Raw genomic sequence first — 72,089 nt, 5'->3', positions numbered from 1 at the left:
GGACTCGAGAATCCTTGGATTATGGTATCCAGGGTGGAGGATTCCTTAAACCAATCCCCCGAGGATACTGAGGGATGACTCTATATAGGAGTGGAATTGCTGAGCCATATAACTCTAAGCTTTTGAGGAAATACCAGACTTCTCCAAGGAAGCTGCACCATTGTCCCTTTATCTGGCCGCAAATGAGGTTTCTCTGCCTCCTGACTGACACTTGTTATTGTCCATGTTTTGATTATAACCATCCTAGTGGGTGTAAAATGAGGTCTTATTTTGATTTTGATTTGGCTAGTGATGCTGAGCATCTTTTCAAATGCTTATTGGCCATTTGTATATCTACTTAAATTCGTGGTAAATTTAAAAATTGGGTCTATTTTTTTGTTTTGTTCAGTTCTAAGCATTTGTTATATATCCTGGGTACTACTCTCTTATTAGATACATGCTTTGCAAAATTTTTCTCCTATTCTGCACATTGTCCTTTCACTATAGATTTTTTAAACATTAAAATAATTTCTTTACAGGGGAGGTAATTAGATGTATTGATTTATTTTATTTTTCTTGCTAAGCACACACTCTATCACTTGAGATACCCATTTCCCCTGTCATTTCACTTTGTTGATGATGTCCTTTGTAAGAAAAGGGTTTTAATTTTGATGAAGTCCAGTTTATCTGCTTTTTCCTTCTTTCACTTGTGCTCTTCATACTGTAACTAGGAAACCAAAACCTATGGTAAGATCACAAAAATTTATACTCTGTCTTCTTTTAGAACGATTATAGGTTTAGTTTTTACATTTCTGTCTGTGGTCTATTTTGAATTAATTTTTATTTGTTATATAAAATATGGCTGTCCAGATTCCAGATTGATCCTTTTGCTTACAGATACCCAGCTGTCCCTGCACCATGTGTTGAATAGACTATTCTTTCAATGGAGTGTTGTTGGCACCATTGTGGAAAACTGTGTGTAAATGTAAGTTTTTTCCCCCTGGGTTTTTATTGTGTCTCATAGATTTATTTATCAAAACTTATGCCAGCACCATACTGACTTGTGTACTATAGCTTTTTAGTACCCTTTAAAGTGAGTCCTCCAACTTTGCTCTTCTTTTTCAAAGTTGTTTTGACTGTCCTAGGCCCCTTGCACGTCCATATGAATTTTGGGATAAGTTTGTCAATTTTTGCAAAGAAGTCAGCTGGAATTTTGATAGGGATTCCACTGAATATGTAGATCACTTTGGGGAGTCTTAACATTTTTAATAATATTGTCTATATTTCCATGAAAATGGGATGTCTTCCATATAAGTAGATCTTTTAAAATTTATTTTGGTGATACTTCAAATTTTCAATGTACAAATCTTGTAAATTTTTGTTAAATGTATCTCTCATTTTATTTTTAATGCTGTTGTAGATGGAAAGGCTGAGTTTCTTATGGGTGGGACTATATATCAATCTTCTTATTTCTAGTATTTCACAGCAAATACCCTAGGTTTATATTTGCTACATAAATCTATCCACAACTATTTCCCACCCCGTGTTATAAGAAACCAAGACCCAAGTTAAGCTACCTGAACCCCTATGTGGAAGTGAGAAATGAGATCCTTGGGTGGGGCTTTGTTCAGATGATACTTAGAGCTTATTCAGGATGGCTTCTTCTTAATTCCTTTTAAACAACCCTTTCGGTGTATTTAGACAGATACATTAAGAACATGCCCTTTTGATGTTCAGAGGAGCTAAGACTATCACTTTAAAATAATTTCTAGTGAGAGTGTTGTACTTGAAACCTAATTTGCATCAATCTTTGAAGATTTATGTTTGAGGAGCTTTGACTAAAGAACACCTGTCTTTATTCAATAATGACAACTAAATGCTCAAGCAACATGTAAGAGTTTGAGCAAAGTGCCCCCGTCCCGTATTGCTGGGTGGCTGCAGCTGTAACTGGAGTCCGTGCATACCTCTCCCAGTATGCTTGTGCTGATCTGCTCAAAGGGGTTCGTCCAACTGTTTGTCAGTAGTCTGTTGGACAAAGTCATTAAAAATTGATTGAAGGTTGCTGGAATGCAATATGTTCTTATTAATATTAAGTAAGCACATATTGAGTGCTTACTATATGATGGAATTGTCCCTCAGCCTCACATGAATATTATTTCTCTTAAAACCTCACATATTTCCTTGTTATTCTCACTTTACAGATAAGGAGACTGAGCATTAGGTCTTCTCTCTTTTGGAGGGAGCTCATTATCAATGACGGGAAATTGTAAGGAAAAATATATTGATTCATCCTGAGAAAACATTTCTCTGAGAGTCAGCAATGAAGAAGATGATCACTGAAGAAGGTAATGATTGTTCGAGTGAGACAAGCCCTGGGATGTACGGAGTCAGCATCCCTGTCCTGGACACGGCACGTGTAGAGCTATGTGGTGGGTGAGGCAGCGCGGCCGCGCAGGGAATGCAGATGCCGGGTCATTCGGCTGTGCTCAGGCCTGGTGGGACTTCCACCTAAGGGCAGTGGACCGTCATTGACAGATTTTAAGTAGGGGAGTGGGGTGTCCTCGTAGTTCACTTTTGTCTTGTAGAGTGCTTGGAAACATTTAGAAGGCTTGGCAGGAGGTGATGTGATGAGTCAGAGTGGGGTGGCTACGAGGTGTGGCAGTGTTCAATTTTCAAGTGGTTTTCAGTCCCAGGTTTGTGGCTCAGTAGCCGTGTCACTTTGGATGACGCACTCAAGGAAGTGAAACAATTTATCTAATCAATTGAAGCAGTGATGTACCGACCTCCCAGGACTGCTGTGGAGATCCAGTGAGATAACGTGTGCACAGTGTGCAGCCTGGTCTCCAGCACAGAGTCAGTGCTGAGTGAGTGCCAGTGAGTACCTGGTAGGTCAGGTGAGGGTGGTGGGACTCGGTGACTGAGGATATCTGGGCCCTGAAAGAGGGGTCCATTCACATCTGTGAGTGATGGGCCTGAGTTGGGAGACACAGGGAGACCTTACCCTCTGACCAGGGGCCCTGGGCAGGATGGCTATGGGAGGAGCACCGTGAGGTGAGCTCTTTGCAGGCGGAGTTGTAGGTGCCCTTGAGACATCTAAGTGCAGTGTCACGAGCTCAAACAGTAGGTCTGGGCCCGGGCTGTGCATTTTCCTATAATCTCAACCCCTGAGGACACCGAAGTATTGATCACTGGACGTGAAGGCATACTTTACAGGACAAATCAATAGTAGTATCATGTCTGTCATCAAAGCTCACGTCTCTTTATTCATCACTCACTTTGCTAATTGGGTACTTACAGTGCTCACTTCACCGTTCTCCCCTGGACTCAGGCTCCACTGAAAAGAGCTGGTGAGTCTCCCTCCTTTCCAGAAGAAGACACATTTAGCTAGTAGACTTCTATACCTTCCCAGACTTAGGATATTTGTTTGTCATTTTAATTCTATTTTCTGTTGGCCATGTCCTGACAGGAGAGATAATTTACGTCATGGTCATGTTTCAATTAGCTGTTTACTGAGAATTGCTGATCAGATCCATAGAGTATGTATTCTATTAACTTTGTAGAGTACTTATCATTTTTCTGTCTTTGCCCTTTAATTTTGTTTGCCCCTTCAATATTCTATCCTATTTGGGGCCTTATTTTTTTTTTAATTACAAAATATCTGTTAACAGTTAAGAAAACAAAACCAAATTAAAAATGCATATGAGAGCTAAAATTAGAAAATGTCTGGTGTGTTTTCTGTCTTGGCAATGGAGGTTTCTAGAAACTCGTGAAAACCTTCATTACACAAGTTGCTTAAAATGCTGATTAAGAAATAAAACCTTCCTTCTTCATCTTTCAAGCTGCAAAACAAATTGTCAAGAAAGTGAGGGGAAATCCTCAGAAGCCAAGATAAACGAGAAAGCAGGGATTCTGGGAGATACGCGAGCCTTAGAAGCCCTGGGGTGCCAGTTGGCTCCTGAACTGATTTTGAGTTGCCTTGAAAGGGGTGCAGGAGGGGAGCCCCATGCCTCTCACACTGGGAGTTGGATGGCTGATCATATTATCGGCCAAGCCCATCCCGAGAATCTTGGTTTAATAAAGGGTGAAATAGGAAAAAAATATTCCTCAAGGCAAGAAAATAAGGAAAGTCAATTTTGTTGGAAGAGGGGAAAAATAACAAATCCAAAATAAGGATACAGTTTAAAGCTGTTCTGGCATGAGAGTGGCCACAAACTCCTGGCAGAATAGCACAGCTAGTCCTTGATTGAGAAGATGTGTTTTGAATGAATCAGTGAACATCCATTCAGAAAAAGGCCTCCAGAGTCCTGTGGATCAAGATACTGGACCGCAAACACATCTCTTCCAAGGTCTCATTCAAATAACCAGAAAGGTTTTAAAGGAAAGTAGCCATAATCATAGTTCTATTTATTGACATTACTATATGCTAGGAATTCAGAGGTGACTATGTAGTTGCCTCCTCTTTTATGGAATTTACTTTCTCTTTGGGGAGACAAAATGTCATAGTTGGGTATCTTGGTGGAGGGAGGTGTTAGTCTTTTGAAATTCGCCAGGAGAGGAGATTAAGAAAACAGTGAAGGGTGGGTGAACTTTTTAGCTGAGGACAGTCTTGTTCACTTGGCTTTTAATTGCAGGCTCAATGAGCTGTCACTGTAGGGAATAGATCTTACGGAGGATGGACTTAGCTCAGGCCTCTTTGGAATGGACAAGTGAACCCGGAGAAAAACAATCAAATCTTTGCAGACATTAAAGTTCACTTGAACGTGCTCCATCCCTGAGCCAAAGATAGGACAAATATGCAGCACTTCTTGAGGACAGAGGAGTGGTTTTTAAGGTTCTCAAAGAATGAATCCCAGGGAACCGAGATGGCCAGTTGTCAAACTGAGACTTTGCTCTTTGAACGGTGTACCCACCAAGGGTATTGGCCTTTTATATGTTTCCATTTCTCTTTAATACATGTCTGTTGATGAGGACGTGGGCACAAGTGTTTGACACCTTGTCGAAGCGACTTTGGGTACCTGCCTAGAAGCACGGGCACAGTTGTGGCTGCGTCATACATTTTGCAGCCCATCCGTTTCCCCGGCTCCATGATCACGGTAGAGTGGTTCCTTGTTTACCTGTCCATCTCCTCTGTGACATCATAACCCATGAAAAGACCGGAGCATATTAACATGGCTTTGTTAAAATCAAAGGAACAGATCAAATATGGAGTAAGATTTGCCATTTCCTATTTCAGTAGTGCCATGGAGAAGGCAGTTTGGGCAGCTTTTTGTAGTGTCCTGGAGGCCGTGTCTCTCAGCTTCTGGGTACCTCTATTGAAAACCCTTCAAAGCTATCTGGCCTGCTGGAAAAGCACTCCGCCTGTTTTGCCCTGAAGATGTGTTCTTTTTATAACTCATCTCTACTCCTTGGAAAACAACTCAATAAAAACTCAGTTGGTTTTCCGCCAGCCATGGGCAGGGTGAGGTATACCATGTTATAATTTCATATAATAATAATAGTAATAATAATAATAGTTATAATAATAATAAAAGAAGTCTTAAAACAGCACTGAGCACATTGGACAGAGTCAATAAATGCTTTCTGGCTTAAATCAAAAGTGATGACTCAGTGATTCCATGGCTGCTGTATTTGCTAAACTAGTTACTCCTTTGCTCCATTACACATTTTTTTAACTGAAAAAGAAATACAAGGAAATTGTTAAAAAAAAAAAACTCAAACAGAGCACAAAAACACACAAGTGAAAGAAATTTTCCCTCATCCTCTCTTCTTTCAGCCCTCTCTGGAGATGCAAATGTTTACTATCCTTTTGGTGCTTTTCCAGATATGCTTTGCACATTCCTACCTATGTATGTAAATTCCTTTAAACTTTTTTTTTTTTTTAACTTAAAGGGATTTAAATCCTCAAGTGGCTTCTGCCCGGGTAATAGAACAGAACAAATCTGACTCCATATTAGATCTTTTGAATTTAACCCTGTCTTCTGTCTCCTAAGATTCATCTTGCTTGTAAAACAATGTTGCTTAGAGCCTAAAATATACAGGAGAGCCTATTCTGAAGGCACTGACCTTTAAGGACATTTAACACTATTTCATTCATAAAAAGATAACAAATTGCAGAATTGAAAAAAACGTTTGTTTTGTTGGAGATTTACAGGGATCTGACCCAGGCAGATAGCTGCAAGAACAAAGAATTCTTACAAGAAGGAATTCCTACACCAAGAAGTTTGCAACAACCAACCACATAGAAAAGGGCCTGAATTGTGACTTGGGGAGATGGTTTTCCATGACATTAGTTTGCCATCTAGGTCTACAGAAACTTGCTATTCCATGCCCCAACACCTGGTCTCCCAACTTATTGGCCTGTCCTGCACTGAGGAGAATGAATTTGGACTTGGTAACACTCCTATCTACCTAGAAAGCTGGGCACTGGAGCTGAGGGTTATGGAAACAGCCCAACCAAGAAACAAGCACCACTCGGATTGTTGGAGTTCTCGGATTTATTATGCCGGCGGGCTTAGAGGGGCTTCTGCTCCGAAGTTCTGAGCACCTGCAAGACGTGCACATGAGGTTTTAAAGGCTTAATTACAAGTAAGGGGGTATTAGCCAATAAGGCTTAAAGAACAAAACGCAAGGAATCAGTACACTGGAACTTATCAATTTGTAAAAGATCACGTTACTGACACTTGTTGAGCTTGAATTTACGAGTTAGCTTGTTAGCTCAATAAACTGACACTAAACTTCAGATTTACGAGTTAGCCCAGCAGAATTTAGATCAGTAAACTGACACTTATCACACTTAGATTTATGACTTAGCTTGCTAGCCCAGCTGGACTTTTCCTTCACATGAGGACAGCTCTCCCAAACCCAGGGAACTACTGTGAGCCCTTGATAGTTCCACTAGGGTGGGGTGTGGTTTACCCAGGAGGGATGGGGACTATGCATCAACACTCAGGCAGTCTCCTCCGTCTGGGGCTCTGATCTTGTACCACAACGCTCCCCGCCAACCCAACACCTGGGAGAGTGTAGCTAAGGCAGAGATCCTTCCTTCCTGTTTCCCAGCGTGTAAAAGGGGAATATGTACTCTTCCAAAGGTAGTTCTGAGCGACAACACCTGTGGGTGCTTGGTTCCCAGAGCAACAGAAAACCCAGCTCCTTGAGAGGGCAACAGGTGTGATACATAGGGGTTCTGCAGAAGCATCCGATGGAGGGCTGGATCAGGGAGGTAAAACATGAGCTGCGGGCCTTGAAGATTTACAGAAGGGTACAGAGGCAGGTTTGCAGCCTCCTTCGGGGTGCCCCAGAGGTAAAGCTTTTTCTTTCCATCTCCTCTACGACCCTTCCCTCTCCAGATCCCTCCCATCTCTCTGCTCCTCCTGTCCATCTGTCTCCCTCCACTTTACCCCTTCTCTCCACCCGCTCCCATCTTCTCCCTCCCTTGCTGCCCCACCATCCCTCACAGAACCCAGAGAGGATCGCTGGCCCTCCTGCACATGCACAGTCGGTGCCAGCTGGACCGCTGGTTGGAAGCTCCAACTCCGAGCCGGGGATCGGCCCAAAGGTTTCTTGGCTCTGTTGCCTGGTAGGCCTTTGGCACCTACCTGGAGCCGGGGCCTCTGGCTGTGGAAGTGCAATGTGGGGGGCTCCCGGGAAAGGGGTCAGGCAGCTGCAGGAGGGCGGTCCTCCTGTCAGAGCCCCCCAGGGAGCCAGTCAGCCTGTGTTCAGCTGAACTGCTCCGGCCAGACCCCTCTGCCGCGCCACCTGCCCCGGCACCCCAGCCACAGCTGTCCAGGGCCAGGTGTGTCCCTGCCGCCTCTCACCCAGCCGGGCTCCCCTCAGTCCGCTGCTGGCGTCCCCTTCCCCTCTCCCACCCACGAGTCCTCTCATCCTGGGCTTTCTCTACGTGGCCACCGGCCTGTCCCAACCACTGGGTGGGCTGTGTCCCTGGCGGGCGTGGTCTGCGGACCTGGAAGGGGTGGGCGGGTGGGGCAGGGGCTGGCCTCCTCGCAGCGTTGCAGCCCGTGTCCCCCACCCCCCGCTTTCCCTGCCCCGAGACCACGGGGCTGCACTGCTCTCCCTTTCCCGCTCCCTGAGTACCAGCTCAGTGGCGTGGGCACTGCTCCCTGGGCTGAGAGCCTCAGGCTGTAATGCCCAGCTTCTCCTGGTGGAGTCGGGAAAAGGGAGCATCAGTGCTGAGCTAGCTAAGGTCTCCTCCCTCAGTATTTCTGCCCCAGGTAAGTACCTCGAACACTTTCAGGTGTTATGATGGCGGTGCTTCTTGATGTCACGTGTTTTTATAGTGCGAGGGATTACAGTGTTGAAAGCAGGGCTTGGTTCAGTTAAAAATGAGCTGAAGGCATGAGGCTGTGACATCCTCCTTCTTTCCCTCTCCCAGGGTGAAACGTGTGACCGTCGATTTTAAAAAGATAGTTACAGTCCCTAACTAGACCAGCCCAGCTAGTGTGTGTACAGGAACAGCACCACCAGAGGCTTTGGAGATCCAGGGACATTGAAGTGCTAAAGAGCTCCTGGCACAGTTTAGTTTGTTTTGGTTTTTTGCTTTTCTTAAATTGTGGGGCAGACAAGTGGAATAAAAGGAAAAATAATTGTCAAGAAATATTTTTTCATATAACAGCTTTATAGTGATATTGTTCACACACCATGAAGTCCATCCATTTAAATGGTACAATGCAGCAGCTTTTAGCATATTCACAGTTGTGCAACCATTATTATTCCAGAACGTTTTCATCACTTCAGGAAGACCAGTGGAAATGAATTACCTATCCAGCCCTCCCCAGTGGTGGTTCTAAAGAAGTTTCTTGGCTGTTCCTGACCATAAATTAACTTGTTACATTCCATGAAAAATCTGGTAGGAATTTTAATCAGAATTTCAATGAATCTGTCTATCAAATCAGGAAGAATTAATGTCGTTATGGCATAAACTTCTTCTACCCATGAATATATTTGGGACCCTATATTTTTATCTGTCCAGAGCCTGACCCATGGTAAGTCCTCACTAATTTTTGGGCTTGTGTATGATTAGATTCTATACACCGTTAGTTGCAACTGTAACAATTCACAGAAAAGAAAAGTAACCTCAGTGAAGCCAAGTGATTCTCTGATGGTCAGAAAGAGTGAGAGCCAACGCTGGAGTGATCCAGTGGAGTTGGTGCTTGCAACCAGAAATCTCCACAACCTACAGCTAAGGTGATTTGAGTGTTCTTTTATTTTGTCTTAATGGCATTGATTTTATTTTTACTTATTTCTTAAAATTAATTTTTTGAAATGTAGTCAATTTACAATGTTAGTTTCAGGTGTACAGCATAGATTCAGTTGTAAACATATGCATATGTATATATATATGTTTTAGATTGTTTTTAGTACAACTAATTACAAGAAATTGAATATAGTTCGCTGTGCTATATAGTAGGTCCTTGTCATTTATTTTATATTTATTACTGTGTATCTGTTAATCCTCCCTTTCCTGCCTGCTAACCACAGTTTGCTTTCTATGTCCATGAGTCCATTTCTAGGAGCACTGTTTTTCCTAGTAATATATGCTCTTTGGCTGCTTTCAGTTTCAGTAATTCCATCTTATCTGTGGGCACTTTTCTTCTGGTGGCCTTTATGTGGTTTTCACACGGGGTAATAGAGATCTGTATTTGGGAGAACTCTAGGCCTCGTGTAGTCCCTGGTAGAGAGTGCCCACTGAGTTGATGCTTGAACTGGGAAAAAAGCAGAGTAAATGTTGGAATTTCCACTATGGTTGAGACTTCCAGGTTTCTATAACCTGTTTAGCCCACCTTAATATTGGCTGCACCCATACTGGGAAATTTGGTGGAATTTCATGGTATGGTGGTGTGGAAACAGGGCCTTGTATGCTTCTTCTCTTTCCTTTTTCTAACATTCATTCTCCTTGGACTCCCAGATTCTCCCCCAGAAGTGCCCAGGGCTGGCTTGGTGCTGCGCTGAGGCAATATTTATTAATAAGTCCCTTTCCTCATCTCTTCTGAGACACCGTTTCTTTCTCTGCATAATGAGGGTTTAGAATAGATAAGTGCTTTTCAGTTTCTTTTAAAGCCATGGTCCCTCTGAGAAACAGAAAATGCAAATCTCTCCTCTCAAACCAACCCTTTAGATTTTCATAAATTCTCCAAGGAGTGACATAGCTCTTTGTGGAAAATTGAAGTGACTGTGATTCCAGGTGGCACACAAAAGACTTCAGAGATTTATTGCAGGGAGAGGGCAGGAAAGGGGCAGTATGTCACACTTTCAAGTGTGAGCATTGGAGCAGGGGCTTGGATTTAAATACGGTGTCTGACGTGGCCTCTTTCTAATCTTGTACAATGTGATAAACTTCTCTACCTCAGTTTCTTGATGTGTCAAGTTGGGGTGATAATATTTTAGGGCTTTAGTGAAACATTATACACAGAATCCATTTGTGTCTCGGTAGAAACAGACCTGCTAGGGTTTCAGGGATTTAAAAAAAAAAAACTTGTCCATAGCACTGTGTCGGTGTGTATTTTGAAGTTCCTGGTGGGTGAGGGTTGAGTCTAAAGTCCATCGTGGGACAGGTGGCCCATAGTTCTCTTTGCCCCAGATTGCCCCCTCCTCCCCAGTCCTCTTCATCAGTTCAGGATGAAGTTCCCTAGTAGATTTACACAGAGGTCTTGTGGAAATGGCTTTTCATTTTATTGTTTCACCAAGGAGGGCTGCCTTCATGATCTCTGTGGTCAGGTTTTGAAGGGCTGCCATCATGATGTCTGGTCAGGTGAAGACTATGCATTTGGGAGTCTCTATTTAATAAAAAGTAAAAAATTGCAAATAGAAAATTAGAAAAATGGTGGTGACAGGGGCTCTTGGAAGTGGGCACTGTTTGCTTTCTTAGCTTCAGGTGCAGTGGCCTATTGCCACAAGGACCCATCCTTGTGCTCTGAAGTTGGAGGTACCAGTGGGTTCAGTGGGAATGTTAACTGAGTGTATCTCATGGGCTGGGCATTGTCCTATTTGTACTGTGTGTTCCTTATTTGAGACAGTGAGCTCACTTAACCTCAATAACCTCTTTAATAAAGTAGACTTTTTATTTTGAGATATAATGTAGTTTCCCATGTAGTTGTAAGAGATAATATGGAGAGGGCCTATGGACCCTTTGCCCAGTTTTCCTTATTGGTTCCATCATGCAATGTTGGGGTACAATTCATTACTGTCTCACTAACAATTTGAGGTTTGTGTTATTGCCCTCATTTCTATTCACGATTAAACTGGGGCTTAGAGAATCACTCAGGCCTGCCCAGGTCACCCACATGTTTAGTGTAGAGAAGGAAGGAACGTGAGCTTGGGATTTGCAGGCAGTACCATTATGATGGTCTGTGGCAGGGAGCAGCATTCACTTTGCTTGTTTATTCATTCATTCAACAAACATTTATTGAGTAACTTCTGTGGGTCAGATGCTTTCATAGGGTTATCTGATTCTTCAGCAGTACTGAGAATGAGGTAACGTTTATTTTTTTAAACTGAGAAAATTAGCTCTGAGAGGTTATAATCCCCCCAAAGGAAATATAGCTCATAAAGGAGCGATAGTAAATTTGCACAGTCACCTCTTTTTCTGCAGGTGGTACCCTAGGCATTTTACATTTGCAAACTTCCTTAATCCAGATATATTCTTGTAAGGCAAGGATTTTTTTTTAAATTGATGTATAGAGAAGTTTACAATGTTTTGTCAATTGCAAGGGGTTTTTTGAATTTTGAGTGAAAAAATATTTTTTGAGGATGGTAATTAGGTGTATTTATTTACTTCATTTTTTAAAATGAGATACTGGGGTTTGAACCCAGGACCTCGTACATGCTGAGCATGTGCTCTACCACTGAAATATACCCTCTTTCCCAAGGCAAGTTTTCTTATCCATTATTATGAAACTTAGGTATTCAAATATATTGGGTATAAATCTAGATCTTTTGATCCTACTGTAGTCCTTTTCTTTATCTTCTGCTGAAGGGGGTTGGGGAAAGCAGATCATTTGTTCATTTCTTTATTTAGCATTCTTGAGCAGTGACTTTGCATCAGGGCCTTGCTAGTTGCTTGGAAACAGAAAATAAGAAATGACCCTTCTCTGCAGGGGCAGGAATCCTAGACCAAAAGCTGGGTAATGTGATCCGAGCTATGGTAGCCATGTGCAGATTCTGAGGACAAACTGTACCCCCGGATTTGCTTTGGCTTCCCTTGCCTTCTGGCTGGTACACACCAGGTCACCGCCACCCAAATGGGCCTGCAGCCCACATCAGAGAATTTACCTCAATCTCCTCTCCCCTCTCGGCAGGGCCTGCAACATGAGCATCCCTGACTTCGTGCAGTGTGCTGAGGACCACCAGACCCTTCCCGTTGTGGTCAAACCCATGGGGATCATCTCAGAGGAGAATTTCTTTTGCATCAATAAGTGAATCTCCTTGGTGAGCCATATCAGCCTTTGTGGCCCCCAGTGGGCATTCTGTATCCACTAAAAGTACCACTATGCGCCCGAGAATGTGTGGAGCGGCTTCCAGAATCACCGCAATGTCGTGGGCCTTGTCACCATTACCGACTGTCTCTCGACCAGGGCCTTCGAGAAGCTCCACATGCAGACGAGCTGTATGGCACCATGCTTAATGACTCTCAGCTCTTTGTCTTTGTGCTGCATGGGGAGGTAACCGAGCAGCCACCCACCGACTTGTCCTTCAAACTACGAGGACTGCAGGGTGGTGGAGAAGATGGTCGAAGACTTCACTGAGTCACTCTTCATCTTGCCCAAGTCCAAGTGTCTGGATGGGGCCCCCAAGAAATCTGAGGAGAAGATCCCCCTCGTCTACATCCCATTCGAGAAGGAGGACGTCATGGGACTGGACACAGACAGCAGGTAAGTCTACCTGGAGGCCAGTCCACCCTGGCTGTGTGCCGGATTGCTTCCCTACATCCAGAAAGGAATCAGCAAGGAAGAGAGCTGTCTTGTAGCCAAGGGGGGAGGGAGGTGCAGCCCGCCAGTTTATAGACATTTCAAAGTGAATCTGCCTTTGTTTCAGAGAGATTCTATTAGGGATAGTGTGGACACTTAATCCCGCTTTTCAGCCAGGACCATGATGGGACCCCTGGAGTTGCTGTCCAATAGAGTAGCCACAGCCACTGATGCTAAGAGAGCTGGGGAGGAGGCTGCTCTGAGCTGAGATGTGCTGTAGTTCAAATGCTCATCAGACGCTGAGGCTTGTCTGGTAAAAGTATATAAACTATCTCGTCACTTCCTATATTGATTACATGTCAAAATAATAGAATTTTACATACAGTAGATTAAGTAAGATCTGTTCTTAAAATCAGTTTCTAGTATTTTTTTTTTTGTTGGTTGGTTCGTTTCTTTGTTTACCGTTTTAATTGTGGCAACTTGGAAACTTCCTTTACACGGCTCTCATTTCATTTCTGTTGGGCAGCCTGTCCTGAGACAGTCTTATCCCTTTGTTTATAGATGAGATGCTGAATCCCGAGAGACAGAACGGGGTGCTGATGAGCTGAGGCTGGAGCCGGTGTCTCCTGCCTCCCAGGTCCAGAAGTTGATTGGCTCAGGCCCTCTCTTCCTGCCCGACAGCCAGCATGCCAATTTAGGACATCAGAAACACCACCAGGGACTTCCGAATGAACTCCTTATGCAGGGAAAGGCATATCGTGAAGTATGGGACAGAGCAGGGAAATGTTCATCCTCACTTTGTCCCTGTGATTAAGTCAACGGCCCCACTTTGCCTCGGAAATACAGAGGAGCTCTTCTGGGCTGCCTAACCCCCACCTTCTGCTCTGTTTCCCCGTGTGTCTATCATGATATTCCTCGGGAAGAGGGTGAGATGCCTTTGCCGACAGTTGGTCCCCCTTTGCTGTGGAGAGTGAGGGAAGCTGTTTCCCCCCGGCCTACGGCCTCGGGCCTTGAGTCTGGAGAGCGCTCATGGCGGTCCCACAGGTGACGGTCGGAGGACCTGTCACATGCTGCCTGGCCCGCTGTGGAGGCGGTGCTCTGTGATTATTGAACTAACTTAAGATCAGATCCTACTTTCTGGTTGTTGGTACATTGGAGGAGAAGATGCTAGAGAATTGATAAAAAGAATGTCCAGACAAGCCCTGTGTGTGAGAGGCACAGGGTACCCAAGTTCCACCTGGGAGAGCCCACCTAGCGGGCTCTGGATGAATTTTCTGTTCCTCCCGGACATACTTCTATGGCTTAAGGAAGGGGTAAGGCATGTCGTGACCATGATCTGTACTTGTCCACACAGGGCCCTGTGATCTACATGCCTGCACTCCCGTTCTGCTTCTTGGAGATGAGCTGGCATGTTTATGAGCCTGGACACTGCTGAGGGAATAGCTGCCAGCACTGTGCTACACCGAGGCTGGCTCTGTTCATCTCTCATGTCACCTCCTGCTGAGGCCCCAGGCATTAGTCAAGGTAGGTGCATCAGTGCAATGTAAGCAGCGACTATCATCTCCCCCTGGACAGGCTGGTGGGTGAGCAGTGGAAGCCTGGAGCCCTGCCCCAGTCCCCTGGCCAGTGCCTTGTCTTTTATCATAGGAGGTACTGGTGACATTTTTGCTCAGCAACTGCTTGGCTCTGAGTCTAAAGACCCACCAGAGAATGTCAGCTTGTTTTTGCCTTTTGAAGTCTGCCCTTTGGATTTGGCTTAGTAGCTGGATGTGTACTTAGCCCATAGTGGTTGACACTGTCACCATTGTTTACCAAGAACCTCGTGTACCAGGCATGGCTTCCAGCATCAAAATACAGCAGCGCATTAAAACTCCCTCCTTGTGGGCCTGTCTGTTCTGATACCATAAGGTCTCAGCCAGCATCTAAACGTCAATGAGATAACGTGGCCAGTGAGCTCGGGTCAAGCACATTCTCCTCCAGTCTCTTTTACTTCATTGTTGCTTTTACTATTCCACAGTCATTAATTTTTTAAACAATGCTTTGGTGCAGGAGAGGAGACTAATTCTCTCCTGCTACTCTTGGTGGAAGTGAGTTCAACTGTCCAGCCTGAAATGCGACCACAATTTGTAGCTCTAAAGCTGCCTAGACGCATGTAGGTGGAGTTTTGGTTAGGGGTGCTGACCACGTTGGTGTCCCCCGGCAGCACCGCTCCCCTCAGGCCCTTGCCTTCCCTGGAGCAGGAGGTGAGGGTGGGTCTCATCATCCCCGTGTCCCTGGCCTCACACACCCACGTAAATCTTGTACATGCTGTGAAAATCACTTTTGTTCTTGTGTGTTTCTAATTTTCTCTTGTCCCTCTTTTCCTTTTTCTTTATTCCTTTTTCTCTTGTACTGCCCAGTGAGCATGTTGTTGCGTCTGAAAATGTGGGCTGTTCACACCCTGCATATGAAATAGCCACATTTCCCTCCGTACTGTCTCCATCTCTTTAAAAAGCAAAAACTTAACAGCTGCCTTGATCCATGTATTATCCTGGTCATCATTTTATTTTCTAATTTTTTGAAATATTTGTTTTGTTAGCCCATCACCCACTGGAGTTTGATACCTGTTAAAATCCTTGCTTTGAGGAACCTGTTTGTTCCTCCTTATATTTGGTGACAAATGCGCCCTTATTAAATTTGTTTGAATGTTTTGAAAAAGTGAGATGTGAATTGATTTAGGCAGCTGCTGAGGAATTCTTTTCATGAAGTATTTAAACTTGGAAAGTCAAAGTCTTCAGGATCATGCTCTATTCCTGCTTTTACACAAACGTGCTCGGCACGTGGTTCCTGGCTGTCGCTGTGTGACGTGCGTGACGTGCGTGACGGAGCTTCCTGGCCGACGGTCACTGGAGAGAAAGTGGCCGGCTCGGGGGTGAGCAGCTGTAGGGGACGCTGTTGGAGGAAGCAGTCATCATTTTGTTATTTAATTTTTTTTTTTTGCATTCAACTTCCCCATGCCATTTACTTTACTTTGCCTTCATAAAGGGGCAGAATTGTGTCTAAAATCCATGCCACTCTTTTGTTCCGTTTACGAGGCTTGTTTTTCTGAGTATCAGGACAACATGGCCTTCTAACTAGCTGGCTCACCTGGATCTGGTGGACACAGGGACCGCTAAATGGGACCGTAGCTTCCTCTCTGCTTCAGCCAGTGGGCATTCAGAGTCAGGTCTGTGGTTTGCCTCAGCAGCCATGCAGGCCTCCCTGCCCCAGCCTTTACTTTTAACACATGGTGGCAGTAAATAGCTGTCTCCCTGCCTGTTGCAGCTGACGTCCACCACTGTCGGCCTTGTCATTAGTTTGCGGTAGTGAGTCTCCAACACCCCAGTCAACCATGAAGGAAGATGGTTTGGCCGACCTAGGAACTTGCATTCTCACCTCTACCCTGGTTCATCTCACCGGGGGGAAGGGTTTTGCCACCACCATCATGCTGCCCATGAGGCCTTGTTTCTCCTTTCATGCTCTGGTCCAAAAGTGGACACTTCATTTTTCACTGAATTTGCCTCGCTTGAGTCAGGCCAGGATATCTGAATGAGTCCATTCTGGGTGGGGAACAGAATAGAAGTAAATGTCTCAAGTAGATGGAGTCTAGGCTGTCCGGGTTGGCAAATGAAGGCTGGGATCTGTGATGGCCAGGCTGCACCCTGGACACAGGCCTTTCCCGTGGCTCCCGAGAGTCCAGGGGTCGGATTGAGAACAGACTTTCCTTGGATCCTCCAACCTCATCTGCTCACTGGCAATTGTGTCTGCTAATTAGGAGCTCCCCCAGACCTCGGGCCCTTCAAAGCTCAGACCACAGGAGAATCTTGAGTCCCTTCTCCTGGGCCCCCTTTGTGAGAATCCAGTGCCTTTTGAGGTGACCCATGCCAGGAGATGCCTCCCCCTCCAGGGAGCTCCCTACGGAGGACTGTGACTCAGTGCACCATGCTGTGAGCTTCTGGGGTTCCGGCCATTGTCCCTGCAGAACCAGACTTGATATGGGCTTAGCAATGGAAAAAATAGGGCTGATTCCAGGGCAGGGCTTGGGGGAGGGAACAGTGAAATTGAATGTGACCTCAAACAACTAGGTGGGTTCTGGGGCTGTTACTAAAATGTGGAGCCTGGGAGGTACCTGCCAGGATTCGAATTCCAGAGTAAATGGTGGACATGAGGCATTTTTAAGATGCCACTTCTCATTCAAGTTAGGACTTCAAAGAGGCACTCGTGTCTATGAGACTGGGGCTCAGGTGAAGGAGCCGGACTGGAGATTCACGTTGGGAGTCGTCATTCTTAACTGGTGTTCACAGCCTTGCATGTGAATTAGATCATCTCGAGAGGTACAGACTTAGGCTGAGGGAGGACAGGGCTGTGCCTGGGTTGGAGGAAAGCCCAGGCCATGCAGCTTTGGTGTGTCAGTCAGCGGCGTTTGCGATTTTCAGACAAAAGCCATTTATCTTTAAGGGGCCGGGGGGAGGGCAGGGCCAGCCAGGAAGAAATCTGAAGGGAGGGTCGTGGCCACGTGTGTGTCTTGGGAAGCTGCAGAGGCTGCAGGGTCCTGGAGGGGAGAATCCTCATAAGCTGGAGTCGGAGTGGGGTGAAGGTAGTCACACTCACCTGTGAGGGGAGGAGTCCTTGGGAGTCCCCACCCTACCGGACTCGCTTTCCCATGAACAGAAGCAATCATGCAGAGTTTCTGAGGTGAGAAAGGATGGGCGCTGGGAGGGGAGCCAACCTGGAAAATGGTGCTTGGAAATTTCTGGAATAGTCTCATTGAAAAATACAGTTAAAAATACCCAGACTTTTAAGAACATTGATAGTGACTGGGGACGAGGCAGTTTTTCTGGCCTCCTAAGCGTAAGGCATGTATCCGGGGATACATAGAAGATACGGGCAGTCTGTTCCGGGGGCTTGATCCTTACTGGGGGAACAGTGCAACTTTAAAGGGGGAGAAGGTCAGCGGAGATAAACTAGCCAGGCCCCGTGTCAGGTACCAGTCGGCCGCCCTACTTGCGTGTTGCATTCACATCCATGCCTCCCAGGTGGGTGGTGGCAGCCCCCTTTTGCGGATTGGGAAGCCTTCTCAGAGGGGTTAAGGAATTGGTTCGTTTAGCGGCTAGTAAATTCTGTAGCAGTATTCAAGCAGGGCCTTGTCAGACTTCAAGGGCGTGTTTTCTCTACTAATTCCAGTACTTCCCTATTGTACCTGGAATGGTGAAAGGGATCACTATTGGAACCTTTCAAAAAAAGTGTGATTTAAGTGCCTCAGGACTGTTGCACAAAGCTCAGTATTCTTTGATGATTCTGAAGCACCGCAGTGCTTTTCACCCCACAGATGTAAGGTCTCACTCCTTTGATGATGACGTGGTTGCAAATGACGTACAGGTGCAAAACCAGACTTAGCAGCTTCTGAAGGGAAACTCTGCAGTTCTCCCTTGATCTGCTTTCTTCCACGGGATGTAGCTGTGCTGCAGCATAAGGCTGAGCTTTACTTATGGAGTCAGGGTTTAATATCCAAAGTTAGCAGAAAATGGTCAGATGAAGAAAATTGACGTTGACAATTTATTTTTGGGTTTCATTAGTCAAGATATACAATCAGTTAATGGCCCATATAACAAATGATATTGAGTACAGAACATTGCATTTCTTACTTTCTATTTAGAGTTCTCTTACAACATATGGTTGCCCGCTTTGGTACATCAGCTCCACCACCAGGGCTCCTGTCAGTGTGTTGGTGTGATTGCGTTTACACAGTGAATATGATCTGGGCTTCCTCAGCCCTAAACACTCCAGTGCAGAATCACGGGCTGTAGCCATCTGTTAGTCACGCAAATACTTCTAAAATTATATGATGCCAGAAAAGAAAGAAGAGAGAGAAAGAGAGAGATTGCCTTTATCAAAGTTTCTTTCAATTCTAACTGCAAACTGTTGTTGAGCATCTCTGGTTTCCTTTGGATATGAATATATACATTTATTTGCATGTAATCTGGGCTTTGGACTAGAACACCAAGTTCTTGCTGTCCACAAGCCACAAAAATAGGAGCCAAATTGCACAAGTGTGAAATAGTTTATACTTTTTCCTGAGAGAGTATCCTTGAATTTGGGACTTGGGCTGTGATTTTTGCTTTTTGCTTTCCCCACCCCTCTTGTAATCTCTCACTCCTTCCCACGTGGCCCCCAAGATTTCGTGGTCTCAACGTAGCGGGCAAAGTCCCAGTACATCACCATGTACTGCTGCTATACATAGAGCCCAGCCAAGACCTAAAGGACATTATCAGAGAGGACTTCCTGAAAGAAATGGGCTCTACATTCAGTTGTGAGGACAGAGTAAGAGTCAGCCAGGAGAAGGAGTCAAGAATGTGGCTCAGGTCACAGGTGCAGCCCGGGCAGAGGCCTGCAGGCTTTTGTTGTGGGGACCCGGGGAGAGTGCCGTGTGTGGTCCAGGGTGGAGGGAGCCCCTGCTGGGGAGGACACTGGAGAGTGTCCGGGGTGTAGGGCTTTGGAAGAATTTGGGTTTTTCTAGAACTGACATAATAGACAGTGAAGGGTGTCATCAGAGAGTGGCCTTCAGGAAAGGTACTTCTGGTTTTGCTTCTGATATTCTACAGACAGAAGGGTCGGGACGGGTGAGAGCAGTTATGTCTGTCCCTTTGAGACCCACCCCATCATTCATTTATTCATAACATGCGCACTACTGTGAGTCTAGGGGAGGGAGTGTGTAGCCACATTAGTAAGCAAAATATATTTGCTTCTTGAGAGCTTAGCATTGTCAGAAGTTGACTTAGCCTAGAATGTTCTAGGAACAGGGGAACAAATTGTGGAGTTTGGAGGGAAGGAAGTCTTCCCTGGGAAACAGTCAAAATAATCTTGGAGGCAAGTGTCAAGTAGGAGCAGGTCAGGGGGCCCCTGAGTTCACTGGGGACCTGGGTACTGATGTGAGGCTGGGAGAGCAGGGTCAGTGGTGGGGCTAGAACTCCACCAGGGAGACTCTGAAGGGTTTGAAGTGGGGTGATGTAATCAAATTTGTGATTTGGGAAGACTGCCGTGGCTCTGTGTGTGTGTGTGTGTGTGTGTAGCGGGGAAGAGGGGGTGGGTGCCACCAACTGGGGTGTCATTAGAAGACCATTCACAGGCTGGGAGAAGGGTGTCAGGGCTGCTTGGGGACGGCAGGGTCAGTGTGGATGCCGGATTTCCTTATGGGGGCTTGTTAGCGGGGTCACCCTAGAGGCACCTTGTTGCTGGAAGAAAACCGATGGAGGCCACCAGGTGGACTTTTGTCTTCTCTCCTTCCCTGCCTTGTGTGATGATCTTAGCTCATCCAACATTTGGAACAGAAGAGCTAATTTCCAGTGTAGCCCAGGACTTTGTTGAGCTCGTTCGAGTGAGATCTGATAGGATATAGGTTTGTTTTCAGATCTGGATGTTTACTTAGCTAGAAACGTCCTGTCATTTCGATTTCCATAGTGGTTTTTATTCTTGATAAAGATTGCTTTCTTGCTGAGAGGAAATTTAATACAGCTGTTGTCTTTTTCAAAAAAAATCATATCTTTTAAGAACTTTAATATTCAAAAGAACAGGAATATATAAAATTGTTAAAGTAAGTGTTTGGTGTAGTTTCTTTGCTTTCTGAGCTAATGTGGAGTTAGAGCCTTTGCATTACTTAATAGCACATCCTTGTCAGTATTTAAAGAGCTGTTACTGAGTGCCCTAGGCCCCACCTCTCAAAGAATCATTAAAGTTTGCTGTGAAATAGTGAGGTCATAAAGGTCTTGTTTGCAGAAATCAAAGAGTTGGTTTATAATACGCAGCATAACTCTATTTACAAAATAATAATATGTTCAAAATTAACAAAGTGGAGGACAATTAATTTTTTTTAAAGCTGAAACATAAACTTTCTTGTGATAATGTTGCAACTGGAGATTTTGAAAAGAAAAATCCTACTGAAATATCATCTACGTGGTATACATATATGAGTTTCAAGTTTGAAAAGTAACTGCGCAGTGGTTTTCAAAGTCAGGAGCATTCCAGCTTAGATACTGGCAGTGATGGTTGCTGGTTTTCAATGGTAGAGCCTAAATTTGCCTTCTTAGCTTTTTTTTTTTTGTAGTGAGCGTGTTGAGTAGTGCTTTGCCAGCATGATTTTGGGACAATTTGAGGGCAGATATCGTGTACCAGCAGTGAGATATTTCCATACATTTTATTTTCCGGCCATCATCAGGGCACATGTGGGGTTTGTGCCTGCAGGCTGGAATGCTGCAGGACTCCCTGATCCATCACCGTTATGTCCTGGAGCTACTCCGATTAGTGAATGATTTTCTGTGGGTTGGGGTTAATGTGGTCTGATGGAGATGATCAGATGTGCAGTTAAAGTGCTATTACTTGAAATAACAGTAACCTAGAAACATGGCTCTAAAAATACAGGATGAGGGAGGAGAATTGGTTGAGCTGCTTGCAGTGGGGAGTCTTCTCAGGTGACTCCCTCACCGTGATTCCTGCCAATATCCGCCCCAGCCCTGCACGGAAGTCCTGCCGAAGCAAGCACGCACTTTGTTCAGAAAAGCACTGAATTTCCTTGTGTCTCTGTTGCTGGCTTTTTTTTTGAAAGCACATCTTGCCCTTTGCTTAAATGCCAACCATGCTAGTCACCCCTTACACTCATTCTTCTCGACTTTGTCCATTCATAGCTGCTGAATGGATGAACAGAATGTAGTATCTCCATGAAGTGGAACATTATTCACATGTAAGAGTGAATAAAAAAGAAAAAAAAAGAGGAAAATGAAAAAGGCCACCTGTTTTGGGAAGTCCACCCTGACTGTTCAAACCGCCCTTTTCCCTTTGAAACCCAATCACTTATGCTCCACTCTACTCTTTTTGATAGTAATTACCACCTTCTAATAATCTTTAACGTTTTCAAAAAAAATAAAAGAGAGAGATACTGATACCACTTCAAAATGGACAAACCTTGGTAACAGCATGTTAAGTGAAAGGAATCAGACACAAAGGGCCACATATTGTTGATTTCAGTGATCTGAAATGCCCAAAATAGGCACATGCAGAGGCAGAGAGCAGGTGATGGTTGGAAGAGGCTTGGTGGAGGGGTGTTAGGGAATGACTGCTAATGACAGGGGGATTGTTTTGGGGTGATGAAGTGTTCTGGAAATAGATGGTGGTGAGGGCTGCACAACCGTGAGTGTGCAGAAGACTGCTGATGCTGTCTCTGGGAGGGCCTGTTGTAGGGCGGCTTTATTTTGTTCTCACCCTGCAATGCGAAGAGTCATCTGCTGTGGCCGTTCTACTCCTGTGAGAGGTGAGTTTCAGAGACTTTGTAGAGTCATGTTTCTTTTTTCCCCCTTGCTGAGTGTAGGCAAAAAAGGTTTAAGCCTGAGAAAGTGCTCCATCTGCAGAAATGTCTTTTAGTTTTGCATGGTGTAAAAATCTTGAGAACTTTTAATCGTTGAGGCCAGTCTGTGGGGGGTAATAGCCCGTGAAGCCTGGGTGAACCCGGGAAGAGCCGCGCTTCCCTCCCGGACACGGGTGGGGATTTCAGCCCCGTTTAGGCAGTGAAGGACCCAGGCCCGTGAGCGGAGTTGACAGTCATGAATATTTATGTGTATCCGCTGCTGCATCTTGGATATTAATTTCAAGCTGAGTCAGTTTATGTCGGCAGCATCATCCTACATGGGGAATTTATAGTATCTGCTCTTTGGGGTGAAGACCTGACAGACTTGATTATTTAACAGTCTCCCTTGAATTAACATCTCAGATTCCTTTGTCAAAAGCAAAACAGCAGAAATACAGACATCCTTTAATGCCGGTGTGACCTGGAACTGGTTTAGTCTCTGTGCCTCAGTGGCCTTATCTGCAGGTGGGGAAGATGATAACAGTGCTTCCCTCAGAGGGGCTGGTGAGGGGAGAGTGAGGAGCACAATGGGAGGACTTACACGCGATGCTCATGAATGACCGAATTTAGTGCTGTCAGCCTGGTGAGGCCTCAGGGGCAGAGATGTCAGAACAGAGCAGTCCTAGCTGGAGCTCGATCCGTGATGGCAGCTGTTAAGATCAGTATCACCACTGTGGGTTATCAGGTAGTTTTAAGACTTGGTAATATGAATTCATGAATAATGTTAGAAGACTAGACATCTCAGATCCAGTTTACATAGTTCTCAAGATTTCTTCTGAGAAATGGATGGTTTCTTCCCTATCATAAATCTGAGATGAGTCTCTAAAAAATTTCTGTATTCCTCCATCTTTTTGCTTTAATTTTCCATTTCTTAAAAAACAAAGCTTTTAAATGGAGTTAATGGTGACTGAACTGAGGGCCTCATGCATGCTAAGCACATACTTTCCCAAATGAGGTATTATCTCCCCCTTGATTTTTTTTAAACTTTACTTTCTTAGTATTCAGAGGTTAGAGGCCTCTAATTCTTTTTCTGGAGACTTGTCCATGAAACTGTAAATCTATTATTAGTTTACAAAATTTGGTTTATTAAAAAAATCAAAAGAATATTCTGCAATCCATCCAAAAAGAAATGCTCATTGACTTAAAATGTTTCTCCTTTAAGGTGATTTCCCCTTTTTGGTCTATCTTAATTTATTAACAGCTATCCTCATCATCATAATGACCAAACTCACTCTGAGTGGACACCTTCCTAAGGCTAAAATGCTTTCCTCACGTTTTACTTCATAGCAGGTGTTTGTGGGTTGGTATCAGTGTCTCCTTTTTTGCAGCTGAGGGATTGTGAGACGGAGCAGCTTGTCCCAAATCACACGGAGCTGGCGGTGGCTAGCTTGGTGCTGGAACCCAGGCTGCACAGGATGCATTCTTAATTGCTCCTCTAATCAGCCTCCCGTTGAGTGGTTACCCGAACACCTGTGACTCCATAAATGGCCGATTATAGTGATCTCAGCCTGATGAGGCCTTCAAAAGAGAGACACCATTGAGAATGTGAGACAGAGTGGCATAAATTAAAATTGTACAGTTTCACAAATGTTGCATTCTCAGATAATTATTTAAAAAGTTAATTTTTTTAATTTTAGTGCTCTGTAAGCACTAAAAACAAAACATTAAAAATAATTATAGTGTAAAAGAGAAGTGGGCTTTGAAAGTCCAACCACTTCTAATGATGTTACTTGTTTTTCTCTAGTGACCCTTATTGACAGAAATACTTACAGAGACTGAATAGGTTTTATGTAGCCTTAATAGGGAAGAAAATTTGTCAGTGAATATTGTAAGTAAAATCTTTACTCTTTTGTTTCCTTTTGATGAAAATATAAGTTGTTTTCATGGCTTAAGTACATTTCCTCATTTGTGAAATTTGAGTAATATCGTTTAAAGTGTCTGACTGTGAGAGTTATACGCCTTGTATACAAAGAACCCAAGAGGTGCTTAATAAAAATGTGCTGTCACAATGAGAGAGATTTTAGAAGTATCAACTCTGAATACTGAAGAATGTCACTTATTTCTGATGCATATTCAATATGTATATATATGTTATATTTGAATATGGTTTAAAGTAACAAGGATTCTTTTTTTTTTTAGTGTAGTATGAAGTTTTAATGAAATCTGTATCATTCTACTGAGACAGGGAATAGTTAAATAGCCTTAATCAGATGACCTTAAAAATTGTTTACACAGAAAATGTGATGTTACAACTCAGAATTCATGTTGCCGTGTAACCATCCACTCAGACATTTAAATTCGTGGGATTCTGACCAGATCCATTAAGTTTAGTAAAATCCACATTGATCATTTTCAGGGAATAAGCTTCTCTCTTTTGTGATTAAAGAAAATTTTGATTTTTTTCCTGCACTCTTAACAGGTTTAAAATATCAAAAGATTGATTTGACATGCCACTTTTTTAATAGAATGAAGCTCATGCTGTTTTATTATGTAAATAAATATTTTTGTATTTCAACAAACTTTTATGATATCCTGGCTCTTTGAGAACTATTTTGCAAGATACTTAGATAACCTACTGTTGGAAAAATACAGACGTGACTTTTATGACTATAGGTCTAGTACAAATCTGTTGGTTTTTGCTACAGTGCAAGACATGAGGCCTAGGAGAGCTTTGCTGCCGATTGCCAGGAGGACAGATTCCATGTCTCAGTTTCCCCTCCTGTAAAATAAAGTGGCTGGACTGTATTCTTTCCTTTTCTAAGGTGAGTTTCCATGAGCCTATGTCTTCTGTTTATATACAGGAGTATTAGCAATATGAGATTAAATACTGAACATCCCACCCTTCCCCAGAAGCAAAGTGCAGTATGTGCTACATAAGCTTTTAGTTATCTTATTCTCGTTTCTGATCCTACAGGCAATTTTTGTGTTGCATCTTTCCCGGCAACATGGAAGGTCATTTTAGCCATAGGTAGTGCTGTTGCAACTTCTTACAGTCTTAATTTACCTATTTGTAATAGAAGGTTTAAACAAAGTTATTTTATTTTGATTTCTTTGCTTAATGCTTCAGAATAGCACAATGTCCATTACGTCTGTCTTCCTCGAAAAATTATTCTGCTTATATCTTAGTTTTATTCTGTTATGTCACTGTGAACATTTCAGACTTGTTGTGCAAACAATGGAAAACTTGGACTTTTCTTCCAGTGTTAGAAATCAGTGAGCTGGGATTTTATAAAACAGCTAGAAGCGGCCTCTGGAGCACCTTAAAGCTAAGAAGTGTATTGAGTTCCCTGAGTATTGACCCCACCGCTGTGCGTTAATTGGTCGTAGGAGATTTGGTACATATACGAAGGTGTGTAGTTTTTTGACTTGGGTTTGCGTGCACGCGCTGCCACTGAGCCATGTGAGCCTGAGTCAGTTCGTTTGAGATATTCCCTCGTCTGTGAGACGGGGACATTCGTATCTGCTTTGTAGAATTGTGAGAATTAGAAATCATGTAAAGTGTTTACCTCAGTGGGTATGTCAAGAGGGCTCATAAACTTTAGCTGCTCTTTGGTGTGAAGTCATCATTTGAGAGTCTTTGGCAATTACTAAGAAACAGGAAAATAAGAAAAGTTGGTTTTATGATGAAAGATATTTGAGGAGGTTCCATAGTTCCTATACGCATAAGTAAGAATCAGCAGAGTAAGAATTGTTACACAGTCACCCTGAACCAACGTTAAGCCACAGAATTATTTGTTACTTTATATATGTTGGGGCCTAAGGAGATCCAATACTTATACACATGTTGTCTCCGGCAGCCAACTGAGAAATGACACAAAATAGTAGACAGTTGATAAATGTCTTCTTTGTTACTGATGAAGCCACGTTCTCCATGAACTTCAGGGCTGTGGGAAATGCATGTCATGATAATGTGTCCCAGAATTAGAGATTCACCCTATCCCATTAGCTCTGGGCCACAGCGAGCCTTCCCTTGAGAGGACCTGCCCCTTCAAGCACAAGGCTTTCCTGCCATGGAGCTGAGCATCCCGGGTGCTTCCCACTGGTGACCAACACTGGAGGGGAAGGAAGGGTTTCAAATACCCTGCTTGTCTCCCCGGACTCACACCTCACTCTGTTAGTGTGATGAGTGCTAGGTGTGGGCCAGGGGCCAGGGATGTGAAGGGAGAAGCACTCTCAATGGCCCAGAGGAGTGGTTAGGAGGCATCACCTCCCTTGGTTTAAACAGGTGGTGGGATGGAACAGAAGGGTGCTCCCCAAGAGTTTATAAAAGTAGAAATAAGGATTTTCTTTGGGACTTAGACTAGCCAGGAAACACATAAGATGATTAGAAGGGAGACTTGTAAATCACTTTGATATTAAGTTGACATTCGTCGAGCACCAAAAGTGTGCTACATTCTTTTCTGGGAGTTTTACAGAAATGAATCCTTCAATCTTCTCAACAAGCGAGTAAGGAAGGTTTGATTGTTGTCCCAGGTTTACAGTGTGGAAATTGAGGCACACAGAGGGTAAGTCAGTTGGCCGAAATCACAGAACCAGCAAGTGGCACAGCTGGTATTTAAACCCTGGCTGTCTGGTTTTGAGGCTCCCAGAGATGGGCTTTGGGTGTTTAGATGTATCTGCATCCCAGAATCTCTGTACCTCTGTGCATCAGTTAGCCCAGAAAGGACAGGGAAAGGAGAGTTACACAGGTTCTCATAGTCGTGTCTCGGCCACTGTCCACGGAGAGTGCACCGTGATTGGTGTTAATTGTTTTCCAGGCAGTATATCTGTTCTTATAACAGAAATTTAGTCCATTGAGTTAATCTAGAAACCCTTCCTGTTTTGCTTCTGTCCATGCTTGCCATGTGACTGCCTGCCCGTGATTGGGAGGTGGAGGAGAAAATGTACTCATGGTTGAACTCTGATATTTCAGTGTGGTTCATAGTTTCACATCTTCTGTTACATTAATAAGTTAAGTTTCTGGTTTCCTTTCATCAGTGTGTCATGAGTTTGGTTAATGGGAAACCAGTCAATGGGAGCCCAGGGGTGCTGACAGTATAATTTCTGAGCACTTTGTGGCACTTCTACCCATGCAGACCTGGCTGGAGGATTTCCACCATCAGCACTGATTTCCCCCAACTGCAGGGTCCTCTCCCAACCCCGGATGTGAGGCTGGGAGCTCTCTGAGTAAGCCAGGCAGAGGCCAAGTTCACCAATCAGAAAATGATGAAGTACCTGGAAGTGGGTTTAATAGAAGAAAAGGGCTTCCAGGTAGTCCAATGGGCTGTTCGAGTCCATTTGGTGAAAAGCTGTTACTGTCTGTGGTTGAGCTACTTCTTTGCTCTTGAAATGTCTGGATTAGATGAAGGGATCTTAAATAGAAGAAAGGAGTGATTTCAGGTGGTACGTAAACACCGGTGAGAAATGATGGATGACCGCCTGTGTGAGGCATAGACAGAGTCTTACAAACTTCATAAAATAACTTTAAAAGCACTTCATATGGGGTCTAGTTCATCATTGGTCGTGCTGAGAGGGCAAATAATTGATGATGGCAGAAAGGACACGGAGGCATCAAAAAGGTCTCAGTCATGTTCCCTTTTTAAAGGATGCGACACAGTGTAATACATTTGAGCTGGTTTTTCACTGAAAAATTTTTAGTGTTTTCTAGGACTCCACAGTGCCCCAAGGTTCCATGCAGCTGGGTGTCCCCTCAGAGCAGCTCCGTCAGCGCTTGCCCTGGGCTGACGCGGGTCACGGGCAGCAGGACGGTCAGGGTCCCCGGCTCCTCCGAGCTCCGTCCCCTCTTCTGCAGCGCTGGGTTTCTCATCCGTGTCTACTTAATAGGGTTGCTGAGAATCACACGTGATGCTTGTCAGGTGTGATTTGTGGTTGTCTCTGTGATTGGCATATAGTCAATATTTGATAGAAACACTTGTTTTTTTAGTATAATTGTAGCACCTAGATTGCAGTGGTTTTAAGTCTGCATTTTTTTTATAACTTTATTCTTGTTTTCAATATGCCCTTATTTTTATTTATTTTTTTGGAGGTACTGGGGACTGAAGCCAGGACATTGTGCATGCTAAGCAGATGCTCTACAACTAAGTAATACCCACCCTCCTTGTCTGCACTTTAAAATAAATATTGCAATACACAAAATAGCTCTTAAACACCCTCATGGGATCTTGTCTCTGTATACACAGTTGAAAACGTATGCTATTTCAATAAGAATAGATGTTGTTGGGACAAACATTTCTGAATCTGTTAATGTGCTTAAAAACGATCATAGGTAGTGATAAACACGAATCTTTGATGCAGTACTTCTTAGGGTCCCTTTTGCCATCAAGGGAAATTACATTCTACAGAGAAGGCTAATTGGGTCTCTTTGATGTTTGGATGGTTTAGCAGATGATCTAGGCTTTCAAAAGCTGACAGTTTTGTATTTTAAACTAACTACAAAGTTATCTTCTACAAGTTGTAAGTACTAAGCTTGTGAAGTGCCCAGTAATCCAGGGGGTATGTGTCTGTGTCTGTGTGAACGTTTATGTGTGTGATTTCAGGAAGGTAGAAATAAGTTCCATATAGACTTCTGATACCTTTCTCCTCCAGTTCATGGTATAGTCATATATTTACACAAATAAATTGATATTCTTTTGTCATTTGGCATATTGGGAATAAGAGGTTCTCATACTTGTTTCAGAAGTGTTGGGGAGCATGAGCTTAGAAAATGGGAGGAGAAAGAGGCAAGGAGGCACTTCACACTTTGTGCAGGATATGAGAAACTGTAGCTTTTTTTTTCTCTTTTCTTCTAAAGCAAACTGGCACTGAATTGTAACCTACTATTTCTCAGAATGGCTTTTCTGATCAGATACAAGTGCCTCAGATTTTTCAAGGCAACATGAATGATGAAATGTGTTTCAGCAGTTATCATTAAAAGTAGTTTTATTTTTCAAGTAAAAGCTGTAGACTGTTCTTACTTCCAGCCGTACAAGAAATTCTCATTGATATATGTACATGATCTATGTGCTTAGTTTCTCTGTTTTTTTTTTAAGTGCTGGTTTCATTGTGGTTTGAATGAATGTTTAAAATTTCTGGATTTTGATCTTTAGAACATGCTGATTTATCAGAACTGTTAAAAACCTGATTGTTCTTTGGTCCTTGTTTGGTGGGGCACCCTATTGATTTCTGTTGTCGGTTAAAGAGGGAAATTCTTCCTCTAGCCTGCAGATCATTAAGTGAATGCTTTGCAGTGTGCCTTTAAAATTCTTTGAATGCATTGAGTATGTTTGTCCAGTGAATTTTTTACTGACTCATAGTAATGACGTTGCATTGATTCTTTGGATTTTCCTCCTCTCCACAAGAATTTGAATTCTCTGTTGCATTTTGTATACGTGTTCTTCAGAGGGGAAGAACTTTTGTTTATTTACAGTGGTGGATTTTCCTATCACCTCTGAATGCCTTCTGTAATTAATACAGCAAATATCTGTTTTTGCAGTGCTTAATTATTTCATAAACTGTTTATTGGCTTAAGCAGAAACAATGACAAAGAGTGATAATAAAAAAGTATGAGAAACTTCCTTCCTTTGAAAAATAGAAATGAGGTGGTCAGCCTCGCCCATGCTTTGTGCCTGACACACTCTCATGTCATTGTGTATCTTGATTCTTAGATGGAATTGCTTCAGGTTTGTAGATTATTGTTTGAACACTTTTGTTGAATCCTTTCTCGAGGCTGTTGTATCCTATTGGGTGTGTGGAAAGAGTAGAAGGTAAACAAATTCTTTGTTTTGTTTTCAGGAGGCCTGAGTTGATGAGAAAAGAGTTGAGGGTGGGCTGAAAAACAGAGTGACACTCCCTCTCCTCCCGGCTGAAATTGATAAACAAGGAAATCAATTAAGTGTATCGGTAGTTGACCAACAGAAGTTAGTGAGCCCAAACTGTCTAGATATGCCCAAAGGAAAATACTGAATTCAGCTGCAGAATTATGTGCTTTACCAAGAAGAAGCAGCTTAGAGCAATCAGAAAAATCAGTAATATGCTGAAATATAAAAGGAATATTATACTTTTTATTTCTGAAACTTTTCTACGGTAAGTTGTGTAGAGCTAAAATTAAGTTTCAAGCACCAGGAGTTAAGAGTGTGGGTGGTTCTGTATGATCGTTATTCATGGATGTGCCTAGACACTGCTAGAGTGGCTGAAGCTGGCAGGAAAAGACCCACAATCAGGATTTGTCACCCTAAGTTGTCCTCCATAATGGTTCCATGTGGGAGCCCATGATTGGGTTAACAAATTGTAACACACCCCAGTCGCCTGTAATCTTTAAGAAGAAAAAAATATGCTTTGAAACTGCTTTGCAAGCAAGTGCCTGTGCATTCTCTCTCCAGCCTCCTTGCCTTAAAAAGCAGAGACAATGCTTCTCTTGCATAGTTGAGGTTTTAGATAGCACTCTGCTGGTTGCAAAGCAAGGACCGGGGCCCTAAGGTATAAACGCTGGGCTTGTGTGCTGTTAGATATTCTATTATCCCGAAAACAAGGACCTGGCTGGTCTGGTAGTCTGCTTTGTAATTCACATATCTTAAAATATATCTTGTTCCCCTCACCCCATGACTTCCCTAAAGATACAATAATCCTTTGTACTCATTGTGTATTCTACAATCTCTGCCTCACCCTGTCTTTCCCGGAGTTCCTCCTTACTATCACACAACTGTTAATGAATTTTTCCTTTGATTATACACAATAAATATGGGAGAAATTGAGAGGCTCTTGGAGTTGGCTCCCTAATCCCTCTCAATTTCTTGTCTTTTTCCACAAAGTCTGGAGTAATCATTTCCTGTAGGTAAGACTTCTGCCAGCCAGAACCCACAGTTCCAGGTGAGAACGATGCAGGCTTTATATCTCCTACCCGAGGGAGAAGGAGGAGGTAATTGAGATATGCTCCCCTGTGTTCCCTTCCTGCCCCAGGGCCACAGCAGTTCACCTGCAGACTTCTGGCCTCTGCTCTCAGGGCCTCTGTCCCAGGACTGACTGCAGCCTTTTCTTCCCTTGTCAACATTTGCTGTGCCTTTCAGAAGTTGGTCTCTTCTTTGCAATTCAAACCTGGCAGATGTGATGGTGGTCAGCGTGCTGGTGGGCAGTAACTTAGGGACTCCCAGGAGCCATGCTGACTCTCCTGAGTCTCAATCGGGGTTACAGAACAATCGAGCACCGAAGGAAGCCCATTCACGTGAGGTCAGTAGAGCATTTCATCTCTTTCATTTTATTTTTAAATTTTCAGTGGGGAAATTATTTGTAACAAACTGTTCCAGATATTTGTCCGCCTGCTTTCCTCACCACCATTTCCTTGTTGGCTCTGGTGCTTGTTTTTAGAAGCAGGTTTCTTCTCTGGTCATTTCTAGCAGCTGCTCTTGCCGAAGCCTTGATCTGCATTTGAAGCAGAATGCTTCTCCTTGATGTGAAATTGATTTTCCTATTTCTGAATATTTCGTTTACACTCAGCAACTGTTTGAAGTGAAATGCTCTTGTCCAATTTCGGTTAACTCACATTTGCTGATCTCCTGCTTTCATTCTGAGGGCAGTTTCTTCTTCTTCTAATAAAAATTAGCAATTTGCATTTACTATGGAAGGTACTCGCCCGAGGTGCTTTTTTTCTTAACAGTTTTAATACAATTCACCCATTAAAATGTATAGCAGTTTTTACTCTATGCCCAGAATTGTGCATCCCATTCAATCTTAGAACATTTTCATCCCCTCAACAGGAAGCCCCGTATGCATAAGCAGTCATTCCCATCTTCCCCATCCTCCCCCAGCCCCAAGGATCCACTCTTCTCTCTCTGTGGATTTGCCTGTGCTGGATATTTCATGTAAATCGAGTCACATTATGTAAGTGGAACCGTCTATTGTGACTGACTTCTTTCACACTGAGTAACGTTTTCAATGTCTGTCAACATTGTGGCCTGGGTCAGTGCTCTATGCTTTGCTATTGCTGAATAATATTCCACTGTATGGCTGGGCTCCACTGTTTACCCATTCATCAGGTGATAGGCATTTGGGTTGTTTTTGTTTTTTGGCTGTGATGAGTAGTGTTGCCGTGGATATTCTTTTAGGAGTTTTTATGTGGACATTAGTTTTCCGTTCTCTTACGTGTGTGCCCAGACAACAGAATTGCTGGGTCATTCAGAAACCAAATGTTCAACTGTCTGAGGACCTGCCAGGCTGTTTTCCAAAGCTGCCATGCTGTGTTTCGACCTCACTAGCAAGGGCTGCGTGCTCCGCTTCCTCTGTGCCCTCGTTAGTGCTTGTTATTCTTTTTTTTATTATAATCTATTTTTGTGAGTGTGAAGCGGTTTCTCCTAGAGGTTTTGACTTGATTTCCCTTACATCTAATGCTATTGAACATCGTTTCATTTTGCTTATTGGCCATTTGTATATTTTCATTGAAAAATAAATTTTCAGATACTTTATTCACATTTTAATTGAGTTGCCTTTTTATTGTTGAGTTGTAGAGTTGTTTCTTTGTTTTTTTTCATTTGGAGATACAAATTCCTAGTCAGATAAATGATTTTAAAAAAATTTCTCCTGTGTGCTGTTTTTTCACTTTCTGGATGGTGCACTTTGAAGCAAAATTTTAAATTTTGATGAACTCCAATTTATCTGTTTTCTTTGTTCCTTGTGATTCCGGGGTATTATTTAAAATCTGAGGTATTTTATTTAAACTTTTATATATAAAATAACTTAATTTGTTGGACCGTTCTCGTAAATGGGTGCAGTTGTTGTCACCATTCTATGGATAGGAGACTCAGATGCAGAAAATTTCACTGAAATATCAGTGTCACAGCTACCCAGTGCTGTGGGAATTCAGACCCTCATGTTTGTCCCCAGCATCTGTGCTCTTCACCAACATGCTCCACTACTGCCTGGAATCGTTAATGAAAACTTCTGTCCTTTTTTTGATTTCTTGTTAGTTTGTTTTCTCATTAGGGACCTCATCTCCTTATTTTCATTTCGGATATCAGTGTTGATTTATTTTAGGTCTCATGTAGGCAGAAGCATTGCTATCACTTAACTTCTTTATTACTCACTCTCCAGTGATGATTGTTGCTAGTTGACCTAATCAAGTCATGCTTAAGTCTTTCCTGCTCATGACACTAAAAACAGTCATGACTTACAGAATTCTCAAAGAAGAAAGTACTTGATTGATTTTATTTTGATAGCCAATCAAAACAATCAAATAAAAACCAGGTGTCGACACGGCTTATAAGCCCTCCAGAATAGGGTCACTGTCTTCCCTGTGTTTCATTTGTTTGGTCACAGTGTCTGGATAGTGCCTTGCTGTCCAGCAGTTTTGTGAGGATACGGTGCTCGTGAATCATTGTAAGGACAGAATTTTTACAACAGATTGTGTTGTTCATTTCACGAGGGAAAAGATAATATAGAAATTCTGCTCAGATCTATTTTAAAATTAAGCTTGGAATTTTTAAAAGAATTCAAGAAACCATACAAAGATCTTTGTCACTAATTTTAGACCTATTTTAGACACTTTATGGTTACATAGCAGGGCAACTTACCAAGTAGTTTTGACAAGAGGAGTGTAGTATTGATTTTTTGTTTTAGTTGAAATATTCTATTTGGTATAAAGTAATCAGTGCCTATAAATGAACAAATATGTTTGTATTTCTATGCAACATGGGAGCAGGCTTCATATGTTTCTATGTAATATATATGACTGTGTGTTTTAATCTGTCTGTCAGTGTTTTTATAGTTTTTCAGCAATGTTGTAACTTTAGAATTCTTCTAAGAAATTCATGCCCGATATTACTGCAGTTTGTACTGTGTATCCTGTCTTATGCATGGGATTCCACTGTCCCCTCAGTGAGGAATTTCCTCTCCTATTGAGTTAGTAGCAGAGTTAAAGGAACTGTGATTTCTAGGCCTTTCCATGTGTTTCCAGTTGGTTGTTAATCACGAATTTCCCTTTCTTAAGTTTTCATTGTTCAATTAAAATTTTTGAAAATAGCTATTAATATGTTTCACCAGTCTCCCTAGAAACTTGATGTATTTGTGCTTTTCAGTTTTCAATTTATGAAAATTGTAAATGCACACTTGTTTTTAAGTACTCCTTTTTCACTAGATATGTTTTTACCTCTTTATAGTTAAAATAATTTTTTCCCAATGAATGAATCGGTGTGCATGTTTTAAAAGATACTTTACTTTTTATTTTTCTTATTCTAACAGATATATTCATTGTACACAATTTAGAAAATAAGGATAAACACAGTAATAACTTAAAAATGGCCTCTAATCTCACCTGGAGATACAGTTGTAAGGTTTGAAATTGAGAATTACAAGTCCTCTCACATTGTTCTTGTTTTTTAAGTATGTTTTGGTTACTGAGACCCTCGAATTCCCATATGAATTGTAGCAGCAGCTAGTCAGTTATTGCAGAGGAGCCCGCTGGGATTGTGATCGAGACCACGTTGAGTATACGGATCATTCTGGGGAGCACTCCCATTCCAAGAGCGCTGTCATCTGATCCATGAATGTGCATGGTGTGTCTGTCCTGGTATTTAGGTCTTCATTAATTTTTTGTCAACAATGCGTAGAGTTTACATAGTATTATTTTACTTTATATTTTTACCTTTATACTGAGTACAATTGTGCAAGGTACCGGGATCAAAATTGTATTATAGCCCCGCCACTTGCTGTCACCATGGACGCTGCGGTCTTTCTTTGCCCTCTGTAAAATCTTGCACAAAATAGGACGTCAGTAACTCTCTCTTGAATGATTGATTATATGATTGCTGGATGATGCTTTAGAGTCCTTGTGATGATGTCTTTTTCCCAGCGATTCCCCTCTTCTTAACTATGCCCTTTCTCTTCCTTTCCTCCAGCCTGGGTTTCAGCCTGCCTGTGGCATTGATTTTCCCTGTCTGTGGACTCTTCCTTACACTAGTTTATGATAATGTTACATGTGGGCTGTGGAAACTTGTTAGATATCAGGAAAGAGCAAATACATTGCATGCTAGTATTTTTAGACTGTGGTATTCTTTTATAGATTCAAATTAAATCAGGCTGACCCCCTGAGCCATCCCCTGAGCTCTTTTCACCTACCTACATGTGATACTGCTCTGTTTGCTGCATGCACCCTTCCCCCAGACTTGGTTTTGGAGTTGAGTAAGTCACCATCAGTGGAGCACTCTCTTTAAAAGATGAAGAGAACTTTTGCTCCTTCTCCCTGGTTCAGGACTTGAATGAGATAAGGTAACAGTTAAAGAATGGAGCCCCACCTTATTCTGACCCCTGCTCTTTCCGTTCCTTTCTCCAGGGGAAAAGTGTACAATTCAAAAAAAATAAAGATTGTGAGCTAATTGGATAGACAAGACAACCGATCATTTATTAAATATCCTTTCATGCCAAAAACAAATGTATTATGCACACAAAAAGCACATGAAATACGGTAGTACTGTGGTTGCAAATGTGGGTTTGAGTTCGATTCCTGCTCTGGAGTGACCAGTCTTGTGAGATGGAGAACTGGTAGGTCGGCTTATCCTTTCCCGGACTTGTTTTTGGTCCTGTAGAGATGGGGCTCGCTAGGCGTCCCCCTCCTGTAGCAGTGCTGTGGGGTGTAAATGACGCATGTGGGCAGCCCGAGCACAGCTGCTCGTTCCTCGTAAGTGCAGGATAGCATAGATTTTCCGGTGACGGCTTATGACCGCACTGTGTAGACACTCAGTGCTCTGAATGGATGCCTTGTGGTTTGGAGATGGGATTCTCAATTCTGTAAATACCCAAGGATTGTGTTATTGGGCCCTGCTGAGTTGAATCTATTCTTTAGAAAGTACATAGTGTAGATATATTTTTCAAGCATGCATGCTTTTTTTTCTTTTATTATTTATAATTCTACCCTCTCATCTCTTGGTGTGACTTTTCATGGAATCCAGGAAACAGTCCTAAGCCACCTGCCTCTTCATACTTCTCTGTGGTGGTTTTCTTCCCTGAGTAGAAGACGGTTTTGCATAGGAAATTTTCTTTGTTCCCCTTTCCTTGGAGTCTCTCTGTTTGTCTCCCCATCTCTCACCTGTCCATCTGTCCATTTCTCAATCCACTGATCCTTCTGACTTGTTCCAAAAAGCACTTCAGGCAGCTTACAGAAGAACAGATACCAAGTAAACAGGTGAGAAAATGGGGCCAAGTTCAGACAGTGAGTCTAGGAGGTAAGCCTGTGTGAGAGTTGCAGGCGTGAGACACAAGCCTCTGCCCTGTGACTGATAAGATCGACAGCAACAGTGTGCCTGAGGCTCCCAGTAGACACAGGGAAGCAGGGTTTGTGTGAGATGCTCACTGGCTGTGAAATAAATAATTGGTTTAGGAGAAGCTCAGCCTTTCCAGCTACTAAGGCTCAGGAGAATATTTTTAGTGTGTTCCAAAATCAGATTATTGTTTCTTTTCTTTTTTCAGAGTTCTATGTATAGTTGGTTACATTCTATACCTGGAAATTTCTCCAAAACTGCTTCCCACGTGAGTCCCATGGCTCGGGAATGGGGTGGTTCTGCTCATTGACGGGTGTTGGCCAGAAACAGAAAATGACAGCCTCAAAGGAGACTAGGATTTGTCAGTTATGCTTTGTCAGTGTTGTAGATTTCAAAAAGTGCTTTCACTATTTCTCTCCATCTGAGGCGGCAGCGTGCTTTCTTACCAGCGTCAGAAGCTCAGGGCCACGGGATGGTGGAGGCTAACTTCACTGCCGTCAAGACAGCTAAAGTAGTCACTACAGGCGTGGTGCTTTTAAGTAGTGCAATTCATGTTCTTTAATAGGTTTCAACAGGTTGTTAATTAACTGAGTTAATTAACATTTAATAAATATGATGCTTTTTTGAAAAGACAGTTATAGGCAGAATATAAGTTGTGAACACTTTAAAAACGGTTTCATTACTGAAATTTCAGTAGGGAAGATTCAGTTTATTTTATTTACGCCTCTCTTTAAAAGTAACAAAGAAACAAGAGAGAAAAAGCAGAGGATGATTTCTGTCCTTCCTCTCGGCTTGCAGGTGCCCTCACCTCCAGTGGCATCCATCCAGACACCAGCACTGACACTGGCCGTGCTCAGAACTGCCTCAGCCCTGAAGACATTGCTGACAAATAGTAGGGGGCCGCGTCCTGTTACAGCAGGTGCTCTCACTCTGTGGGTCCTTATATAACTGTGCGGTGTTATTCAGGATCGCCCATTCTACATTGTGTGATGCTGCTACGGTGTCTCCTAGTTATTTGTTTCTGTAAGTACTCGTGTATTTTTTTCACTGTGTGGTAATACACATCTAAAAATGCTTTTTGTAGATGAAAAATAATGTGTATTTAATATAAAAGTCTGAAAAAAGGGCAAAAGGATCTTCCTGATCCCACTACTCAGAGATAATAAGTAACACATTAACATCTACTTTCTGTTCTTTTCATCAGTGTGTATTACCTCTGTCATAAAAACCAGTGAGCAATCTGTGCCTTTTTATTGTGTGGAGACCTCCATTTTCCATTCGGCTTATTACACGTTTTTCTACAATATTCTATCTCCCCTGGCATGATTTTTAATGACCAGTATAGCATTCTGTCTTGTGGAGGTATCGTCCATTTTTCTCCGGACTTAAATAAACCTTTAAATTCCAAGTATACTTAACTGAAATACTGAAAAGAGTACTGTGGTGGTGCCGAAAGGACCATACATCCCTTCCCATTTTTCCGGAGAGTAAAAACTGCTGACAATGTGGTGTATATATTTCATGAATTTTATGCCTATGTGATATATATATACACATACATACATACACGTATATGAGAAATCTATGTATATCTGTGTGTATATATGCTTTATTGAAAAATAAGGCCATACTATATGTATTCTGCAGCTCGGTTTATACACTCAAGTGTATATCATAGACGTCTTCCCACACCAGACCCACCCGGTCCTTTCAGATAGAGTAGTGGGGTCTCCTGATGTGCAGGTTTGGTCTCTTGTGTAAGGACACCTTTCGTGGGAGAGTACTGTGGACAAGGCCTTGGACTATGCCGAAACGCCGGACCCTTAGTGCCCACAGATCGCCTTGATTTACCGCATCATTGTCTTGATGGTAGACACATAAGTTTTCTCCATATTCCACTGTCAGAAAGGATGTTTGACTGGCATCCTTCTCGTACAAACATTCCTGTAATCTTGTATGAGTATTCCTTTAGTTAAGGTTTCTGGAAATTTAGTCCCTGGATATGACAACTGCATACATCACAGGCTCCTTTCAAATGACTCTAGAAATTCCTTCTCCTGTGGGGAATGAAAAGATGTAGAATAACTTATGTAACCAATTCTCTATAGCTGAATATGATTTCACTTCAGCTTTTCTTCCCACCATTGTAAACAGTGCTGTGTAAATGCTCTGATGAGTACATCTTTTTGAACTGATTCTTTTTCTTAAAGAAATGATTCCTAAAAGTGGAGTTCAGTCTGTGTGTACACACGTTTTTCAGAGTTTACATATCCATTGGCATGTCTTCCTCCAAAAAGATCACTCACAGTTTGTTCTATGAAAGATGTACACTAGCTAGAATATCTTTTAAAAATATTTGCCAATATGCTGAGAAAAGTGCTTTTTCATTGTTTTAGTTTGCACTTGATGACCAGTGAGGTATTGAGCATTTTTCACTCATTAGCCTTCTGACTTTTAAAAGTGAATGATTCCTTTTTACTTTTGCACACATTTAAGTGAGGGAGCGTCTTGTTTCTTTGTGACAGCTCTTTGTATGTTATGAAAATTAACCCCTTGTCTTCATCAGCATGTATCACAGAGCTTTTCCTTGTCATTTCTTGCCTTTCATTTTGTTCAGTAGGTTTATCTTTGTTGTGGCCCAAAATAATCTTAAGATAGTAAATGTCTACTTTTTGGGTTTTATCCTTGATATTATTCTTAGAAATACTTTCTTATAATGGTATAAATCTCTTCTGTAGTTTTTTTAATCTCTAAGATGGAGATTACAATAGTACTTGTCATAGTGAGGAGAAGTTGAATTAATATGAGCAAGGGGTTGTATTTTCTGTTATTAGTACTTTCTGAAATTTACATCACTATCTGTAATTTTTCTTGTGGTCATTATGACAGGAATAGAATTTGTTTTTTTCAGGTGATTCCCTGATCATCCCAGGACTATTATTGAATTCATACTTTGCTCTTTGATTTGAAATCCCACCTATACAAAATACTTATATACACTAGAGTCTCTTTTTGAGCTCATGGTTTATTTCTATCAATCTTACTTTCTTACTCCAGCGCTATTTCTTACATATTGTAAAAATTTACATAATATTTGACGGTGTGATTTTTTTTATTCTTTTTTCCATCCCTAATTTTCTTGGCTAGTATAATGACTTTATTACTCCTGAAGAATTCTAAACTACTATTTTCAGGTTAAAAAAAATAGATAAGAGTTGTCATGGGATTTTTTAGTAAGTTTTGAATTATCTTTAGGAGAACGTACATCTTTACAAAACTGCTTTCCTCCATAAAATATGTTGATGTCTCTACATTCACACCTCTTACTTTACCCCTCAGTACAGTCCTGTACTTTCTCCATGTACAACACGGGCATTGTTTTTGAGTTTATTCCAGATTATTGTTGATGTTTTTGTTAATTTTGTAAGTGAGAAGTTTTTGCTCTTATATTCTGTAACTGTTAAAACTGACACTTAGGAAGGCAGATTCGGTTTGTAAACACTCACTTTGTAACTTGTCATTTAAAATTGTAAGTATTAAGTACTTGTTCCAGAATCCTTTCTTTTCTGTTTTTAAAAATTTGTTTCCAACATTATCAAAATGGTCACAGCTAAGTAGTATAGGTGGGGAGACACATGGAGAGAGGTAATGTGGCCCATGTACAAACTGTGAGCAGTTTTATGGCTGCCTTTATGCTGGAAAAGCCACTGAAGAGGCCAGGTCAGAACAGGGGTGGCTTTGTATGCACTTGAAAGCCAGCTTTCCTGCCTGTATTGTGAAGCATGTTGGGCGAGGCAGGTAGATGATCAAGGTTTCGAATGGAGGTTATTGGCTGCACAAAGTGCTGTGTCTGAGAGCTGGAGACCATCGCCATGGGAAATGCTTGGTGCTGGGAACAATGCAGGGGTGCTGGGGAGCCTGTGAGTTAAGGATTTTCAAGCCCTGGGAGTGGGAATATCAGACTCTGCATTCAGATCTGAGTTTGAATTCATCCTCTTTAGTTTACTGGTCCTCTGACTTTTGTCAAGTTATATACCCTCTTTCAACTCCTGTTTTCTTGTCTCTCAAAATAAGAGAATTACAGCCTGCTGCTTGAGTGTTGGATCAGGGTAAATAATTTCTGTCTATAAGATGCCACGTACAGTCACAATCTCAGTGAAAAATGGACTTTCGCCTCTTCTTCTGCAAGTTAGTGCTTGACAAGACATGGGGGAAAGCCAGTCCCTAATTTGTGTGTAATGCAAGTAGGAACAAATTTAATGTCTTGCCTTTCCGTAGCAGTATTCTTACTCCTATCTTCATTTACATCTTTCCTCCTTTCCTTTCCCCTTTCCCATCCTCCACCAAAAGAGCCTGAGACTCTTTCAGAACACTAGATTCAAATTACTTTAAAGGTTTGCTCATCCTCATGAAATGACAGTAACATAAAAAAAATCTGTACACATCCCAGAATACATTGTATTTGGTTTACACACATACACACGCACGCACATACACACACACACAATCAGGCTACCTCCCACCTGCAGAGGGAGAAGGACTACTTTTTCTGACTTTTTATTCACTGAGAGTGAGAACAAAGTCTCTTATGCAGACTGTCACCAGGCTTCGTGCATGGTGTTTTTAATTGGATTTCTGATTTGTGGTCATAGATATAGTCTCCTAATAGAAGAGAGAAAGTGAGACATAGACATTCTGCTGAGATATTGGTGTCATCATATTTGAGTTGGAAAGACTTAAGACAGCATGGAGTCATAACTTTTTATGGGTGAGAATCCATGATGTAACTTGGAGAAGAAACTGGGTCTTCTGCCATCTTGTCCACGCGGGTGAAGAGGCAACTGGGAGGGGATGGCAGGGATCCTTCTTGCTTGAATTCCATGGTCTTGCTAGTTTTCATTGCTCAGCTGCATTTAGTTTATGTCCATGAGGACTCTCATGGGAAGGTCACTCTGTCCTGATATATTGAGTTCCCACTCATATTTCCCAGAGTTTTCTGCTGACCTGCTGACACTATATATAAATGAGACCTAAGAAATTACTCAATATAAAATCCTTACTGTTATCGTTTCCCCTCGACTTTCATAGGAATGGGGTACAGTCTCAGGCTGTCTAAGGCTAGATCTGAATGAAGATAGGATGATAGGCTGTGCTGCTGGACCTTCCCCAGTCAAATGGGATTTCCACCTTAGTTTTTAGAATCAGGCAGATGAGTTCAAATCTTGCCTTTACCAGTTATTATCTTTGTGATGTGGGGGAGAAACTGTTCTTTTAGTGTCCAATTTTCTTTATCTGAAAATAAGTTCAGTATTTATTTTAAGGTTTCTGTTTTAGAATTGAATGAGCTAATTCCTTCATGTATACCTAAAATAGTGATCGTGTGGTTCTATGCTGGTGCCTTGGTAGTTGATTACTAAGGGACTTGGCAGTGAGAATGGGGGTGGGGGACCCCTGGATAATAGAGCTTATATTCCAGAATATGCTTGTAAAAGAATGGATGTGCAGTGGATTTTTAGTAAATATCCACTCATTTCCTAATCTGCATTGATTGTGTATATATCTTTATGCTAAAATATGAACAATTTTAATTGCATTTTAAATCTTTGTAGTAGTTAGATTATGTAGCTATAAAAAATACGTGAAATAAAATGATTTGACTTGTATTTTCTTTTCTATAAGCAACAAAATAAAATAGAAAAGAAAAAATAAATTTTGAAAGAGTAGAAATAATTTTATTTCCGTGGAATCAATTCCATATAATAGGTTTTTGGTCGTGTTGTTAAACAGCATATAAAATTGATAGGCTGTGACATACTGGAAATGAGGAAAAAGTGGAGACATACTACCTCCAGTGCATTCATTTTGTTACCAAGTCCAAACTCGTTCTGCTTGCTGCCTGACAGGCCAATAAATCGGGAGATGAGGTGTTGGAGTAAGGAATAGTGACTTTATTTTAAAAGCTGGCAGACCCAGAAGATGGCATACTGATATCCAGGTGAACTCTCTTCCCCAAGTCAGAATTCAGTCTCCTCTTATAGTAAAAAGTGGCGGGAATGTGGTCAGTTGTTGCAAACTTCTTGCTGTACGAATTGTTTGTCCTTGGAATCCTTTGTTCTAGCAGCTGTCCATATGTGTCAAATCATGGTGCCCCCGTAAAACCTCCAAAAAAACAAAGGTTATTTTCTATTCTGCAATTTGCCATCTCTACATAAATGTAGAAGAGCTAACATCCTTTAAGAATAGGCCCTCCTGGATATTTCAGGCTAAAGGCAACTTTCTTTTACAAAAGCTGCAGAGATATCAAACAGGGTACATGTATAAAGCCAAACGAACACATCTAACATGGAGTCAAATTTATTCTTTTCTATTACAATTTCTTTTTACACCTCGTAAATGATTTTAGTAAGAAATATGAGAAATTTTTTTGTTTTTGCTTCTTAATAACGGATGACTGGGCCAACTACAGTTTTGTGAGCAGGTATGCTGTGCGTGCCTTGGGGTCACAGCAAACTCTTGTTGGGGGTGGTCAACCCTGCAACATGCCTGATGCCCCGTGAGTGTTGGTGAGTGCCCCCTAACCATGGGCTCTCTTCAGGAACCGCCATATGCGCATTGACCTCTGGAGACCTCTTTTCCAGCAGCAGGAAATTGTTTCAGATACTGTGATGGAAAAATCACTCCAGCTGGGGATAATCAGGGAATAAAGGAAGAGGAAAAGGGCTTGGAGTAGAGTAGAAGAGAAGGACAGAAGGTCAGGGAGCCTGGGGGCTTGGAAGCGGGGCCTCGGGAGAGAGAGGAGCAGAGGTGTGGAAGGTCCCGGCTACGGAACCAGCTCCTGCAACTTTCCCCGCACCCAAACCACACAGCTTTTAATTGGGTCGAAGACTGTCTCCGGTCTGGATGTCACCCTGGGCAGAACCTTGAGAATCGAAGGTAAGGGCAGCACTCACCTAGGGGTTCCCTGAGGACTTTGGTCAAGTCCACAGTGCCTTTTCTAGTCATGTGCCTTCACCTGTTCTTTATCTCAGGATCTGAGAAGCAGGAGGAAGGAACTCAGGGAGAGATTCCAGGAAGACACCTGACTGTGTTAAAAGACGACAGTAACAGTGACACGGGGAGTGAAGACACTTGAAGCAAAGAAAAATAACTTCACAACTATTGCATCAGAGCTGCAGGTGTGAGAGAGCCTACGCCTGTCTCAGAGTGCAGGGAACAAGAGGAAAAGAATGGTAAAATTAACACTGACAATTGAAATTTTGTTAAATATCCTGCTACTGTTATTTGTATCACTTGAATGTATGCAGGTATATTTCTATGAGCATTTATAGGTCACACAACCCCACCAGCCCCTCTTGCTCCCATCGGAGATGGGATTTCTCAAGCACAGTGCCCCTCCTGCTTGTGTGGGCTACGCTGCGTGTCCTCTCCTGGGGCCGGATGCTGCAGGGCACTGAGTCCCCGAGGGAAGCCCTGGGAGACATGACAGGAATATCTCTGCTCTTGAATGGGGGCCTCCTTATCCCCTTGCAGTGTGAGAATGCTGGTGACTCAGTTAGAAGCATGCATCAAAGCCGTCCTACCATGTCATCACCATCTTGAAGCGGTGACGGAATCTTCTTAATTTCTGCAGAATGTGGTTTACAATCACCTTCGACAAGTGAGTGTGTGTCCTCTTACAAGTGGAGGAATTACTGCCATTTTCCTGGAAATTACTCACCACTTGTCCTTGTGACTTTTCTGTGCTAGGATTCAGTATGGCATGCTAAAAGTTCTGCAGTCAGACCTTGAAATCCTGATGAAGAGGATTATTTATTTCATTTCTTTATATGATATTATTTTACTTTCAAAGTTCAGATTTTTCGGTTCTTGGAGGAATTTTTTGGGGGGTTGGAGAAATAACTTCGCTCTTACCATCTTTATGACCTGTTGCTATATGCCTCTCACCTGTCTCCGGTCACTTGTGAGGCAGTTCCTTTTGTGACCCTGTCTGAGTTGTTCATGTTATAAAACAAAAATTCTGTAAAAGTACAGTCCCCTTTAATCCGAAGACATTCCACAATTACTCCTTTAAACTGGGTGTGGTTTTAAGAATACAGAATCATTGAACATGTCCTTGCCGGTTGCTAGTGCAAAATCTTCAAATCAATAGTCTAGCTCAACATCTAAAATCTTTCTAATCTACCTTGGATTTGTATGGATAAGTGAAGCAGTTTGCTAAGAACTCAAGACAAGGTTTAGAATACAGGCAGGTGTAGTTCAGCAGGTCCTCCCAAGCTGATGCTCTGACAGAGGGCGGGACCGAGGGGAGAGGGCGTGTCCTGCCCTCCCTGAGCTGACAGTTTCATGGCAAAGAGTTTCACCAGGTGAAGAACTTGGAGTTTCTTCTAGGAACAGTGGGTCTGAAAAGAGTCCAAAAAACGCGGATGTGACACAATCCCATTTGTCTCAAGTAGGGGAGAGTGGCTGTGGGGCCACATGGGAGACTCTTGTCTCCAGGTGGGCAGTGTTGGTGGCTTCCCCTTGAGCGGTGAGATGGTCAGTGGGTAAAAGTGAACAGATTGAAGGCATGTTTCGATGGTAAAAAGGAAAGGATGAATGTTGTCTGTGAATGTAGGATGGAGTAAGGCCAAGGTTTCTGTGTGGATTAACGAGGTAAATGATGGTCCTGCTTTGCTATGATTAGGGAAAGATGCAGAGGGATTTCTGGGGGAAAACTAATGAGTTCAGCTGTGAGTAAATTTAAAGGCTTTTGAATGTGTGGTCTGGGAGCTCAGGTGAGACCCAGTAGTGAGTAGGGGGAGGGGAGAGTTACATTCAAATCATCTTGTCTTGTGAACATACAAATAAGTCTGAGTAATGACACACTTAACACCTCTATATTCGGGATTTAAAGCCCCCAGTAACATTTTGCCCTATTGACTGCAGAGGTTCTTAATTTTTTTTAATAGAAATAAATAGAAACAAAATAGTGGAGTTAATGACCATCTTAGAGTTGATGTGTGTCCTTGTATGTATTTTTATACCTCATCTGTTTATAACCATAATCTACAAAAAGTTAGCTTGCTTAGCATAAGAGTTAAACAGAGGGCCTTGACACACACTGTTGGGGGTTGAAGCTGATCTTCTTGGGCAAATTATGTAGCCTCTCTGTGCCTTAGTTGCATCTTCTGTGACTGACCCTGGGCCTCTCATCACATCAGATTTCCTAGACTAGATGTTGGGAGGGAGGCTGCTGAAGTGACTAAGAAGTGGCAACTGCTAGGGACACTGAAGGGAGAGAGAAAAACAGATTAAAGCTGATAAACTGAGTACAAATACCCTCAAAAGGGAAAGACTCCCTCAGTGTTTTGGGCCACTTAGCGTAAGGGAAACAAAATCACGTGGATCCAAAGCTCTTGAGCATGAGAGTATTGTGGGTGGGAGGATGTCATCAGAAAAGGGTTGATAAAAGGCCTCTTGGTTTCCCTTAACGTTTGCAGTAAGAATGGGGCGCAGAAGTGAAAACCACCCGCTTCACAGTAGAGGGTGCTGTTTTGTGCAAAACTGACCAAAGGTTGGAAACCTGTCATCAGTTGTGCTGGCAAATGAAGAGACTCCTGGATGGGGTGGGGCACATACTGTGACTTCCATGTGACCTGCTGGCTGGGGGCTGTGAGGTGGGCAGTAGGTTTGCAGGGTGACCTGGGCATAATCCCTGGGTCTTAGGCTGCTGGTCTGACTACCAGGCCTGGGCACCCACAGTCCTAATGGGGCTCCTCGGGATGTGGCCTGGGACACCTGCCGTGCTGAGGGCGAGAGTAGGGCTCCCCGGAGTGGGTGTCTCTGTGGAGAGTGGAAACATCCTCCTGCATGGGAGAAGAGTCTCTGAGCAGGGGGCCGGATGCACAGGCAAGACCAGCTTGAGCACGGAGGTTTCGGGGAGCCGGGATTCATACAGTGGCCCGAACAGCCTTGTTCCTGTGAAACTGGAGGGAAAAGATGCTGAAAATGCATGCTAATTTCAGACCCTGTGGTATGTCATGAGTGATGGGAAAGACTGGTCAGGCAGGCACGAGAGAGCCCTGTGTGTATCCCAGTTGGGGTGTCACACCGGAGGGAGGAGCAGAGTTATAGACTTTGTCACTTATTATCTGTGTGACTTTGAGCAAGATCACCCCACCTCTCTGTATATATATCTTCATCTGTAAAGTGACAGAGTGACAAGCTCGTGTCATCAGAAGGCTTAGTTAAGCTCTGATCCTCTTTGTCCAGTCCTGTCAGTGCTGCCCTGCAAGGTTCTGCAGCGGCTGCTCTTACCCTGAGATGGGAGGGCGTGGAAGGACATTGTAGCACCCGAGGGCAGGAAGGGGTTGCTTTAAAAGCAGACATGTAGCCTCCTGCAGCTGCAGACCTACAGAAGTTTGGTTGATGGTCGTGGAGAGGACTTTGTAGGCCTTAGCATTGTCCTAATACTTCTTTTCCCTTGGGGACCAGATTTGACTTTGCAGATTAATGTTGAAGATTTGGGCTTCTGGCAAAGCTGTTTTCAGAAATGAGTATATAAGTAACATATAGTATAAAATAAAATGCTTTTATTTAATGTGTGGGACTTTGCAGCTGTTGGAGCAGTTCTGTTGGCCTGGTCTCCACAGAGGACACTAGGGGTCAGCAGAGTGTGCGGGAGGGCAGGCAGCCAGCCCTGCTTCTGTGGGGGTCCTCCCCAGCAGGGCGCTCTGCAGAGCTAACTCTTCTCTGAGTTTGGTTGCCAGATGAGCAGACAGCAAATTAGTGAGTTCTGGTGGGATTGTATAATGACAGGAAGAAAGAGGGAGCCGTAGATTTTCGTGACTAATACACGCTTTTGGTTCCTGATCCAGTGTGTCCCTTTACAGAATTGACGATTTGTGTCTATTCTTGGACTTGATTGAAATAAACGTGGAGCCTAAAAGTTAAGAGTTATGTTTTATTTGTCGGGAGGACTCGAGCCAGGATGACCGCCTCTCAGATCACACTGAGGGACTACACCCAAGAGTAGGGGAGAAGCTAGGATTATATAGGAGCTTTACAACAAAGACCAGGTAGTTGAAATTATAAGATTGCTTGTTATCTAAAGAAAGCCAGGTATCTCAAGTTCAAGTACTTAGTGCTTATCCATGTATGGATAAAGCAATCATTTGGGTCTTTGAATCCATATATTTGACAAGCACCTAGCTTTCTAGGGCCAGTATCCTGTTCTTTCTTATTCTGAGTCCTCTCAGGGGCACCACTGTGAGTGACTGAGAGGCTGGGCTGCAGGCATGTCCTCGCTGGGGGATGGCGGCAGCTGCTGATGACTTGGTTTCAGCATCCTTTGTTTATTGACATGGTTGCAGTATTTTCATTCACATTGTAGTATTTTCATTCACAGTGCTCCCCCTTGTTCCTAAATTCGACCAATATTTTGAGAGACATTTCAAGACCAATTTTGTCCCACGGTGCTATGATGGCTCATATCCTAGTTCAGGTGAAGAATCTTCTAAGCTGCCATTCAAGGTGTTAGGTTATTTTTCATGCCCTGTTGATACTGAAAGTTCTCTGGATCGCCTGCCTTACTAGCCTATTTTAATCCAGGTAATGTTTTCCCTTCGTTGTTCATTCCCATAAATAGAATCACACTATTATATTTACTTTATGCAGGGTTATAGGTTTTATCTATTTCTTCAAGATGTTTAGCCATCATCAATCTTGTAGGCCTAGTTACACATTGGGAAATGTAAGAGACAACAATTTTATAAAATAGACAGTATATAACTAATACAGCTAGTAATGTTAATAAAGTCACGAGTAAGAATTTAATAGTCGAGAAGTTATATTCTGGGGTAAAATTTTGCTTGTGTTTCTGATTGAGTCTGAGTGATCTTACGAGGAAGTTCATATTTGTGATCAGGCTCAGGGAAGTTATTAATTGGCCAGGTGATGTCTCCCACCATGTAAGATCAACAGTGGCCTAAATAGAACTATAATTTCTTTTGAGAATAACGTTTCTGAGGGCTATCTAGTTAGAGACTTGGAGTAGGGAAACCCACCAATGTAACACAGAAGTAATAGACATAGTTAATTTACCATAACCTTAACAATTGGAGTAGTTCATAATCAAAGGTAGGAGAAATTATCACAGTAATTGGTATACAGGCCTGGTCCGGTGTCTTAGGTCAGCTGTGTACCTCAGATGTTGTCTTCTTCTCATCCTGGCCTGGTTGCTTTTTCTCCAATTGGGCATTGCTTAAAGGTGAGCAGTGCTCTATTGGCCATTGCACTGCAGGGGATGTTTCTTATAAGAAATGATTCTGAATGTCCGTTTCCTTCAGTTTTGGTGTATATGGTCTAGTTAAGAGTCCCTGATAAAGGGTCCTTCCATTCAGGTTGTAGACAGTTCTTTAAGTCATACCTGTTCCAGTATGTATAATCCCCTGGCTGCAGGTCATGGGGCTTTGGAACTTTACCCAAAGTTAGATTATTGAGCTTCAGAAACAAAGCTAGGGTATCCTTTCAATAATTCAATTAAACTTTTCAGCAATGTCACATAACAGCAAGGAATGATCTGGGAAGTGTCTTACTAAGTATAGGCCTCAATTAACGAAACTAGAGTTTAATATCCATTAATATATAAACTTTTTTCTCTATAAAGTGACCATCATTTTTCTCAAATATAGCCAAATAAGGATTAATTTGTTTACAAGTTAATTCTGATTATTTGATCATATAGGCTTTTTTAAATTGGCTGATTTGGAACTTTTAATAAGGAGTCTAAGGGTAGAAAGTTAATAAGGTTTTCTAAGGCCAGGAAAGCCACGTCAAGAGCTTGATATGGATTTCTGCCATACAGATTTAGGTAAATTCTTTTCTCTTTAAAATCCTTAAAATATCTTTAGATTCCTATATCTATTAGGAGATGATCTTCCTAATTTGTCTGATAGAGCCACTGGGGACCTAAGAGTTTTTAGTCTCTTGAGGGATCAGATAGAGAGAAAAGATAACTCTTCCAAGGCTGTTTACATAGGTATAATTTATCAAATTGCTGTGAATCATAACTAGCTTAAGGAGAAGAGTTTCTTTATGTCTGGGAAACAGGTTTAAAGCGAGTAGTATTTCAGACAAAATCAAAAATTATTACCATATTCATCATTTTACTCAGTTCCATGTAACTAATTCTTTCAATCAGAGTTTTCATTAGACCTTTAAAATTTCTTACCCAGTTTAGTTCAGTGCTATAGTTTGAAATTTATTAGAAATCAGTAAATCTCCTTGAAGATCATGCATTTTACAAAATCATCAGAAGAAAACAATTAACTGTCTATAAATGACAAAAGATTTAAAAGCATGGTTAAGCACCATTACACTATAATTGATAATGTAACCTGGTCACAATAACCAGAATTATGAATGGTAACATTTCAGATATACCAGAATTTTAGGGAGTCCATATAAATTCTGTAATATCTATATTAATAATATTTTCTCATACAATATAACCTAGGAAGATTTATGATTCATTTGACAATACCATGTTATTTAACATGCCAAATGAAACTTAGTTGTTTAAAATCTCTCTTTGGGATGTTTTAGGGTTCCTCTGTAGCATCCCAAACTTAACTGGAGATTAAAAGAACTTTAATTAGAAATTGATATCTGGGGAGCTTTTTGAAAGATTTCAAAACACTTGGTCAGATAAACATATAGATCACTGTAAAGTAGTACTTATTCATTAAAAAGATAATACGTCAAAGGTAAAGGCAGAACAAGTCAGTTAAGTGTCATAAGAAGTTTTACAATTTGTTACTGAAGGTGGATTATCATTTTAAGAAAATTTTGTCCTCTTAACAGTGAGAAAACCAATTCTAGTCTTGTACCACCTTACTTCTAATATTCATTTACTTTGCCCAAGTTGATTCTAAACTTGGCCAATTCCGACCACATACAAAACTCTTTCCTCAGGTTTCCTCTTCCACAAGACTTCCACAGCTTTCTATATTCATATTAGTGTGTCCTTCATTTTCTCTTCCATTCAGAAGTAACCAGCTTCAGTACAAAGTCACTGTTTTTCATTAACAAAATATAATTCCATTCGTTATATCTTCCCTTACACATTTATCTTACTTTCCTAGGATAATGAGATCTTTCCCTTAATAATAGAGACTATTTCAGGATGGCACCAATCATTTATTCATATTTCTAAACAGCTTTAGTTTCTCTGTAAGAGGAAGTTAAATGTTATGTAATTCATATTTCAATCTTAATTTATCTGAAAATGGCATAGCTATTTAATAAAATCCTATCATTTAACTTAATTTAGCACAACTCTAGAATTTAAAGATAGTAAACATTCAGAGATTATGTTAAGCATACATTTTAAAAATGTATTTGAAAGAATTTACCCAAAATTCTCATCTCATTTGCATTAAATTTACTTAAAAATTTACCACACCACATTAGTATTTTTTTTTTTTGACCAATCTACAATGGATGTAAAAGGATCTTATTTGACTTTCATTAAACCTAGGTACAGTAAAGGTATTATACTTATTATTGATGAATTTAAAGATGTCTATATTAATTAGAACGTACTTAAACAATACTTAATATCAAATATTATCTTAATATTGAATGTTTTCCAGTACACGTGAACCTGAAGGTCATTTTGGTCAGTTTTTATTTTAAAAATACTTAATTTGTAACCTCTTATTTTTTACATCAATTAAGCAGAGCTCTTTGACTTTGTTTTTTGTATTTTTTTTTTTGGTGTATAAATATCTCACATCTATAATGTGTATGCTGGCTTATAAAGAGATAAAAGCTAGAGATCTCATAGCTTCACTTTAAAACTTACCTATGAGATAGGGGTAATAATAGTTGGAGTAAGCTGAATTTGCTTGCTCAAATCACTAAGGCTTACTATTTATGAAACAGACATAAAAGATTTCTTGACAAATCTGAAGGACCCGTCAGAGTTCTCAGTTCTAAAATGTGAAAACTTTCTTTGGCCTTAAGTTTTATCTCGTTGAGCTAATTAGGTTCACACCTATGTCACTGCTGTATTTACATTTCTGATCTGCAAGACAAAGACACATGTGTCCAGTTCTCCAGAGAACTGCTCTGTCACCCAGGCCCAATTACATCTCCTTAATTTGCTTTTTTAAATCAGTGTGAAGAGCTGTAAACAAAGAACTCCATGTGTTAAAACTTTAAAGTTTACTTTATCTTGTCTTCCAAAGCTTGCATAAGGCATTAAGTAAGGTCTCTTTCCCTTGAGTTATAAGTTAAACTCAGGGTAAACCTCTTATTATATTTTTTTATTAGCCACTGAATATTAGTTTTTAGTTTTACGTTATATTGGATGGCTCGTGTAACTCTAATGTTTTCCTTTACTTTGTTCAGTCAATATTTTCTGAGGGACAGATATGTGCCCAGTCTTATAATACCAAAAAGGGGAAGCATTTTTCCATTGAAACATATCTATCCCACAACATAATTAAGTAAAAAGTTTATATAAAGCTGATTTAAATATACCAATTTTACAAACTTTTATCTCAAATTTATTAACTCTTATAGCTTTAATTTTAATATTTATTAGGTTTAATCAATAATTCTTATTTCTAGAAGGAGTGCCAGAAGCCTTTTTGTTTGTTTGTTTTTGTGCATTGTATCTAATTTAATAGAAAAGTCTCTGGAATTCCCAAGTTTGAGCCAGAGGGCTTACACCCTTCTCAGTGTTTAATTTGATTAATTGATCTGTTGTCCCAAACATTGATGAAGTATCTCAGTATATAAATATATATATATAATGTATATTTTAGCCCTATACATTCATACATACATATTAAACTGTGGTAAATAAAACGGACTTGTTTGAACTTTAATGTTGGGGGGCAGTAGGTGATCTCTTTGGCCCTTTTTTTTTAACTTTACGTAGTGTAGTATCAAAATCTTGTATCTAAATCCAAAATTGTCCATTTTATTTATCTCATTCAAAATAACAACATAAAAATATTTATCCATTTGGGATAAGCCCCTTAACTTTTTTTTTCATTAAGAAAAAAATCGAAATTTTTACAATCCTCTTTCCAGTTATTCAACCTAATTAACATTAATTGTTCTAAATTTTTATTAGCATCTCTAAAACCATTGATGTGAAAGGAAAAACACAAATGTAGCTTTTCAAACCAGGTTTTTTTTTATAACTAAGTTCTTAGGTTAAACATTAGATATATTTTTCTACCTTTAAACTTGATTTTAATATGTACCAAGAAAACAGCTGTTTATATTGAGAGCTCTTTCAACTTTCACCAATTTAAAAGTTTTTCCAAATTAAAGGATCTATCATATGGCCATCAATTTATATATATATCTCAAAACCAAAAGATGAAGAGGCTTTTCCACATGAGAGTGGGGGTTTTGCCTAAATGAAATTCAAAAGTTTACTCTCCAAAAGCTAAAGGCCTTTGTGGTCCAGGCTGATGCAAAAAAGGTTAAGATGGCAAAATGTCTAAAAAATGGTACAAACAAAGGATTGTTGAGAATCCCAATTCATTTGCGTGGCCACCATATGTGCACAATACTTGTACCTTTCGCATGGCAGAGTCCAAGATTTCCTTTAAAAAAAAAGGAAACACATATATACATACATATACACACACAAAATACCCAGAGAAATAAAAACGTTTATATTACAAGGACATAGGAAGAGAAATCCAAGTTCCCCTAAAGGGGATTTTGTTTTTATAAGTTCAGAATTCCAAAAAATATTTTTATCAGGCCTGCTTAGTTACTTTCAGAGTGAGATTTTTTTTCTAGTTCCCAATTAAAGTTGTAAGTTTTCTACGTATACAAACCTGGCTGGGATATTAGTTGGAGGTTGGCAATCTGTCATTTATTTTTCTTTTCTTTTCTTTTTTTTTTTGAAAGTTCTGTGCCCCATTCTAAGGCCGGGTTGTCAGAATAAAATTGCTAGTAAGATTTCCCGCAGGGACAACTCTGTGGCATGAAGTCTTTTCCTCTACCACTCTTTCAAGTTTCTCTCTCACCCGAGAAAGCTATTATCAGCCAGGAAGAGGGTCCCATTTTTGGAGTTGAAAGTTTCTTCATAAGAGTTTTACTTTTATCCCAAAAAATTCAATGGAGTTAACTAAATTGAGGAAAGCATTAGACCAGTCTCCTACCTAGCCACTCAGTCCTGATCCCAGTGTCTTTCAACTTGGAACCAATCGGGACGTCTCCACTGGGTGAGTATTTTCCAGGTATCTTTCCAACAGCCCCACCTCGGGTGTCTCCTCAAGGTGGGTATTTCCTGTTACCTTTCAACAAGGCCCCACCCAGCATGTCTCCACTGGGTGGGTAATTCCCCCCAGTCTCCTTCAACTGGAGGGCCAGGTGCCTGGATACACCGCCAAATAAAACTCAGGATCATCAATCAATATTGGAGATCCGAGAACCAGGACAGACTCACCCAAATTCATCTGGACTCCCTGAGGAGGCAGATGGGCATAAAGGGCCACTGATGGTACCAAGGCTCCGGTTAATCAGAGAGTCCAGGTGGAGAGAAGTCTGCTCTGGGTCCCTTCATGGTGGCCAAAACTGTTGACTGAAATACATGTTCAGCCTAAAAGTTTAGAGTTAAGTTTAATTTGGCGGGAGGACTCTAGCCAGGATGATAACCACTCAGATTGCTCTGACGGACAGCTCAGAAGAGGTTGAGAACAGCTAGGATATATAGGAGCTTTACAACAAAGACCAGGTGGTTGGAACAATAAAACATTGCATGTTATCTAAAGAAAGCCAGTTACCTCTAGTTCAAGAATTTAGTGCTTTTCAATATATGGGAGTAAGCAAACATTTGGGCTGACTGAATATATTCTTTAGACAAGCACCTAGCTATCTAAGGCCAGTAATCTGTCCTTTCTTATTCTGAATCTGCTCAGAGGGCACCGTTGTGAGTGGCTGCAGGCCTGTCTTCACTGTGGGGTGGCGGCAGTGCTGATGAATTGGTTTCAGCATTCTTTGTTTAGTGACAAGGTTGTAGTATTTTCATTCACACTGTAGTATTTTTGTTCACAGGAAATTTTGATATTACACTGATTATGTATAATCTGGAACCTTGGAAAGAACCGACATGGAATTACTGCAGGTACCTTCTACCTTAATAAGACGTGTGCAAACATAAACACGGAGGAAGCATACAAAAGGATTCAGTGGTGAATGGGAAGGGTTTCTGCACGTTACAGGAGAAGGCAAGGCAGAATTCCTCTTCTTTGTGGGCAGGGACGTGAGTCCAACATTTCTTTCTGAAGTGATTTCTGAGAACTGTCTATGGTAATTAACCAATATTGACAAACGGAGACACACATTGCATTTAAAAGCTGGCCGGCTTCAAACTTGGGTATTGGACAGGTGGATTTCATAGGCAAGTGGTCAGGTGGATGGGAGAGAGATGGAGCCCAGGCCTGGGCCCATATTCAGGTTGAAATCACCATTTCTTCACCACAGGGCCTTGGACTAGATTGTAACCTCTTAACCTGTTGGAGAATCTGTGAAATGGGCATGATAATATTCATTTCTTTCAGGGATTTTTGTATGTTCTAAAGAGTATTATAGTATACATGAAGCACTTAACGCACTGGCACTTAGCAGTGTACACTTTGTGCGGCCGCCACGCTTGGCGTATGTCAGAGCCGGAAAGGCAGTATTTGTCTGTTGAGGATGCACTGGTAGCCCCTTGGCTAGGTTGTGAATTTGGTGATTTCCTTTAACACTTGTAACTCTGTGTGCCATGGACAGTTATTTTCATGGACAGATGAGGAATCTCAGGGTAAAAAAGACTGTGTAATTTGCCCAAAGTCAGACCATAATTTTGGGTGCAGGAGCCTCGGTTCAGCATGGGCCCCTGGGCCTTCTGCCCTCTCCATTCAGCACCAGAGCTAGATGTGGGATCGGCTGTTTCCCAGCCCAGAATATCCGGCAGGCCGCAAGACACACCTGGCCCTGTGCTGCTTCAGCAAAAACTCCGGAGGAAAGGCAGTTACAAAAGGGATAAACATAAAAACAGACGACAGCAAACTGTGATCAGCTCTGAGAAGGGAAGGAACAGGTCTCGCCGTTCAGCGCTGGCAGCATTCCCGTTGGGGCTGCTCTGGGGGCGTTCATCTCAGCTAAACAATCTCTGCTGCTGCACCAAGGCAGGAAGGTAGGGCGCGAGTGGCCAGGTAGACTGGGCCTCATTGATCGTAAACATTCCCCATTAAGCGGCAGCTCTCACGGGCACTTACCTAGTATACAGGTGTAGGCCGTAAACATCACGCACTTTGCTTGGTAGTTTTATTGGCCCCACCTTTGAGATGAGGTCATTGAAGCTGCGGAGTTTGCTGCATACCCGTTTATAACATGGAAATATCCCCACTGGTTTTTCAACATACACTGGTGTGGCTGTCATGTCCCAGCCCTGTGAATGTCATCCTGTAGCTTCTCCCAAGTGGCCCAAATGACTGACATTGATATGCTTAATTCGTAGGAAATGATATGTGACAATAAGAGAAAAAGGTAGTAAGAAATTGTTTGGAAAACTAGAAAAGAATCCAATTCTTCCCCAGCTGGGGGAGCGTACCCTGTGTCACTCACCCCACTCACTGCCTGTCACCTCCTCCCTGCCGACTCTGCATTCAGAAGCCACCCTGAGCCTTTGAGGAACATTTTGCCTCATGACACTTTTGACTAGGACCTGCAACATCTCTGTCCCTGGTTAGCTCTCACTTCAAAGCCATTTAAATTTTATGCAGATTCCACTCAGATGCAAGAATAGCCTATTTAAACTTCTTCATGCAACTCCTTAATGAAGATCTTGTGAAGGAAACCTTGCCAAAACCTGGGAGGTGTGCACATAGTGACTGTAACCTCAGCAATTTGTGAAGTTCAGCATCAGAGGGGTGGGAGACTCAGGAAAGTCTTTTTTAAGGTAACAAGGGGAAAGTGAAAGGACACAGGCTGTGTGAGAAAGAAACATCTCGGTCCCAGCCAGCAAGGCACCTGCGTTCAGGACGGTGTGTGGAGAGTGCAGAGTTCTCACAAAGAAAGAAATGGTGGGAATGGAGGGAGGACAGTTGGGTATTTAACTGGGGAGGGAAAAAGTGGGCTGAACATTCCCTGGTTGAACAAGATGATTGTGACATGATGTGCTTGTATTTTGGAGAGAAGGGTTCCGTGGGGACAGGCCTAGGAGAACGCTAACTGGCTGGGGAGTCAGCATGAAAGGGAACCACAGAGAACCGGACAGACCCCAAGGCCCTGCTGGGGGAGAGGCTGCCCGCCAATTGGAGCCCTGGAGGCTGCTTCTGTCCCATAGCTGGGGCCTCAGAGCTCCCTTCACAACCCAGTCCTGTTGATACAAGAAAAAAAAATGTGGGGCATGAGAAGGGCTGTGTCCCAGGCTTTGATTGAGCCCCTGGGATGTGCCCCACCAGATTTTGTTTCTTGGCTTCATGCATTAAAGAATTCAAGAGCAAGCCAGTGTTGAGTAAAGGTAGATTTATTCAGAGAGATACACTGAAAGGCAAGAGAAACGTCACGAGATTTGGGGGTTTGATGCTCAGATTAAAAGTAGGTACACAATCCACAGACAGAGTGTGGGCCTTTTCGGAAGAGGGAGAGAGAGGGGTGCCCGCGAGGTGGCGCTTTGTTGCTTGTTTTCTTGGGCTTGGTGGTTTCATATGCTAATAAGTAGAAGGACCAGCCTAAGGGCAAGGGGCTGGGATTCCCAGGGAGTTGGCCATTTCCCATCCTGTGATATATTGTAGCTAGCCTTGGGACTGCTATTGTGTCTGGGGGCATGTTATTCACCATGTTACTATTACAATGGGTGTTTAATGAATCTCAAGATCTGCTAGAATTTAAATCTCTTCATCCTGAGCCTCAAGGCCTATTGGGGTTGGATCCTTCACCATTTTGATGTTAATTGTTGTGGCCTTCCTTGAATGGCTGTGCTCTGCCCCCTTTCCATCCTGTCTCACTCTGATGACACGGAGAGAGCAAAGGCCTGGCCCTGCCTGTGCTCCTGCATTTAACAGCGGGAGGGGTGAGGTGGACTGAGGATGACTATGATTGATGAGAAGGATGTTTCAGATTTTCCCACGTGAGACATGGGGACCTCCCAGCAGCCACCGCAGATTTCACAGGCATTATCGCTTGTGTTGTTACAGAAACAACACGCTAGCCAAGAAACAAGCACCACACAGAGGGTGGGAGTACTGAGATTTATTACGCCTGCAGGTGCAGAGTGGCTTCTGTTCTGTGGCTCTGAGCACCTCCAAGTCCTGCACATGAGGCTTTATAGGGTTAATTACAATTACGGGGCTATTAGCCAATAAGACTCAAAGAGCAAAAAGCAAGGAATCAGTACACTGAAGCTTATCAATTTGGAACAGATCTCGTTAATGACAATTGTTGATCTTGGATTTAGGAGTTAGCTTATTAGCCCAGTAAACTGACACTAAACTTCAGGTTTACCAGGTAGCCCAGCAAAACTTAGATCAGTAAACCAACACTTATCACACTTATATTTCTGACTTAGCTTGTTAGCCCAGCTGGGCTTTTCCTTCAGAGTGTCACTTATCTTTTCTAGTTTTCTTTTTATTTTTTTAAGTATTTAATCCAAATTTAATATCAAGGATTTTTGGAAAAGAAATTTCTCTTTTTGTTTTCTTTGGGGCTCTTTTTGCGGGTAGGTAATTAGGCGTATTTATCTGTTAGTGGAGGCCATGGGGCTTAAACCCTGGACGCCGAGCTCGCTAAGCACACGCTCTACCACCCGACCCATCATCTTTTTCTTTTTGCTTTAGCTGCCAGGAATCTTACAGTTGAATTTCTAGTCGGACTTTAACACTTGCCCTGACTTCATGGAATCCATTTTTATGACTTTATCTACCCCTTGTTTCATTTAAGTATTGAATCTCCATTGCCTCTTCACTCTCAGTTTTGCCTTTTTATTGTTATGGTTGTTAAGCTGTGTTAAAAAATATTGTTTAAATTCTCTTTTAGCAGGAGGCTGAAAGTAAATAAATATGTAAACATACAGCACACTTAAATGATTTTATACATTCTAAGTTGTTTATTAGTTATTTAAAATCCAAATTGAATATTAAATTGATGACTTTTTAAATTATTTTTTAACTTTTTATAAAGATATAGCTGATTTAAAATATGTTATAAGTTTCAGGTGTACAATAGATGCTCCATTTATAGTTGCTGTAAAACATTGGGTGTATTCCCGGTGTTGTAAGATACATCCCTCTAGCATGTTTACATTACATGTTGCAGTTTGTATAAGAAATTTGGGTAACGCAGAGTCTGGGACGTGGCTGTGTCTGACCCAGATTCACGCTTACCCTGCCTGTCAGAGCTCAGGCCCTCACTCCTGTCTGCAGGGGAGCGAGTGGAGGCAGCTCTCATTAGCGCTGACACCACCCTCTGAGTGGCAGTGACAGCAGTGACTGTGTGTGGACGTGCAAATTGTTGTTCCAAGAGCTTTACATACATTTCTGCATTTAATAATTAAAGCCCTCCTGTGAGGAAGCGTTTTATGTTTTTATGAATAATACATTTTATTTTGATATTGATAGACTTCAAATCTCCGGAAAATTTACAGGAGTAGTACAATAAACTCTTAGATACATTTCACCTTAAAGAGGACTATTTGGCCTTTTGTGTCTGGCTTATTTTAGCATAAAGTTTCAAGGTTCATCCATATCGTAGACTGAATCAGTACTTTATTCTTTTTGTTTGATAATATCCTTTTCCTTTTTTTTCATTTTTGGTCAATTTAAAAATATTTTCATTGAAGTCTAGTCAGTTTATAATGTTGTGTCAATTTCTTGTGTACAGCACAGCACTTCATTTAAATAGGAAAATACCTGTATTCATTTTCATATACTTTTCAAACACAAGTAACTATAAGATATTAAATATATTCTTCTGTGCTGTACAATATAAACTTGCGGTTTATTCTATACATACTCAGTATCTGCAAATCTTGAACTCCCAATTTATTCCTTCCCACACCCTCTCTCCTCTGGTAACCATAGTTTGGTTTCTATGTCTCTGTGTCTGTTTCTGTTCTGTAGATTAGTTTATCTTTTTGTTTCTTTGTTTTTTGTTTCCTTTTTTGTTTTATTTAGTTTTTTTCTTTTAGATTCCACATGTGAGCCATCTCATATAGTATTTTCCTTTCTCTCTCTGGCTTACTTCACTTAGAATGACATTCTCTATGTCCATTCATTTTGCTGCAAATGGCATTATTTTATTATTATTTTATGGCTGAATAGTAGTCGATTGGACAAATATACTACAATCTCTTTATCCAGTTATCTGTCAGTGGACATTTAGTTTGTTTCCATGTCTTGCTATTGTAAATAGTGCTGCTGTGAACATTGTGGTGAATGTGTCTTTTTGAATTACAGATCCTTTTGGATATATGCCAAGGAGTGGGATTGCTGGGTCTTATGGGAGGTCAATTTTTTGTCTTTTGAGGAACCTCTATAGAGTTTTCCACAATGGCTCCACCAAACTGCATTCCCACCACAGTGCAGGAGTGTACCCAATTCTCTGCAGCCTCTCCAGCATTTATTGTCTGTGAACTTCTCAATGATGGCTATTCTGACTGGTGAGAGGTGATGCTTGATTGCAGTTTTGATTTGCATTTCTCTGATAATGATATTGAGCATTTTCTCATTTGCCTATTGGCCATTTGTATGTCTTCATTGGAGAAATGTTTCTTTAGGAGTTCTGCCCATTTTTGAATTGAATTGTTTGCTTTTCTTTCTTATTAAGTGTAAAAGGTGTTTACATAGCTTGGGAATTAAGCCCTTGTCAGTTTCATTTATTGCAAGTATTTTCTCCCATTCCATAGGTTGGTTGTCTTTTTGTTTTGCTTACTGTTTCCTTTACTTTGCAAATCTTGTAAGTTTAATTACATCCCACTTGTATATTTTTGCTTGTATTTCTATTGCTTGAGTAGACTGCTCTAGGAGAACATTGCTGAGATGTATGTCAGATGTTTTGCCTATCTTTTCTTCTAAGAGGTTTATAGTGTCTTGTCTACATGTTTAAGTCTTTAAGCCATTTGGAATTCATTTTTGTGTATGCTGTGAGGGAGTATTCTAACTTCATTTATTTACATGCAGCTGTCCAGTTTTCCCTACACCATTTGCTGAAGAGACTGTCTTTACTCCATTGTATGTTCTCACCTCCTTTGTCAAAGATTCAAAGACCAAAAGTTTGTGGGCCTATTCTTGGTAATTTTGTTTATACATTCATTGATGGATGGATATTGTTAGTAACTTTTGGCTACTCTGAATGATACTGCTATGAATATTGATGTGAAAGTTTTTGTGAGAATAGGTTTTCATTCTGTTGGCTGTTCAGTTGGCCCGCCATATCTGTAGTTTCCGTTTCATGGATCCAGATGGCTGAGTGTAAAGGGACTTGAACATCCTTGGATTATGGTATCCAGGGTGGGGGGTTCCTGAAACCAACCCACAGAGTGAACTGAGGGATGACTCTATATGTAGGAGTGGAATTGCTGAGCCATATAACTCTAACTTTTAGAGAAAACACCAGGCTTTTACAAAGAAGCTGCACCATTGTCCCTTTCCACTGGCCTCATATGAGGTTCCTCTGTCTCCTGAATGACACTTGTTATTGTCCATGTTTTGATTATAACCATCCTAGTGAGTGTAAAATGAGATCTCATTTTGATTTTGATTTCGCTAGTGATGCTGAGCATCTTTTCATATGCTTATTGGCCAATTGTGTATCTATTTAATTCCTTGGCAAATTTAATAATTTGGTCAATTTTCTTTGTATTGGTTAGTTGTAAGCATTTGTTATATATCCTGGATACTAATCTCTTATTAGATATATGATTTTTAGTCCCTGGATGTGACATTTACATTCATCACAGACTCTTTCATTTGACTCTAGAAATTACTTCTCCACTGGGGAATGAAAAGATGCACAATTACTTATGTAACCAATTCTCTATTGCTGGATATTATTTCACTTCAGTTTTTCTTCCCACCATTTTAAACAGTGCTGTGTAAATGTCCTGATGGGTACATCCTTTTGGACTGAATTTTTTTTTTCCTAAAGGAAATGATTCCTAGAAGTGGTGTTGAGTCAGTGTGTACGTACGTTTTTCAGAGTTTACATATCCATTGACATGTCATCCTCTGAAATTGTTGCTCATGGTTTGTTCTCCCACAGATGGACACTAGCTAGAATATCTATTAAAAATATTTGTGCATATGATGAGCAAAAGTGCTTTTTCATTGTTTTACTTTGCATTTGATGACCAGTGAGGTATTGAGCATTTTTCACTCATTAGCCATTTGACATTTTTAAAATGAATGATTCCTTTAATCCTTTGCACACATTTAAGTGAGGGAGTTTCTTGTTCCTTTTTGACAGCTCTTTGTATGTTATGAACATTAACTTCTTGTCTTCGTCAACATGTATCACAGAACTTTTTCTTGTCATTTCTTGCCTTTCATTTTGTTCAGGAGGATTTTTATTTTGGTTGTGTCTCAAAATATTCTTATGATAGTAAATGTCTTCCTTATGAGTTTTATCTTTGACATTATTCTTAGAAATACTTTCTTATAATGGAATAATTCTCTTATGTAGGTTTTTTTAAATCTCTAAGATGGAGATGATATTAGTACTTGTTAATGTAGGGGTAAGTTGAGTTAATAAGAACAAAGTATTTTGTTTGCTCTTATTAGTACTTTTTAACATTTACATCACTGTCTGTAATTTATCATGTGGTCCTTATGAGGGGAATAGAACTTATTCTTTCCAGGTGATCCTCTGATTGTCCCAGGACAATTATTTAATTCATACATTTATCTTTGATTTGATATCCCACCTGTACAAAATACTTATGTACACTAGAGCCTATTTTTGAGCTCATGGTTCCCTTCTGTCAATCTGCCTTTCTTACTCCAGCACCATATCTTACATATTGTAAAAATTTATTTAATAACTGTCAGTCTGAATTTTTTTTGATTCTTTTCTTCCATCCCAAATTTTCTTGTCTAGTATTATGACTTTATTATTCCTGAAGAATTCCAAAATATTTTGTTAAAGTTAAAAAAAAATCAGATTGGAGTTTTCATGGGAATTTTTAGTAAGTTTTGAATTATTCTAGTGAGAACTTACATCTTTAAAAAACTGCTTTCCTCCATGCAATTTGTTGATGTCTCTACATTCACACCTCTTACTTTACCCCTCAGTACAGTCCTAAAGTTTCTCCATTTAGAACATGGGCATTATTTTTGAATTTATTCCAGATTATTTATGTTTTTGTCAATTTTGTAAGTGAGAATTTTTTGCTATTATATTTGTAAATGCTGAAAACTGATTTTTAGAAAGGAAGATTCAGTTTGTAAATACTCACTTTGTAACTTGTCATTTAAACTTGTAAGTATTAAGTACTTGTTCCAGAATCCTTTCTTTTTGTTTTTAAAAATTTGTGTCCAAGATTCTCAAAATGGTCATAGCTAAGTAGTATAGGTGGGGAGACAAATAGAGAGAGGTAGTGTAGCTCATATACAAACTGTGAGCAGTTTCATGGCTGCCTTTAGGTTGGAGAAGCCACAGAAGAGCCCAGGTTAGACCAGGGATGGCTTTGTATGCACTTGAAAGCCAGCTTTCCTGCCTGTATGGAGAAGCCTGGTGGGCGTGGCAGGTAGATGATCAAGGTCTGATCAAGGTCATTGGCTGCACAGAGCACTGTGTCTGTGAGAACTTGTGACCATTGCCATGGGAAATGCTTGGTGCCAGGAATACTGCAGGGAAGTTGGGGAGCCTGTGTGTTAAGGATTTTCCAGTCCTGGGAGTGGGAAGATCAGACTCTGCATTCAACTCTGAGTTTGAATTCATCCTCTTTAGTTTACTGGTCCTCTGACTTTTGTCAAGTTATACATCCTGTTTGAACTCCTGCTTTCTTGTCTCACTAAACAGGAGAATTACGGCCTGCTGCTAGAGTGTTTGATAAGGGGAAATGATTTGTGTCTATAAGTTGCCACGTACAGTCACAAGCTCAGTGAGAAATGAGCTGTCGCCTCTTCTTCTGCAACTCAGTGCTCGATAAGTCATCAGGGGAAAGCGAGTCCCTAATTTGTATGTGGTGCAAGGAAGAACAAAACTAACGTCTTGCCTTTCCCTGGCAGTATTCTTACTTCTTTGCTTCATGTACCTCTTTCCTCCTTTTACTCTCCCCTTTCACCTCCTCCACCAAGAGCCTGAGACTCTCTCAGAACACTAGATTTAAATTACTTTAAATGTTGGCTCATCCCCATGAAATGACAGTGACATAAAAAATCTGTACACATCCCAGACTTGATTGTATTTGATTTACACACACACATGTGCACACACACACACACACACATCAGGCTACCTCCCATTTGCTGAGGGAGAAGGACCACTTTTTCTGAGTTCTCATTTACTGAGTGTGAGAGCAGAGTCTCTTAATCAGAATTTCGCCTGGCTTCGAGCATGGTTTTTTAAATTGGATTTCTGCTTTCTGTCCATAGAAATATTCTCCTATTAGAAGAGAGGAAGTGGAGACATAGATATTCTGCTGAGATATTGGTGTTATCATATTTGAGTTGGAAAGGTCTTAAGACAGCATAGAGTCGAAACTTTTAATGGGTGAGAATCCATGATGGTGTAACTTAGACAAAAACCTGGGTCTCCTACCTTCGTGTCCACGCAGGTGAAGAGGCAACTGGGTGGTGGATGGCAGGGATACTTCTTGCTTGTGTTCCAGGGTCTTGTTAGTTTTCATTGCTCAGCTGCCTTTAGTTTATGTCCATGTGGCTTCTCATGGGAAAGTCACTATGTCCTGATAGACTGAGTTACTAATCAGCAAAAAGCTCTGGACCCACTCATATTTCCCAGAGTTTTTCTGCTGACCTGCTGACACTTTATATAAATGAGACCTAACAAACTGCTGGATATAAAATCCTTATTGTTATCATTTGCCCTCGTGCTCCATAGGAATGGGGTGCAGTCTCAGGATGTCTAAGGCTAGATCTAAACAAAGATAGGGTGATAGGCTCTGCTGCTGGACCCTCCCCAGTCGAATGGGATTTCCACCTTAGTTTTTAGAATCAGGCAGATAAGTTCAAATCTTGTCTTTACCAGTTATTAGCTTAGTGACCTTGGGGAAGTAACTTTACTTTTTTGGGTTCCAATTTTCTTTATCTGTAAATAAGTTCAGTATTTATTTTAGGGTTTTTGTTTAGAATTGAATGAGCTAATTCCCTCATTTATTCCTCAAATACTGATAACATGGTTCTATTCTGGTGCCTTAGTAGTTGATTACTAAGGGACTCAGCAGTGACAATGGGGGTGGGGCCCCCTGGATCATAGAGCTTATATTCCAGGATATGCTTGTAAAAGACTGGATTGCAGTGGATTTTTAGTAAATGTTCATTCCTTTTCTAATCCGCATTTATTGTGTATATAACTTTATACTAATATATGGGCAATTTTTTTGCAATTTAAATCTCTTTGTAGTATTTAAGGAATGTAGCTATAACAAAAATATGTGAAATAAAATGGTTTGACTTTTATTTTCCTTTCAATAAGCAAAACAATATAAAATAGAAAAGAAAAGAAAAATTATTGAAGGAGTAGAAATAATTTTATTTCCATGGAATCAACTCCCTATGTTAGGTTTTTCCGTTGTGTTGTTAAACAGCATATAAATTTGATAGGTTGTGACGTCAGTGTTGATAGCTAGGTGAGTATAATTTCTTTTTGTGGTTGTCTTTGATGAATTATTTGCACTAGATCATAAATGATGTGCATGTTACATATTGGAAACGAGGAAACAGTGGAGACATACTACCTCCAATGCAGTCATTTTATTACCAAGTCCAAACTCCTTCTGCTCGCCGCATGACTGGCCAATAAACCGGGAGATGAGGTGTTGGAGCAAGGAATAGTGACTTTATTTAAAACTCTGGCAGACCCAGAAGATGACAGAATGATATCCTGGAGAACCAATATCCCCAAGTCAGATTTCATTCTCCTTTTATACTAAAAAGGGGCGGGGTTGTGGTTGGTTGTTGAATACTTCTTGCTGTATGAATTGTTTGTCCTTTGAATCCGCTGTTCTTGCAGCTGTCCATGTGGATCAAATCATGGTGCCCCTATAAATCCTCCAAAAAAACAAAGGTTATTCTCTATTTTGCAACTTGCCATCATTACAGAAGTGCAGATGAGCTAACATTTTTAAAGATCAGGGCCAGGAGAATAGGCTTTCCTGTAGATTCCAGTCTAAAGGCAACTTTCTTTTACAAATTGTGCAGAGCTACCAAATCTGAGCCTAGAAAACAGGGCACAGGTTTAAAGCCAAAGGAACAGATCTAACATAGGGTCAAAATTTTTCTTTTTTATTTCAATTGCCTTTTCAGCTTCATAGATAATTTTAGTAAGAAACAGGAGCAATTTTGTATTTTTGCTTCTTAATAACGGATGAGTGGGCCAACAATATTTTTGTGAGCAGAGATGCTGTGCGGGCATTGGGGTCACAGCAAACTCTTGTTGGGGGTGGCCGACTCTGCAACATTTCTGAAGCCCCGTGAGTGTTGGTGAGGGTCCCCCTTGCCATGGACTCTCTCCAGGAACCAGCATATGGGCATTGACCTCTGGAGAACACTTTTTCGGCTTCAGGAATTTTTTTCAGATACTGTGATTGAAAAATCACTCCAGCTGGGGATAATTAGGGAAAAAAGGAAAAGGAAAAGGGTTTCGAGTAGAGTAGAAGAGTAGGACATAAGATCACGGAACCTGAGTTGTTGGCAGCGGGGCCACGCAAGAGAGAGGTGCAGAGGTGGGGAGGGGCCTGGTTCCGGAACCAGCTCCTGTACGTGTCACCACACCCAAGCCACATAGCTTTTAATTGGCCTGGGCCACCTCTCTGGGCTGGATGTCACCCTGGCAGAACCTTGAGAATCGAAGGTAAGAGGTGGGCAGCACTCACATAGGGGGTCACTGAGGACTTCGTTCAAGTTCACAGTACCTTTTCTGGTCATGTGTCTTCACTTGTCCTTTATCTCAGGATCTGAGGAGGAGGAGCATGGAACTCAGGGAGAGATCCAGGAAGATATCCGACTGTGTTAAGAGAGGATAGAAAAAGTGAAACGGGAAGCGAGGACACTTGCAGCAAAGTACAATGACTTCACAAATATTGCACAGAGCTGCAGGTGTAAGAGAACCTAAGCCTGTCTCAGAGTGCAGGAGACAAGTGGAAAGGAATGGCAAAATTTCCACTGTCAATTGAAATTTTGTTAAAAGGACTGCTACTGTTGTTTGTATCACTTGAATGAATGCAGGCATATTTCTGTGGGCAATTACAGGTTCACTGAACCCCACCAGCCCCTCTTGCCCCCATCGGGGATGGGCTTTCTCAAGCACAGTGCCCCTCCTGCTTGGGTGGGCCACGCTGCGGGTCCTCACCTGAGGCCGGGCTGCTGCAGGGCACTTAGTCCCAGAGGCACGGCCTGTGATACAAGATAGAAACATCTCTGCTCTTGACTGGGGGCCTCCGTTTCCCCTGCAGTGTAAGAATGCCGGTGACCGAGTTAGAAGCATGCTTCCAAGCTGTCCTTGTCCTCGGCATTCAGAAGCGGAGCCTGGAAGCTCCGGAATTTCTCCAGATTGCGGTCTACATTCACCTTCAGCAGGTGAGTGTATGTCCTTACACAAGTGGAGGAATTACTGCAGTTTTACTGAAACTTTCTCACCACTAGTCCATCTGATTTTTCTGTGCTAGGATTCAGTATGGCCTGCTAAAAACTCTGGAGTGAGATCTTGAAACCCTAATGAAGAGGATTATTTATTTCATTTCCCTATATGATAGACTTTTACTTTTAAAATTCAGAATTTTTGTTTCTTTCAGGAATGTTTTGGGGGGTTGGAGAATCAATTTTGCTCTTACCACCTTTGCGACCTGTCGCTTTGTGCCTCTCACCTGTCTTCTGTCACTTGTGAAGCGGTTCCATTTGTGACCCTGTCCGGGTTGTTCATGTTATAAAACATAAAGTCTGTAAAAGTACAGTCCCTTTTACTCCGAAGACATTCCACAAATACTCCTTTAAACTGGGTGTGGTTTTATGAAGATAGAATCATTAGAACATGACATTGCAGGTTGCTAGTGCAAAATCCCCAAATCAATAGTCTAGCTCAACATCTAAAATCTTTCTAATCTACCTTGGATTTGTATGGATAAGTGAAGCATTTTGCAAAGAACTCAAGACAAGTGTTAGAATACAGGCAGGTGTAGCTCAGCAGGTCCTCCTAAGCTGATGCTCTGCCAGAGGGTGGGTCCGAGGGAAGACGGCGGGTCCTGCCCTGCCTGAGCTGACAGCTTCATGGCAAAGAGTTTCACCAGGTGAAGAACTTGGAGTTTCTTCTAAGAACAGTGGGTCTGAAAAGAGTCCAAAAAGCGTGGGAGTGACACAATCCCATTTGTATCAAGTAGGGGAGAGTGGCTGTGGGGCCACTTGGGAGACTCGTGAGTCCAGGTGGGCAGTGTTGGTGGCTTCCTCTTGAGCGGTGGGACAGTAAGTGTGTAAAAGAGAACAGATCGAAGGCATGTTTAGTTGGTAAAAAGGAAAGGATGAATGCTGTCTGTGAATGTAGGATGGAGTAAGGCCCAGGTTTCTGTGTGGATTAATGAGGTAAATCATGATCTTGCTTTGCTGTGAGTAGGGAAACCTGCAGAGGGAGTTCTGGGGGAAAACTGATGTGTTCAGCTGTGGGTAAAGTGAAAGGTTGTTAAATGTGTGGTCCGGGAGCTCAGGTGAGAGCCAGTAGTGAGTAGGGGGAGTTGAGGGAGACTTTCAAGTCATTTTGTATTGTGAACATACAAAGAAGTATGGGTAATGACACACTTAACACCTCTATATTCGGGATTTAAAGCCCAGTAACATTTTGCTCTATTGACTGCAGAGTTTCTTAATTTTTTTAATAGAAAGAAAAATAAACAAAATAGTGGAATTAATGAACATCTTAGAGTTGATGTGTGTCCTTGTATGTATTTTGATACCTCATCTGTTTATAACCATAATCTACAAAAAGTTAGCTTGCTTAGCATAAGAGTTAAACAGAGGGCCTTGACACACACTGTTTGGGGTTGTAGCTGATCTTCTTGGGCAAATTTTATAGCCTCTCTGTGCCTTAGTTGTATCATCTGTGACTGACCCCGGGCCCCTCATCACAGCTGATTTCCTAGACTCGATGTTGGGAGGGAGGCTGCTGAAGGGAGTAAGAGGTGGCAACTGCTAGGGATACTGAAGAGAGAGACAAAAACAGATTAAAGCCGAGAAACTGAGTACAAATACCCTCAAAAGAGAAAGAATCCCGCAGTGTTTTGAGCCACTTAGCGTAAGGGGAACAAAATCACGTGGATCCAAAGCTTTTGAACATATGAGTATTGTGGGTGGGAGGGTGTCATCATAGAAGTGTTGAGAAAAGTCCACTTCCTTTCCCTTGACATTTCCAGTAAGGACGGTTAGCAGAAGCGAAAATCCCCTGCTTCAGAGTTGAAGGTGCTGTTTTGTGCGAAACTGACCAAAGGTTGGAAAACAGTCATCAGCGGTGCTGGCAAATGAAGAGGTTTCTGGATTGGGTGGGGCACTTGCCGTGACTTCCAGGTGAACTGCTGGCTGGGGGCTGTGAGGCGGGCAGTATGTTTGCAGGGTGGCCCGGGCATTATCCCTGGCTCTGAGGCTGCTGGTCTGATTAGTAGACCTGGGCACCCCCAGTCCTAATGGGGCAGTTCATGATGTGACCTGGGAATCCTGCCTTGCTGAGGCCGAGAGGAGTGCTCCCCTGAGGGGGTGTTCCTGCGGAGAGTGGAAACGTCCTCTTGGAGGGGAGGAAAAGCCTCTGAGCAGGGGGCCGGATGCACAGGCAAGACTAGCCTGAACACGGAGGCTTCCGGGAGCCAGAAGTCATACAGTGGCCCAAACCACCTTGTTCCTGAGAGACTAGAGGGAAAAGATGCTGAAAAGGCAGGCTAGGGTCAGACAATTTGGTGGGTTATGAGTGACAGGAAATGGCTGGTCAGGCAGGCATGAGAGAACCCTGTGGGCATCCCAGATGGGGCGTCACACCGAAGGGAAGAACAGAGTTATAGACTTTGCCCCTTATTAGCTCTGTAACTTTGAGCAATATCACCCCACCTCTGTCTCTATATATCTTCATCTGTAAAGTGACAGAGTGACAAGCTCGTTTCATCAGAAGGCTTAGTTTAGCTCTGATCCTCTTTGTCCAGTCCTCTCAGTGCTGCCCTGCAAGGTTCTGCAGCGGCTTCTCTTACCCTGAGATGGGAGGGTGTAGAGGGACATTGTAGCACCGAAGACAGAAGGGGGGGTCCTTTAAAAATAGACATGTAACCGCCTGCAGCTGCAGACATGCAGGCAGTTTGGTTGTCGGTCCTTGAGAGGACTTTGGAGTCCTTAACGTCGTCTAAAGTCTTGTTTTCCCTTGGGGACCGGATTTGCCTTTGCAGAATAATGTTGAAGATTTGGGCTTTTGGCAAAGCTGTTTTCAGAGATGGGTATATACGTAAAATATCGTATAAAATCAAATGATTTATTTAACGCGTGCGACTTTGCAGCTGTTGGGAACAGCTTTGTTGGCCTGGTCACCACTGAGGACACCAAGGGTCAGCAGAGCATGCGGGAGGGCAGGCAGCCTGCAGTGCTGCTGCGGGGGGTTCTCCCCAGCATGGCGCTTTGCTGAGTTGTCTCTTCTATGAGTTTGGTTGCCAGAAGAGGAGACAGCAAATTAATGAGTTCTGCAGGGTTTGTATAATGACAGGAAGAAAGAGGAACCCGGAGTTTTTCCAGACTAAAACATGCTTTTGGTTCCTGATTCAGTGTGTTCCATAACAGAATTGATGACTTGTGTCTATTCTGGGACTTCATTTAAACAAACGTTTAGCCTAAATGTTAAGGGCTTTCTTTTAATTGGCTGGAGGACTCGAGCCGGGATGAGAGCCTCTCAAATCACTCTGAGGGACTGCTCCCAAGAGGTAGGGGAGGAGCTAGGATATATAGAACTTTGCAACAAAGGCCAGATAATTGGAACAATAAAATATTGCTTGTTATCAAAAGAAAACCAGTTTTCTCAAGTTCAAGTATTTAGCTCTTTTCTATGTATGGTGGGAAGCATCATTTGGGTCATTGAATTCCTTCCTTCGGCAAGCACCTAGCTATCTAGGGCCAGTATCTTGTCTTTTCTTACTTTGTGTCTGCTCAGAGGGCACCATTCTGAGTGGCTGCCTTGGCTGAGCTGCAGGCCTGTCCTCGCTGGGGAATGGCGGCAGCTGCTGATGACTTGGTTTCAGCATTCTTTGTTTACTGACATGGTTGCAGAACTTTCATTCACAGTGTAGTATTTTCATTCACAGTTCTCCCCCTTGTTCCTAAATTCGACCAATATTTTGAGAGACATTTCATAACAAATTTTGTCCCACGGTGCTAGGATGGCTCATTCCTAGTTCGGGTGAAGGATCTTCTGACCTGCCATTCAAGGTGTTAGTTTTTTTATCAGGCCCTGTTGATACTAAAAGTTCTCTGGATCACCTGTCTTACTAGTCTATTATGATCCAGGAAGTGTTTACCCTTCATTGCTCATTCCCATACCTAGAATCACAATATTATATGTATTTTATTCAGGGTTATAAATTTTATCTGTTTCTTCATGATGTTTAGCCATCATCAATCTTGTAGGCCGAGTTACACATTGGGAAATGTAAGAGACAACATTTTTATAAAATAGACAGGATATAAGTAATTCAGCTAGTAACCTTAATAAAGTCACGAGTAAGAATTTAATAGTCGAGAAGTTGTATTTTTGGGTTAAAATTTTGCTTGTGTTTCTGATTGAGTTTGATCTTATGAGAAAGTTCATATTTATGGTCAGGGTCAGAGCAGGTATTAATTGGCCAGGTGAAGTCTCCCACCTTGTAAGATCAACAGTGGCCTAAACAGAACTAAAATTTCTTTTGAGAATAACATTTCTAAGGGCTATCTAGTTAGAGACTTGGAGTAGGTAAACCCACCAATGTAACACAGAAGTACTAGACATAGGTAATTTACCATAAACTTAACAATTGGAGTAGTTCATAATCAAAGGTAGGAGAAATTATCAAAGTAATTTTTATACAGGCCTGGTCCGGTGTCTTGGGTCAGCTGTCTATCTCAGATGTCGTCTTCTTCTCATCATGGTCTGGTAGCTTTTTCTCCATTTGGGCATTGATTTAAGGTGAGCAGTGCTCTATAGGCCAGTGCACTTCAGGGGCTGTTTCTGATAGGAAATGTATCCGAGAGTCCGTTTCCTTCAGCTTTGGTGTGTATGGTCTAGTTAAGAGTCCCTGATAAAGGGCCCTTCCATTCAGGTTGTAGACAGTTCTTTAAGTCATGCCTGTTCCAGTATGTATAATCCCCTGGCTGCAGGTCATGGGGCATTGGAACTTTA

Source organism: Vicugna pacos, chromosome 21 (assembly GCF_048564905.1).
Source record: "Vicugna pacos chromosome 21, VicPac4, whole genome shotgun sequence".
Taxonomy (NCBI): Eukaryota; Metazoa; Chordata; class Mammalia; order Artiodactyla; family Camelidae; genus Vicugna; species Vicugna pacos.
The sequence above is the reverse complement of the archived record's forward strand: the minus strand, read 5'-3'. Positions refer to the sequence as shown.